General features: G+C 45.3%; 2 protein-coding genes and 1 pseudogene across 2 annotated transcripts; all 3 read right to left on the bottom strand.

The window, feature by feature from the left end:
- Nucleotides 1–16,628, bottom strand: part of LOC115323957 — a 41,008-nt pseudogene extending 24,380 nt beyond the window's left edge.
- A 17,631-nt stretch (nucleotides 16,629–34,259) lies between these two features.
- On the bottom strand, nucleotides 34,260–34,934 carry LOC120843250 (gamma-interferon-inducible lysosomal thiol reductase-like). Its single transcript, XM_040214541.3, has one exon. It carries the CDS (start codon nucleotides 34,932–34,934, stop codon nucleotides 34,260–34,262), a length of 675 nt encoding a protein of 224 aa, XP_040070475.1.
- Nucleotides 34,935–37,598: 2,664 nt separating this feature from the next.
- On the bottom strand, nucleotides 37,599–61,900 carry LOC115323958 (glucoside xylosyltransferase 1). The gene is made up of 6 exons (XM_040214548.3): nucleotides 61,728–61,900; nucleotides 56,823–56,970; nucleotides 55,706–55,837; nucleotides 52,591–52,783; nucleotides 45,585–45,901; nucleotides 37,599–37,799 (listed from the first exon to the last, which is right to left on the bottom strand). Exons 1-6 carry the CDS (start codon nucleotides 61,898–61,900, stop codon nucleotides 37,599–37,601), a joined length of 1,164 nt encoding a protein of 387 aa, XP_040070482.1.
- Nucleotides 61,901–72,089: the final 10,189 nt, after the last annotated feature.

Below are 72,089 nucleotides of genomic sequence, written 5' to 3'. Positions count from 1 at the left end.
CCCAATTCTCCTGCTCAGCGGGCACGGCGGAACTGCTCGCGATCATGGCTCGCGAAACGTCGTTTCCGAATGCAAAAAACACTCGTCATTGTCCCAACGTAGTGCTTTACAGCCGCTATGGGATGGTACCTTGTTAGAATTGAAGCATTGCGCATAGAAGCAAGCGCTGTGCGTTTGCGCTAGAGTTGCGTGCCCCACGTTGTGCGCGCGCCTCATCGCCATGCGCCATCCAGGAACGCAATTTTGGACTCCGCGCACGCGCAGTGTGCAAAACGCAAAGCTAACGTAAACACGCAGCGCTTCCGTTCGCTCGTATACGCAATACTAAAACTGACCACTGTTTCATTGGCTTCTAACACCAACGAAACATGCTGCAGTGAGCATACGGCGCAAGCAGGTAGGCGTTCCTTCGAACTGGAAAGACTGAGATTGGCAAAACGACGGAGCGTAAAAATGAAAGTAACTAAAAGTTATAAAAAAACAACTAATCATTTAAAAAAAGTTGTTGTTTTTAAGTTTATTTTTTTTTTTTTTACTTTTCGGCATTTGGTCTCGAAAGATATTGGCGGCGACTTTGGACGTTTTGCCGATTTTTAAAAGTCGCGACTTTGATAGCAAAATATACTTTACCCACAATTAATGTAATTTTACATGGATTTTTCACATTAGCTAAAATGTTTTCATTGATTTTAGACTTTTCTATTTTATTACTTGGTAATTAAAAATGCTGTAATCGGCACCGATGATGATATTTAGCACTCTTTTGATGGTCATATTTGTTCGTGCGTTTAAGATTAGATCATAAGCAACAACTTATATTAGAGCTTAAAAATTATGTATTAATATATCTGAATTTTAATATATTAATATTAATAAAAATCGCGGCAATTAACGCCAAGATCACAAAAATACGCCATTTAACCATAATAGTCTTTCCAGAAATGTATAACTTTTTGTTTTTCCTTGTAGCATATAAAAAACCATGACATCTATACCAAGATAGAGAAACAGTCAAACACTGGATGTAATATAAAGTCCTGTGCGTCACGCGTTGCCTATAAAATACACATACACACACTTCAGCTGTCTGACTCGGATACCGTCTTTGGGTTGTTCCGGTGAGAACAGCGTTTATTAATTTAAACTTTTTATGGACATGTTGTGCAATATGGAATTATTCTATTATTCTTATGCTGGGAATAATGTTAAACCAATTAATTATTTAAATACCCAAAAATTCATTAAAAGGCCCGCAGTTCATTATTTCCCATGACAATTATTTGAGCGAGAAAGGGCAGCGAGAACGCACAAATATCAGGACAGATTTTTTCAACAACTACAAATTGTCACGACCTTTCTGGAACGTGGACGAAGGGGGCCGAAGCACCCGCCGAGGAGAGACGACACGCAGCCTGGTTGAGGGTGGACGATGACTGACCGGAGCAGCGTGTGCTCAACGGTGTTTATTGGGTGAGGTGAACAATGTTGCCCGCCGAGCCAGGCGGCCGCAGACGGGCGGACTGGAGGGGGGCGCCACTAACTTGTTACACAAATATAAGCCTGGATCGAACATGTATGTTACAAAATAAAGTTTCCGCGAACAACTTCTCTAACTAAATAATTACGATATGAGACACATCTTCAGTTAAGAATCCAAGATCAAGACATATCGAGAAATTAAATCCAAAATAGACGTTAGTTTTGGTTTCGCTCCACAATTAAAATGTGCATCCTTGCGTAAATATTACGCTAAACACCGTTTTTGTTTTCAGGGTAAAGAGGTGACCTGCGCTCATAACACCCTAGCTTCCCCGTATTACCAGAAATAATTTCTGTCGCTCAGAGAGTCCATCACACTAGACAAGCTCAACAGCAGCACGCATCTCCGACCTTCGCTATAAGAGCCATTTTGAAAAATGAGTAGCACCGCCTATAGTTAGTTCGAGTCGCGAATAGGGAAGAAAAACCACCCTAAACTGAACCGAGACAAAAAGGGACGTCTGGAGCGGTGTTTCTACACAAAGGCTCACTTCGTGCTTGATTGTCCAGCGCCCGTGACCAGTGGCGGGGGTGATTTGATTAAACTTTCTCGGGGATATGCGGTGATCAAGTCACAACACTGGCTCCTAAAGCCCTCCATTTATTTTATTTCTGCTTTTTAGAGGAAGAAATTCGAAGGACGGAACAAGAACGGTAAACGCGGGGGATCCAACCGAGAAGCACGTTTTGAGAATGGTTCTTTTAAGAAGGACCAAAATAGAAGGTCGAAAAGAAAACAGGCTCAAACGATAACAACCCGCTCGAACGTATACAAGAACATTGCACGGGTCCCCCAAGTTTGGCATGCCCACACTTTTCTCACACCTACTTCAAGATTTCTTTAGGATAGCCGAAATCTAACATACCGGAGCATTGCACAGGTCACCGAAATTGGGCATGCCCACGCTGTGCCCAGTAGGCACCAACCGGGGCTTCGTAGGGGCCGACCTATCCCACATTGCCGAAATGAGCACGACTTGGGCCCCTCGTCATGTGCTACCTGGGCTGCACCGGCAGCTTTTGCTTTGTCTGCTTTGAAAGCAATATCAATATTTTAGTCTTTGAATAAAAAAAAAGTTCAAAACAGCTGAAAAACTTGTGTAAAGAAAGAGGAAGTCTGTATAGGTACGTACCAAAAGGAGGGACGAAAGGGTGCTTTGCTTCCAGCTTGTACCAGTTGTTGGCTTCGTCTTCAATCTCGTGACCTAGGGCCATTAGGTGACTGTCGTTCATCTTCTCGAGGACTTCCCAGATATTCTCGACAGGGTTCAGGAAGAGGGCGTCAGCGTCCACGTATAAGACCGCATCCTCCATCGGAAGCATGTCCTGCAAAGAATGCCGTGGAGAGCTTGACATCGAATAATACACCACTGAGTTGTGTGAGTACGTCTCTCCGCTTTTGAATAGTTTCAAGCTGTAATGGACCCAACGGAATTCGAAATCCTGATAAGTATATTAACTGTATTTTATTTCATTTCATTTCATTTCATTTCATTTCATTTATTGTTCTCTCAGGGCCCGAAGGCATTACAGAGAGGAGTGGGTTTTTTTTTAGAGCGCAGCTCTTAGGGGCCCGTTTCCAGCCTGAGCGGCGTCGGCGTCGCCGTCGCCGTCGGCGTCGGCGTCGGCGTCGGCGTCGGCGTAACCGCGCCCCTCCCTCTCCTCCTCCTCCCCCTCCTCCTCCTCTTCCTCCCCCTCCTTCTCCTCCTCCCCTCATTGTGTAGTATGGTCCGGGCGGGTCACGTGACCTCGGGGGGAGGGGGTCACATGACCCGTTTCCAGTCTGTGCGACGTCGGCGTTGGCGTCGGCGTCGGCGTCGCCCCTCCCCCTCCTCCTCCTCCCCCGCCAAGGTCACGTGACCTCGGGGGGTGACTCCCCTCCCCCGCCGGTCACGTGACGGCCCGCCCAAGGTCATGTGATCCCGTCCCCTCGAAGTCACGTGACCCCCCGGACCTCTGCCCTCCTCCTCCCCCTCCTCCTCCTCCCCTCATTGTCTAGTTAGGTTCGGGGGGGAAAGGGTCGCGTAAGAGCACAGCTCTTACGCGACCCTTTCCGGCTTGAGCGGCAAGGAGGAAAGCAGTACGAAGGTGGAGGAGGGGGGGAGGAGAGACGAGGAGGCGGAGGCGAGGGGAGGGGATTAGCTTGAAGGACGAGGAGATGGTAAAGGAGAGGGAGGGGGAGCAGGAGGGGAGGAGAACTAGCAGGCATGATCACGAGGGAGGAGGAGGAATATACCCTCCACTCCTCCTCAAAAGCTGCGCTCCAATTCGGCGTTACAGGAAGTTGTAAATGGCTTTCACTTTTTTTAACGGAAACATATGAGTATAACGATAGATAAGGCAAGACATAAAACAAAAGTTATTGAACATCAAAAAACTTAGTAATGGCAATTTTAAAATCAGTAGCATCAGTTATCGAGACTATGGGTGCAGGAAGGCGATTCCAATCTATTGAGGTCTGAGGGAGAAAGGAGGCATTGAAAGATGAGGTGTTACACTGGGGGACGCCCACTTTTAGATGGTGATTAGTTCGTAGCGAAATGTAAGATGGTTCTAAGAATAATGTTTGACGAAGTGTTGAATTAGAGTGAAAAATCTTCTGAAAAAGACAAAGCCGGGATATTTTCCTGCGAAGAGAGAGGTTAGGCAAGGAAAGGAATGCTTTCATGAATGTGACGCTGGATGTGCGATGATAGTTCGAGAGAATGAAACGAGCGGAACGATTTTGTATGGACCCAACAGCGGATGAAAGGGTGATACCGGGGTCCCAGATAGAGGCTGCATATTCCAGTTTAGTACGGACTAAAGTCTTATAGATTAGAAGCTTTAATTAAACAGGAGTAAGCGAAAGGTTTCTTTTGAGGTAACCTAGTAAGCGATTAGCGCTGTTAGTGACATATTCAACATGTAAATTCCAGGAAAGGTCATTGGTTAGATGCACACCAAGATATTTATAGGAAGTAACAGAAAGTAGGGGGGAGTTAATGATGTTGTAGGATGGACAAGTGTTATTATGCCTGGACACTCTCATAGATCTACATTTAGATGTGTTGAGTTCCATATGCCATTCTGAGCACCATTGTGTGACGTTGTTTATATCAGTTTGAAGAACAGAAATGTCAGAGTCGTTAATAATTTCCTTATAAATGACACAGTCGTCAGCGTACAAGCTGATGGAAGAGGAAACATGCATAGGAAGATCGTTAATATAAATAAGAAATAGTAGTGGACCGAGCACAGAACCTTGAGGAACACCAGAGTTAACACTTGATAATGATGAGTTAGTTCCGTTGGCGCAAACAAATTGAAAACGATTTGTTAAAAACGATTCTATCCAATTGAGTATGTTGTTATCTATGTTTAAGTTACGAAGTTTATGGAGAAGGAGTACATGGGGTACTTTATCGAAGGCTTTGGAGAAGTCAAGGAATATGCAATCTGTCCTGGAACCCCGGTCGAGAACGACGTGAAGGTCATGGGTAAAAGTTTGGAGTTGTGTTTCACATGAATAGAATTTTCGAAAACCATGCTGTGCTGGGTGAAAAAAAGAGTTCGAGTCTAGAAAGTTAATAACTTTCTAGACTAAGAACTTTCTAGACGTTCTAGAAAGTTCTAGTTAAGAACTTTCTAGACGTTCACGTGTAACTGTTTGTCTGGTGATTGTGGTGAGAATGAAAAATAGTCTCAACGTTTAACATGAAGTAATGGTGCTCAGATGTTACGATTGCGAGCTTGAAGAGGGTCATAAAAGCTAAAGTTTTACAAGGCGATGAACAATGTATGTTCTCGAAAAAAAAATCAAGAGTGTAGATACTCGTTTTATAGGTCACCATCACCAATAGTGACAGGAAACAAAAGCTGTGATGATGATGATAATGTCTAATCATTGACGCAATTTAAAGGCATGGTACAATAGCATTTGTTGTTTCCCTAAATATTGCATAGAATAAACTCTTGACGTTCATAACCTGCAAAACATGCGCTCGCTCCTCGCGTAAATGAAGTAGCGCAAAAACAAATGGGAGAAAAGCGTCCAGCGTTCACAACCTCAGCTCGCAAACAGGTATGGTCTCCTGCACTGCTATACTGGGCCCGTTTGATCGAAGCTGGTTAACTTTAGCCGTGACAGAAAGTTAACCACCCTTCCCTACTAAGTACGTACAAGCACCTAGCGAAATTCTAGAAGAGCTTAAAATTGATGGTACCGTATATATGCAAGCCTCATTGGCAAACAAATTTAATACACATATTTTGCTATGAGGTGCCTGTGAATTGTCGACCGTATGTAATACCCATCTGTTCTGATATTAAGCTAAATATTTTGAGAACCAACATTGAAATAGAAGTCTGCAATGTGCTAATGTCCATAAAAATAACTGCGCATATGGTGTTGATGATATTAAGGTTATCCCTATTAAACCAGTAATGAAGCTAGTATTGCCTCCTCTTGTTGAGATTTGTAATAAAATAATGGTTTATGGTATATTTACAGAAAAAAATTGCAAAGGTCAGTGTCATTTACAAGGGAGTCACATATGAGAACCTTAATAATTACAGGCCCACATCTGTAGTGTAACTTTTTTTCCAAGTTGTAGAAAAATAATTAATTGAAGATTTTACACGCTTTCACGGTTAAAAATATCATATATAAAAACAGTTCATTTTTCAAAAGGAGAAATAAAACTGAATCAGCCCTAATTGATATCGAAGATAAAATCATTATTAATATAGAAAACTATGCATATATCATTGAAGAATTTCTAGATTTCAGAAAGGCGTTTGATTCAATAAAACATGAACTTTTACTGAGAAAACTATCGACGTCCGGAATTAGAGGTAAGGCACTAGAATTAATTCGCAGCTATTTATATTCGTGTTTTCAATAGACGGTATTTAATGGGTTTGAGTCTCAACTCGCACCCATAATATACGGCGTCCCGCAACTGTACATGCTAGGACCACTATTATTCTTAATTTATATAACGTCATTGTTTATATATCCAAATCACGTGATACTATTTAATATGATGATGATACCAATTTCTTTTTTTTTTCAAGTGGAAATCTGGATCCGCTAAAGGAATTCCAAATAGCTGGCTCAGAAAACTATCATTGTGGCTAAAATGTAACCAGCTTAATCTTGACACTAGTAAAACAACATATGTATTGTTCAGATAAAAATTTAAGAAAAAACACTTCACGATCTTTGAACATTTTGTGTTTTTTTTAGGGGGAAAACATTTGAAGTCGTAAAATACCACAAGTTTTTCGGCGTGTGGTTTGAAGAAACGCTCTGTTGGACTGCACACATTGAAAAAAATTGGGGTTGATATTTTAGGAGCAATAGGAACATCAAACAAACGAAGGATTTACTACCAAAAAGATTGAAACTGCAATTATATTATTCACTTATCTACTCACGCCTACAGTACTGTATACTAGTATGGGAGCTACAATGCAAAAAAAAAAGAAACACAAAGTATGCATTTTGCAAAACAAAACCGTTCGATTTATTAAGGACGGTAAAAGGTACGACCAATCATTTCCGATCTGTCGGAATTATAGAAAAAACTGAATATAGAAAAATATCCTGCTCCTTAAATTATCCATTTTTATTTTTAATTCAATTATAACAAAAAAATAATTTTTCATATTTACTATAAAACCTCAGCAAGTTACAGATTCAGAAGCGCATAATACACGTAACCTATGTTCGACCTAATTACTGTACACAGCACCTGACATACCTCGTACCAGATCTACTGAACACACACTCAACTACAGCAGAAACGGCCCAGGCACACATTTCGATTTTTGTTACAAAAACATAGAGTATTTACTAAGCCTCTCATGATCTGCAGTTAGTACGAAGTTGACAGCTATGTGTTATCGTGTATATTGGATTTTGAAATTCCTGTATTTTTGCATAATTATTGTTTTATATTCCCCTTTCTCCTACGATTGCTGTAAGAAGGGGTTGGAGCCTCGTCAGAAGGAAACTTGTCTTCTTTTGCACCAGCCCCCCAGACCCCTTCTTTGTGTCTGAGATAAAGGATACATACGTATGGGAATCTCCGTGACTAAGGCAATAATCCGATCCCCATTGATCCATCATTAACTTTAGCAAAGAAAAGGCGGAAAGGAAAAGTTCCACTTATCCACTTCATATTGCACATAAAAAAAGCGCTTCTTGGTCAGCGTTAAGTGCGATTATACTTAGGTTACGCAGTGCCAATAAGCTTGTTTAAAGTTAGAAACATTCTAGCCCAAGATCGTTGCACGGTCACTTTAAGCTCTGCTACTGCGGAAAAAGAAATGTATCCTCGAGGGAGTAGTTCTTCAAAGCTAGCCCGTTTTCGGCGGTACATTACACCAAAACCTCATTCTGAGACCGTGTTGTGACGCAATCCAAGTACCCACCGGGAGAAAAAGTCGCTGTGTTGCACAAGGCTTGAAGAGTTTGTTCCACTTGTCTGGGGAACATGACCAAGCGCAGGTCATAGGTGATCCTGGCCAAGACACTGGCTGGCCACAGCATGATCTGGGCGACCAGAATAACGAAACATCACAGTATATGCAGACTGTCCACGCAAGCATGTAAAAAAAAAATCTAGTTTTTTTTTATGGTATGCTTTCTATCTAAATTTAACGAGATGTAGTTATGTAGAAGTCAACATTTATTTTATGAGGTAAAGATCAGATTTCATATACTGAGACTGGCTACTTCGAAATCAAGAAATGAAAAGGACGCGTGATGTATGAACTATACAACGAGGGGCCGTTGAAGATACCGTCGGCGGCGATTGATAGGCAGTTCAGCGTAGTTAGCAGACGAGCGTCGGCGCGACGCAGCAGGCTCCTCAATGACGAAGCATCGGCTCACGACATCACGGGGTGCATCAATAAGGTGCCAAAACATAGCCCAGCGGGCGTATAACGTCACAACTTCAAACAGCAGTCAATAGATAGGGAGCAGGGCGCGATAAACCTTCTCTCTTCGCGCTTACTTTAGTTACCAAAATAAGTTGCTCGCAATACAAGGCCACTAAGAATTTAAGGCCTTACAAGCACCCACGGAAGATAAACAGAACCCACGGAAAACTCATTAAAGCGTGCTCGTGACACACTCTACTGCTGAATAAATTTGTACTTGTCCTGATCATTCGGATAAACCAGAAGAGTACTTAAATGTGTGTGTCGTGTGTGCAGCCACATTCTAAAACCCCTAAAGCATTGCGTAACATGAAGACAATTCATTACGCACGTATAATGTATACACGACAAATTCTTAGCTCCCCGAGTTCTTTTTTTTTCACATTGATAAAGACAAGTTTGAGGTTTTATGTACGGTCGCTGGTTAACCTCCTGGCCAATCTTTAACGACTCTCAGAGTGACTTGCTGCAGCAAAGACGTGTGGTTCGTCTTATGGTGACTGGGACCACTCTTAGGCGCTGTGAATTACCCTGTCTTGAAGAAGCTTGATGTTCTCCTCATCGGCGTACAAAATCAGTCTTAGGGGAGCTCTTGAGAAGGCGACGGCTGACTTGAGATTGGCCATGGTCAGCTCCAAGCTGCCCGCGCACGTTATCACTACCAACGTCACAGGTTCCCTGCGTCAGTTCCAAAGTGTGTTCCCTTTGCTTACAGAATCACTCCATCAACTTTTGGTACGCGGTGCATTCATCTCTTTAATTCGCATATCATCCCGGTTCAATTCGGATGAACCTTGTGCCGGCACGCTGCCGTGCCATCACAGCTGCATAATAAACGTTAATATATTAAGCGAGGATGAGAGTATTTAAACATAAAAATGTACAAAAATTGTAGATTTTATAAACAAAAAACAAAAAAATTACATATCCACAACCAAACCTATTTTCCCACAGAATATGGCTGCTCAATCTAATCTTTTATCTATTGTAAAAGCAGCACGTTTTATGTCTTAAACCGTTGAGTTTATACTATTGGAAAATTTTTGAGTTTCATCTTTTAGGCTTTGGCTTTCTTTGTGAATGGCCCTTGCCTTACGGAGGTTCTGATAATGTCATTCCTACTGGATTTTAGAGAACTTGTATCGCTGTTTTCTACAAAAACGTAACTGCATCTTAAAGTTATGCTTTTTAATGATTAAAAAAGTAATTATCTAGAACTTAAGGTGATTTGCGTGCCGTTTTTTTTATTTTGCACCTGTGATTTATTTATAATAAGTAACACAATTTTGTGAGTGTCTTTATGCTTTGGAATGCATAGTGAAGCCTTGGAAATTAATATATAATTAGGAAGAAAGTTTTAGTGGAAAGTACAGGGTGTCACAACAGAAAATTCACACGGTCTTTTTTACCGAAAAAATAAACTAGGCATCGCCGAACGCTCATTCTACGCCCAAAGGTAGCACTAGTGGTCACAACCAGATGCCAAAGTTTCAGCCCTATTCGATAACTTAATCAAAAGTTATAAGCTATTTTCTGAAAATTTCAATGGGAAAATGGCAGCCGACGGAGTTTTCGAACACATGGGGCTCTATAGCACCAGAAACCGAAAACGGGCAAAAATGGGCTCAATTCTCCCATTGAAATTTTCAGGAAATCACTTACAACTTTTGATTAAGTTATCGGATTGGGCTGAAACTTTGGCATCTGGTTGAGATCTCTAGCTCTACCTTTGGGCGAGGAATGAGCGTTCGGCGATGCCTAGTTTATTTTTGCGGTAAAAAAAAAAAAAACATGTAAATTTTCTTTTGTGACACCCTGTACTCTTGGAACCGGTCGGAAGGAATGGCCTTACTGTGAATATCTATTCGGAAATAGCTTTTGTTTGAGAAAGAAATATTTTAAATCTAATCGAGGATTAAAAGTCTGCGTTAAAAATATGTCTGCATAGTGTATTTGAGTAATATCGTGTTAATAAATAAATAAATATTAAGGAACCTCCATCTTGCCTTGAACCATGGTTCACGCCTTTTTACGCTTGAGTGTTACCGACTGCGTTGCAACCGCTTGCGACTGCTTACGACGGGAGAGCTCAGCGGCGCCATCTATCGGGTTGCCCCGAAACACCTCAGATCTGCGTAAGCTTGCTGTTATCGCCTGGAGGTTCTTGCAGATGAAATGTATGCACTATCTATGAGATATGGTTCCTCATTGCTTTGTCAAAATTATCTCAAGCCCAAGGTGGAAAACTAATGTCGCGTTAAAATCGGAAAACATAATGAGCTGGGAAGCGTCACAGGGCGAGCCGAAAGGTGCGGTTGCGAAATACTTAATCACATTTTAATGCAAATGTGGGAAGCCGCCTTTAGGCTTTGCAGCCGCAGCCGTACTGCGCCGGCCAAATTGCCATTTGCTGCGGAGACACTATCGACCACGTGCGCGACCAAAAGCATAGCTGTGGTCGACCTTTCACGATTGGCGATAATAATAATAATAATAATGATAAGTATATTGGAGTTTTTTTTTATGATCATGCAGTGCTGTCTCAAGAAGTGATTGTGTGGGAAAACAGGCAGTCGATAAAATAAGCGAACATAAAAAGAACGACACAAGCAAAATACACCCAACCGACTTACACCGTCATTACACAATCCTATAAAAGTTTTTGTATGACTGCGGAAAACTACAATGTGCTAATATAACAATATTTTTTTATCAAACAAATCCACACAAAAGCAACAAATATTAGCAAAAAAAAAAAAACAGCCAGAAAAATAAGATTACTAAAACACAAGGCCAAATAATGTTTGTGCAACTATATCTTATAAGTTTCTCTACGAGAATATAAAACGCTAACCATTAAATTTAATACATTAAAAATATTACTCTAAAAGTGCAAAGAAAATTCGAAAGGACAATATTTAACGTTCGTAGAGACTTAAAACCAAAATCAATGCTGAAAGGCACAATCTAAAATTCACAGACAGGTAAAACCCACAGCTAACCTAAACGATACTTTTAGAATTCATAGAACCTGGAAAGCACAAACATTGCCAAAAGACACAATTGAAAAGATATCAGGTTGGAATGTTCATGATTTTGCAGAGGAGTACTGGTCCTAGTCTGACAAAAGTATACTCACACAGACCGCCACTGATTCAGAAACTTCGTTGTCGGGGTAACATTGCGAGGATAAAAGGGGACTTTTTTTTTTTTTTTTAGACTTGCCTCCGCAACGCTTGATGACGTAATTATGGGATAAAAACACCCACCTGACGACAGTCGAGCGCGGCTCATGGATTACATAGAGAACTGCGTGAGTAGTCGACTTCGGCTCATGACAATCAATGTCTCGGCGGACACTTGGGTAATGGCTTGTATCCAACCACAGCAGTGATCAGAATAGTCCAACTCTAACAACGCCTGAGCTAAGCACGGGTTTCCTACTTTGCCAACCCCAGCGCGTGGCAGAGGCACTAGGCCACGTGGCCACTTGTTCTCGCTCAGAGCTGAGGGGACGAACGATGTTCATATTTCTCGAATTTCTTTCGCGACTGCCATTGCCCAGAAAGAAAAACTAAAGCAAGTTTATTCAGTTATTAACGTAAGGGAGGGACTCTAAGTAATATTTAGCGAAAGTAGAAAAGTCGTTTACTGCGTCCTTTAAAGCCAAAAGCAATGCCGAAAGACAGTCTGAAATTCATAGAGATGTAAAACCAAAAACGAGAAGCTAAAATGCACAATTCAGAATTCTTAGAGGCGCCAAACTAGAAACAATTCCAACACGCTCAATATGACGTCTTGAGCGGGATGACAGTCTACGTTAATTATTAAAGTTAAGAGGAATGTCAGACTGTCTACTTTGACGGTGTTGGTTCCATGACGCAATAGAGAGTTTTAGTAGATCGTGTTTCCAGTCCACGCTAATCGTAGCGGGAGCTCGCGCTGCCACTTCGATGCATGCTCTGAAGCGCGCGCTCGTAGCGGTATCGGGCCTTAGAAAACGATCGACTAAAACTCCCTACTGACTCACAGCTTTCAATGTACCTTTTACACACGCCCATAAAATTGTTGGTAGCAATCAATAATCCCGGACAGGACGTCACAAAGTGAAAGAATAATGGACACTGGAACAACTCGTCGCCAATGGAAACGATCTCAAGGTAGACGGACTTCCGGCTGTCTAAACGTGAGTACCGCAAATATGGTACATTAAAACATGCATTACTATTTTTTTCTAACGACAGGCTGGAGCTTAGTAAGTTAGATTAAAATCACTGGATCCTCGGAAAGAACTGCATAGCTGCCCCTCCCCAGTGAAAAAGCCATTTGTATGAGACTTGTGTCCAATGAACACATGAAGCATACAATATATATAAGAACATATAAGAAACTTAAGAAACTTCTCATAAGTTTTTGATATGTTCTTATATGTCTAATAGAGTTTTTGTATAGTTCTAATATGGTTCTTATATGGTTCTTATATGTTCTTATATATTTCGTATGAATCATATGTTTTATTGGACACAGAAATGTCTCATAGAAATGCGATTTTTTAATCTGGCTCCGCCTCTCCATTATAGGTGAGCTGATCCAAGTTCCCGGTAATGGGTTGCGTTGTAAAGGCAAGTCTTGTATAGACCCTTCTCCAGGCGATCGCCAAAAGAACCAAGAAGCGCGGGATCTGTTCAAATATTTCAGATACTCTTGTAAACCAAAATGTCTCCTTCAAGACGTTAAATCGTGGAGCCGAAAGCCCTCGTTAAACCTCCAACTTCGCTGTCCGTGTAGCGTTTATGCTTTCTAGTACTGGTGATAAAGCAAGCTCGACAGACTTGCAACGACGGAGCGACCGGAGGTCGCTTGGGAAGCAAGCCGCGGTTTATGTTTGCAAAGAGTAAAAAGGCCGAGATTTCGCTATCCACACACAGGCGAAACAAGCGGACAGGTTCTCTCCGCCACCACGCGGCGTTGGTGCTTGGCGGCATTGAAAAATAAATTTAATCTCTTAAAATAGGCAGAACCGACCTCATGAAGCTTTAGAATCTCTCCTAAAATAAACAGAACAATACCATTATAAGAGATCTGGATAAATAAGCAGATAGACCGACCTCAACACGCTTTCGGTACACTGTACTTTCGGCGCACGCGTGACGCCGCCATGAATTTGGTTCACAGAATGCTGCAGTGCACGCGACGGTTCGTGCTATCTCGTGCTCTGCACGCGCACAACTCCAGCGAGGTTGGCTCACGCGCAAAAACACTAAAGTTCCCTCGATGCATTGCTGTAGCGGTGGCGTAGACAAACTGGCTGGTGACATCGGTCTTAAATTGGCGAGGCACGACGTCTGTAAAATGAAGCTCCATAGCGATCTTGGCGCGACCGTTCAGAACGACACTTTCGAAGCTTGGAAAATCTGAAAGGACCAAAATGGCGATTGCAACAGAAACCAATCAGCCAATCACATTGCGAGGTTTTGGTCGTCTGCATCTCAGTATTTCTTTGTGTCTTGCTAGCAGGCAGGGAAGGTAATGGCGTTTGCTTTTTCACGATCCAGTTACTTCAGGTTGGGTCATGCTTAATCAATAGAGAGTTTTAGAATAGGGGCCCCCAAAGCTTGGGGGCCCCAAAGAAATAGGGGCTCACCACTGCGCATGCACAGAACCCAAAATCTGTTTGGGGCTTTGGGTTGGCGCTTGGGGTCGTGTTGCGTCGGCATACATGGCGGCGCCCTTTCTGCTCGCTTCGGAGCAAATTCGTCATGGTCGCTGCAGTATTAGCCCATTTCAATGCCAATGAATAGTGCAACCGGCTTTCGCTTTGCTTAATCTCGCTCAAATCACAAAGAATGAGCGGTGAGCTCGCCCCATCTTAAAGATCGTCCCCGATTCTGGCCGTTTCTAAGCCTAAACATACGCGGTAACCGTTGACATGGCAACGTAGTGCTACTCCGTGGCTCCGAGTAGATTTCGTTCGTGGCACGATACCTGCATCTTGAAAACAAGTTTTTCAAGGCTTCACAGTCGCTCCAGCTCAGATCTAAATAGTGCAGCTGCTCGCAGAGTATGCGCGCTCGCGTTCGTCTCAGTTTTGGCATAGTTGAAGGGCAAAATCTTCGGCTGCATATGGTCAAAGCGCACACGAACGCCCAAAAAATTCGAGAACGAGCCATACCTAAAACAGCGCGCAAGCAAAGGAGGAAGAAAATAGAACACAGGAAAGAGCGCTGACTCCCAACTTATGAATTGTTAAAGAAAGAGAAAGAGGAAGCTTCAGACATGAAGCCCACGCGCACGCACAAGGTATAAAGAAGAAAGAATAAAAACATATAAACTACTAAGTTGCAGTAGAAAAGGAGAAAACTGACATTATAAGGTCACGACGGAAAAAAAGATGATAAAAAAGAAGAAAACAACAACGCGGTCTTCATATCTGAAGCTTCCTCTTCCTCTTTCTTTCACAATACATAAGTTGGCAGTCAGCGCCCCTTCCTGTGTTTTGTTATCTTCCTCCTTTGCTTGTGCGCTGTTTTAGGTATGTCTTCTAAGTACCAGCTAGCTCAACTCTCTATGTTACTACGAGAACAAGCGCCAAATTAGAGCGCTACGGATTGGATTGTTTCGGCTACACCCGAAGCGGGATGGCCGAACGAGTCGAGGCCGATCCAAGGCCAGAAGAAAATGACGGAAGAGAAGGCTCCCGCGCGCGTTCGCTTCTTGATCGACGATGACATTTATGTGCTACGCGAAGTGTACGCCACTAACCCATTCCAAGATTCCAGGAGATGGACTTCAATTGCCGAAAGGGTCTCCGAAGCAATCGGAAGAAATTTCGCCACGCGGGCCATCCGCGACCGGGTCGACCTGCTGCTGGCACAGTTTAATACAAAGCACAGATTTCCCGGTGACTTTTCGTAAAGTTACGTTAAAACGAAATAAAAAAAAGACAGGTCTGTGTGAACGAGCTTTTAGCCACGGAGTAGCAATACGTCACCATGTCAACAGTTACGACGTATGTTTAGGCCTAGGAACGGCCAGAATCAGGTACGATCTTTAAAATGGGGCGAGCCCACCGCTCATTCTTTGTGACTTGAGCGAGATTAAGCAAAGCGAAAGCCGGTTGCACTATTCATTGGCAATGAAATTGTCTAATACTGCAGCGACCATGACGAATTTGCACCGAAGCGAGCGGAAAGGGCGCCGCCATGTTTGCCGATACAACCCGGCCCCAAGCAATTGGGCGCCCCACGCTATTTCTTGAATTTCACGTTGGGGGCGCGAGCCAACCCAAAACCCCAAACGGAGTTTGGGTTCTACGCATGCGCAGTGCTGAGCCCCTATTTCTTTGGGGCCCCAAAGCTTTGGGACCCCCGGTCATAAAACTCTGTATAACTGTGCTGCTGCTTCAGCTACAGGATGGGCTAAAAGCAAGCTACACCTACCAACGTCGTGCCTGTGACCGGGGAATGGCCCGTCGAGTTCGCAGATAATTCCACTGGCGCACATGATAGCTTGGTATTTGAGGGCGTGCACTCTCTTGCGACCAGAAAAGTAAATCTTTTGATTCAGAGACGGTTGGCAGATGGGTCTTGCTATGCCGTTCCAACTGGTGTTACCCTCCCAGTTATTTGAACCGCAAGCCACAATAAAGTGTCGTTTCAGCGCAAATGTTTTGCGTTTTAATCATTTTTCACTGTTAAGAAGTTCGTTCGTTGTCCACAATGGCGCTGCATGCGAAAAAGGCGAACGTGCCGCGTTGCGTCCTCACAAACCCTATTCTATAAGCACGCTGCGCGAGGTGTCGTTGCGTTGGGTACCCCAAAGCGTTGGGTTCCCCAAAGCGTTGGGGCCCCCTATTCTAAAACTCTCTAATATTAATACTTATACGAGTTGAATTATAGTGTATAATAAAATAGATGCGTTTTGACAAACAGAGCGTCTTTCTTCATCGCTTCGAAGTCTCCCTTTTACAGTAGCTGTACCAACCTGCCCTGTGTAGAGCCAATGACCCGAGGTGGTTCGGTCGGGCGTTCCTCGTCAGCGCACTGGCACTCCGCATCAGGCGCCCAGAGATACCAGAGACTTGCGAGGAGAACCAGACTCCCGATGACGAAGAGGGCGGGTAGTGGGCGTCGACAGAAGGATGTTGCAGCGTGCATGTTTAAGTTATACAGTGGCGCTCGAAACGTCACGTACTTTTCGAATTTGACGCGGGTTCTACTTGACACCTATAACCTTTCTTAGCACGCTGCATCGCACGACATTCAGACGCCTTTTGTCTGATCCAATTCTTGTCCAACGTTGAGTCTAAAAAATAAAAAAAATATAGAGAAATGTCCGACGGTTGGGGGTCGTTGAAGTGAACGTAAGCATTTTCTAAATATGACGCAATCGAGACGCTGATATAGCTTGCAGGTTCGGGCATTATCGCCATGAGGCGATAACGCTCGATTTAAAATGGGTAAAAAATAAAGAACATTGTGCCGCACCTACGCCTTCAGCAAACCGGATTTAACCTGCTGTCTGCAAAGTTTGGCCCGCATCCGCCGGTCTTATTATGGACATCTGCGAAGAAATTCTCGGGTTATCCCGAATAATAATCCGGTATCTAGAGATGATTTTCGGGTATCTGCTGATACCATTCTGTTATTTTGGTTAGAGCTGTAGGTTATAATCATCTCGTACACGGGTCTGGGATAATGACTGTAGTAGAGCGGTCAGTTGGGCGAGTAAGTACTGATTAAACATGGTTAAAGTTTCGCACAAAAATACAGGGACAGATGAGTTTTTCTTTCCTGCCCCTGTCTTTTAGAGCGAAGCTCTTAAGGCCCTGTCACATTGAGGAAACACGGCGGAAACATGAACAAAACATGTTTCTCAACAGTCGGGAAACATGTCGGCTGTCGGCTCTGTTGCCCGACAACCCTGTCACATTGAGGAAACAGCAACACAACATGGACGACAGCGACAATGTTGTCTCGGTGTGACAGCTTTTGGCAATGGAAACCTCGACAACTTGTGTCGGACGACACGTGTTGCCCATTTCGGTGGCTTAGCGAATTTTTTTCCAGCAACACGGAAACATCTACATTTTTCTGTACAGATAGTCGCACGAGAATAGTTCAATAAGCGTGAAGGGCCATTTTGAACGCGGCTTCTTGCGCGGCGGCAGCTGATCGTCAGAATCATCTGAATCGATGGCACAAAGAAGCACCAAAGCAGAAGCTGCTTCTGTGGCCGGCGCGTATGCCATCGTGCAAGGGTCTAGCCCTGTAGCAGAACGCAACCGCCAAATCCAGGGAACACGAGATGGTTCGCGCGGCTGATGTATCGACTACGGTAGAGCGACGGCGATGAGACGGCGATTCAAAATGGCAACGATTCAAGGGGCGAGCGGAGCCAGCGGATCTGAGCCTCGCCGCCTATACTTCGTTTCAGCTTCGGTCCAGAGGCAGCCGATGCTACAAGCGCGAGTATGTGGCCCAGAACAGTGCTTGCACTGCACGAGCGCGCGTGCTTGGCAGGGATGCTGAAAGCCCGGAGCTCGCGCTTGTAGCTTAGCCGAGCCGGCCGGGCAGACGAGGGCGAGAGAGAGAGGGATGCAGCGCGCAGGAGAGGAGGCAATTTGTGTTCTTCCAACACGCTTTCTCGGTGTGACAGGATGTTCCCCGAGTGTCGGAGAACAAGTTGGGAAACATGGTTTTCGGACGACAGCAACATGTTTCCGGACTGTTGCTGTTTCCGCAATGTGACAGGGTCCCCGAAAACATGTTTTCCTGGTGGTGAAGGACAAAGTTCTCCGACTGTTTCCGCAGTGTGACAGGGCCTTTAGGCTCTCGTTCCCGTGGTTTGCGATGTCGGCGTGGCCGTCGGTGTCGGCGTAACCGGAGGTTGACGGGAGGGTACGCAGGAGGGATAGGGTAGGGTGCGGAGGAGGGCGAGGGGAGGGTACGGAGGAGGAAGGGAGGGTATGGAGAAGGAGGGGGAGCGTGCCCAGGACGAGGAGGACAGGGAAGAGGTGGAGGGTGCAGAAAGAGGAGATATATATATATTTCTTTCTCAAATTCTTTAGCACAGTATATCGCAAAATCAAAATACTTCAAGAGCCGGGCTCTAATTTCGCATTACTGAAATTTGTAAACGCCTAATATTTTTATCTGGGACTTTAACGGGTCTAAGATAATTTGTCGAAAGCCTATTTGTTGACGGATGGCAGAGGGACAATTCGTCGAATAGGGCAATTCGCACGAGACCAATCAGTAGGAATGATTTGTCGACGTTGCCCGTTCGCATACACAAATATTAGTCGAAGGACCACATTTATACGATGCAATAGTATAACCTCTTCTTTTATTTAGGCAGAAAATCGAGCGCGATGTTGAGATCAAAGTTTTATATATGTGAAAGAAGTGGTGAAAATGAGATATGTGAACGATTAACCAACGAATATTACTCTTTTAAGATTGCCTCTTTGAGACATCTTGACTCGAAGCATCTACCAGGCAATAATTTCAACAAAGTTTTTCTCTGATACTCAGTCCACTATCATAGAAAGCCCATAAGAGCCAAAAACGTCTACGCGTATACATCTGACTGATCAGAATTAAAAGATCAGCCTCTCTCTGAGCCTTTCCGGGTTCCATGGTGCCGCCGACTCTAATGCTTCACGCAGAATCCGGCTGTTTTGCCCAAAGAAAAACTCTGCTTTTCACGATGCACTACTACCGGATGCATTTAAACACTGAATTTGTCATCTGTCGTGTTTGAAACTAATTTTGTTCTTTGGTCAGGAAGGTCAGCAAGGTACTATGGTTGTCAGAACGTAACTGTTCTTTGGTAACTCCCCCCCCCCCCCCCCCCCCCCGCCCCCCTTCCCCCCCCCCCCCCCCCCCCCCCCCCCCCCCCCCCTTTGAAATAGCTCTAACAATACCTTTTTAAAAATAATGTTCGACCTCGTTTGACCAAGTGTAACCTTTTCCCAGTTCTCAGGTCTGCGATTTTGCCTGGGACGAACAGCTCGATTCGATGAACCGTCCACCTACTAGTTTTTTTGTTAACGAATGAGCTTTGGACAAGATGGCCCAGTTCGCTCGTACACGCGAATAATCCTGTGCTATCTACCCTAGTAAACCATTCGATGTCGAGAATAATCCTACAATATTTAGATATACTTTTGCGTTAACATAATCCCCGTATATTGCTCTGGTAACTCCGCGAATAATTATCGGATAATTTTCAATTATATGAGCATAAACCTCTCATAATTGAGTACGATAAACCTCAGATCCGAATGTAAGTGTGAGATTCAATACTCACCGAATCCACTGGTGGCGTGAACTCCGCCCGGATTTAAGTGGGATAGTTGGTTTTACAGAACCAACATTATGCTTAGAATACCCCCAGCGTGGGTGGGGATACCTGTACTGCACTCTGTTAACCAGACGTGATTGCCTACACGGCGGAGCAAACAGCTGGGAAACAGTGAACATGTGTGAGGCTCATCTGTATTGCAGAATAATATTTTTGCAGTGTGATCTAAAAAACAGCTGATCTCTTTTGTTGGTTGCCAAGTATTCCACTTGAATATAGCGGCGTGAGGGGGAAACGCGGGACGTTATAACTATAGGGCTCCGTGTTTTCGGAGTTTATGTTGCGTTAAACTTTAAAGTTTTTTTTTTGGGGGGGGAGGGGGAGGAATTGTCTTCTACAGATTCGGTGTTCTTCGCCATACGGTTTTTTTTTTTTTTTTGTGTGGTGACAAGAATTTTGGGTTTATTGGCGTTTATTATGAACAAATCAGGACACGGGAAGGGGCTTGCACAACTTCCAGGGAAAGTACGTGTTACCCGGCTACTTCAAAAACATTCCCTTACAAAAACAAAAGAAAAAAAAATACAAAAAAGAACAAAATATCTGTGTTTGCGAAACCAAAACAAGGCTCGAGGATAGTATACATTGGCGGATATGTAGAGGTATAAAACAAAATATGTCTGTATACAAATTTCTTCCAATAAGACTTTGATATCTTTCTTTTTTTAAAAAAAAATTGGGAACAACCGTGTTTGTTTGTTTTTTCAACTTTTACCGCTATTTTTTTTTGTGATTTTTTTTAGAAAACTGGCTTGGAGAGTAGTTTTGTGGTCTTCTCTTGTTATTGACAAAAAGACACAAACTTAGTCTTCATGAATGTCCGGTCACAGCACGTATACGTGTTCCGCGCAGTTCTCTGTGTTTTGCTAGAAGGGCAGGGGAGGTGATCCCTAGCGGCCGAGACCGCAGGCCCACGCTTCATGCCTTATCTCTAACTCTCACTGCGGTGCCATCTGCATTCGTAAGCTGGCCGCAGCAGCACCGCGACGGCAAAGATATAGCTACTTCCCTGGCGATTGAGGCCCAAACTAAACGGAGTCGGTAAGAATACAAGAAAATTATACAAGAGGCCGTGCTCCTGTTCAAAGCCAGCATTACCAGACGGATTGTAACAAAACCTCAAACCGCCCATATTTTTAGCTTGTTTTTGATACATAGTAAACGGACCAAATTAACCTATTTGGCGATTAAACTTAGCCAGGCGTGTCTTCATACACACTTTCAGAAAAGATAAGAATGTCAAGGTTTATTGCACCTCATCGGGTTTAAGATTGAATGGATACATGAAATGGTTAAAAGTAATTTTGTCAGTATAAATGAGGAACACAACTTCAATAAAGTAATCATCCAGAGATACATAAATTCGTTTTACCAACTGCAAGCAGCCACATATAGGGGATCATCTTGAATTGCAGATCACAAACGTACATTTAATTTAAGCAGTAAGAATAAATAAGCTTTATTTATTTATTAGTTCCCTTTTATGTTATTTATTTTGACTCAAGAACATACTTCCGGATGCATCACATAAGCGAGGATTAAAAGAAAAATGTAACAGGATATTACAACTAACCGGAACAATATAAAAATTCGCCTTGACTCTTTACAACACGGTATAGCACATCCTTGCCGCACGAAAACGGTTCGAATTCTAGATTTTGCTCAAATCCACCTTACCAAAAAACGTTAATTATTTCAAACATGGCACGTACAGATTATTTAATACACCAAAGCATCGTGAGAATTCTAAATCAAACTGTGAATTTAAAAACATGCCATTACATTTCTTTTTGAATGAGAGAGCTCATTCTGTTCCGTTGCCATAGATTCCGGTAGAGCGTACGTTCCACTCAGCAACACATAGCACCAGCGAAGATGAAGGCGTCTGCTCCCGTACTGCAACTGCTGCAACTATAGCGGAAGTGAAGTGTTGGGCGGATGTCCGGATGTCCTTCGCAAAAATATATAAAAAATGTTTTGCGCAAGGATCATTTTCATTTATTATTGTATACGTAATGACAAAATCCCAATAATTTGTTTTCCTATCTGATTCAAGCTAGTCGGACTGCTCATAACACTGGTCAAGCAAGAAAATAACAAAAATTTGATCTTTTTCATGACCGGTTTAAGATTTATTGTTAACATATCGTTATTTATTGCAACGAACTAACATTATAGATTTTGCTTCCGTACTTTTTAAATGCAAACAGTTCTAACACACGGCTGTCCATTGCGCCGTGTTTTGTGTATTCTTCTATAAATCTGTAATGGTCAGCGACCAAAGAGCTCACCCGCACATGTCAAGCTTATATGCGCCGCGGGGAGAAATGGATATCGAATAGGAAGTGTCGGGCGTAGTGTCGGTTGTTGTGTTTGTGTACATGTCGGTGCTGTGTAGCTGTGTGCTGTGTTGCCTGCGTTGTATGAGGGTTGCTGTGTAGTCGCGGACGTTCGCAGTGTTAACAGACTCGTCTTCTTTTTAAAAAACAGGCTGCTAGAAATCTCGATAGGCGGCGCAAGTTACCGCCCGATTCTAAATAGTTTGCTCAAGCTGTTTATCCATGCATGTGAGTTCGACATTCGTTTTTTTGTTTTTGTCTAGCGGCTCGTTGAAGCTGCTGACGGCGCCGACCGCCGACAACGCACGTACGTACCTTTGCAAGTAGCTACGTCCGCCGCTTGGAGACTTTACTGTGTATAAAAGACATCGAACGAGAACTAACGCGCCCTGTGTGCTTTTAATTCGGCTGAAAGGCGCGCGGCTCGCTGGGCTCGTCTCTCGCCTGTTCTCGGCCGCTGGCCGCCATGTTTCATAAGGAACACGCTCGAAACGGTTTTGCGGAAGGCAGACACGGTGTAGCGTGTTAAGTTTACACAGCACCTCATGTGTAGACGAAAAACACAGATGGCCTCGTGTAAAACGAACACGTTTCGACGTGTCCGCTATGGGACAACGGTTTACACGTCTGGGCGTGTTATTTTTGCTAACAGTGTACGTTCTATGTATCGAAACATCGGTATCCTTGGTGTTATATTGCGATCAGCTGGTCGCCGATCGTCCTGTTATTACGCATAATGTTAACAAGCCCCGGAAGCGCCAATCTCATTTCGATGTGCTTGTGCACCCCTACAAGCCTCGTTTTGGCTCTTGTGGAAAGCTTTATTGGAATAGCAATAGTCTCATCGGTCATTCGAGTTGTATGTGCCACGGTGATATCTGCTGACAAACAAGTCTGTATTAAATGCGAGAAGGAGAACGAAGGTAAAGCTTTTAGAGCGCAGCTCTTAGGGGCCCGTTTCCGGCTTGAGCGGCGTCGCCGTCGGCGTCGGCGTCGCCGTCGGCGTCGCCGTCGCCGTCGGCGTCGGCGTCGGCGTCGGCGTAACCGCGCGGTGCATCATGGGAAATGTCCCATAATGCACCGCGCGAGCCCCCCACCAAGGTCACGTGACCTCGTGGGGGGTCACGTGACCCCCCGAAGTCACGTGACTCCCCTGAGGTCACGTGGCCCCCTCCTCGAGGTCACGTGACCCCCGCCGATGTCGCGTGACCCCCCGATGACGTCATCGTCACTGATGACGTCACCGGCATCCACATCGTCATCGTCATCATCACTGATGACGTCACCGGCATCCACATCGTCATCGTCATCATCACTGATGACGTCACCGGCATCCACATCGTCATCGTCATCACTGATGACGTCACCGGCATCCGCATCGTCATCGTCATCATCACTGATGACGTCACCGGCATCCACATCGTCATCGTCATCATCACTGATGACGTCACCGGCATCCACATCGTCATCGTCATAATCACTGATGACGTCACCGGCATCCGCATCGTCATCGTCATCATCACTGATGACGTCACCGGCATCCACATCGTCATCGTCATCATCACTGATGACGTCACCGGCATCCACATCGTCATCGTCATCATCACTGATGACGTCACCGGCATCCACATCGTCATCGTCATCATCACTGATGACGTCACCGACATCCGCATTGTCATCGTCATCATCACTGATGACGTCATCAGTGACGTCACTGATGTCGTCACCGGCATCCGCATCGTCATCGTCATCATCACTGATGACGTCATCAGCGACGTCACTGATGACGTCACCGACATTCGCATCGTCATCGTCATCATCACTGGTGAAGTCATCAGTGACGTCACTAATGACGTCATCGGTACCCGCATCGTCATCGTCACTGATGACGTCATCAGTGACGTCAGTGATGACATCATCGGCATTGGGGGTCACGTGACCCCCAAGGTAACGTGACCCCCCCCCCCTGGTTAGTTTAACCCCCCCCCCCCAGTGCCCTTCCCTCCTCCTCCTCAAGAGCTGCGCTCTAATTCGGCGTTACAGGGAGTTGTAAGCGGCTTTCATTTTTTTTAACTGTTTTCTTTTTAAAGAACAGGGCAAAACTTCTAAAACAAGAGCAAACTAAGCTGATATTTGAGTGTGCTCAAGAATGAATGGCAAAAGGTGCTTATGCTAAGTGGTAGATGTACGCAGTTGATTTTCTGTTTGCCTCTGCATTGTAAATTGGAAGATATGTATCAGCAGAAGACACGTGTCCTTTTAAAACTGTCTTTTATTCGGGCAAAAATAGGTTTTCATACACGACCGAAGAGTTCGCAACACCATTTAATGCGAGGCCTGAACGGTTACATCGAAAATGTTAGTAGCCGCAGACCGATAAATTTAGGTCTAGACAAGTATGCGTCACAGTTTCAGCCTCAAACACGCAACATTGTTGATATGAACCTTTCTTGATGAAAACTACACCAACGTGAGACAGCCCACGTCGTTGAACACTTGCACACATATCTTGACTGTGGTATGGCAAGATTTCTTGCTTGAAGTGAAGATCATCTCGCTACGACTACGACCACCCACCACAGCGATGCCGGCGTCGAAGGGGCGCAACGCAGTCAGTCAGTCGCCGTCACCTGACGCTGCTCGTTTGGCATTCACGGCTTTCCGCCCAGGTGCTTCGTTTGTACTTGGCACCGAGTGTTATTTTCTGTGCATGTGTGTGTTCAGTGGCTGGATATGGGCCTCAAGAGCAGTTCTTCAGGCTCAATAGCGTTCGCCGAAGAACTTCTGAAGAAAATGCCACCCTGGAAAAAAAGCACGAAGACGCAACGCACCAGCTTGGCAGACTATGCACTGGCCGCGGAAATCGGGATTATGCACCAAATGCAAACTGTCTAAACAAAACAAAAACATTTTTATGCTCAAATTGGCTTCTGCGGGCTATACGCCTGGACACTGGTACCTGTTATTATGCATTGTATATTCACTGCTGTTTGTTGTTGGTTGAGACTGCCTGCCTGTAATGATGCAGAGGGGTCCACTGAACCTTGAAATAAAGATATTTAAGCACATCTAGTTGCAACGGCCCTTGAAGCCAGATGGTCAGGGAAAAGGTGTGCCATAACCTAATTTGCCAACAGCACACCAATGGTCACGATCAAAACTCACCGAGTCAGTGGGCAGTTTTTCACCACAATATTTATTGCCGTGTAATCAACAATTTGGTCCATTAAAAATCTTGAGGCTGTAGCCTATAGCACATCCATTTTGAATCTGCAAAGCTTATGCTGTAGACAAGCATCATCACATGAGCATGTTTCTTATCAATCTTAAACGTAAAACGCTAGTTATGCAACGAAATTCCCATACCACATTTTTAACAAATTGAATGGTCCCACCTGTCACACTGTTAGCTTTGGAAGTAAACCAATTCACAATACCACCAGTGGCATACATCATGCCAAGCACTAGTGCCGCATGTGGCACAAAAATGTCCTAACTAGGGAAGCAAACCTGATCTTGTTGATTAAAGCACTTAAGTACGGGAGAAATTATCAATCAGAAGGTCACCCGAAAGGTAAGTTTTCTCGCTGAACGAATATGACTTTTTATTGGGCGTTCCGCAATGTAAGGCCGAAGACATTCACTCCGTGATCGGTACAGAAGCATTTGCTTAGCAGTCGGTCGTGCGTGCTAAAAACAGCAAAAACAAAGGTGGATCAGAAACGCAATAGATTCGCATTTGCACGGAGTACTTACACTCAAAATCGTGTCAACATAAAGCGACTATGGCCCACGATGCTAGCAGGTATCTTAAAATTTACCCGTGTAGTCGTCACACCCGTGCACCAATCGAAAGCGTTGCTGCAAGCCCCTCCGCCGTAAACTTTGAGTCGCTGTTGAGTCTGAAGAACTGCTCTATGAGGTCCATATCGAGCCACTGAGCACATACACAAGCACAGGAAATAATACTCGGTTCCAAGTACAATTGCGAAGAACCCGGGGCGGAAAGCCCTGAATGCCAAACGACCTGCGTCGGGCGACGGCGACTGACTGCGTAGTACACAGCTTGCGGTCCTTCGACGCCTGCATGGCCTGCATCGCTGGGGCGGGTGGTCGTAGCTAGTCGTAACAGATCGTGTCACCTCTGTTATTCGTACCGAAACACTAGAGCCGCGTAATATTCTTGCTGCCGAAGTTTATAAGCCTACGTTCACGGCCAACGCATATACAAAAAGCCAACGCCCAGCGAACCTATCCCCCTCGTTCTCTTTCAGCGACCGGCCGCTAGGGCGGCGACACCGTCGCTGAAACTCCTCAATTATCTTACGCCGTGGCCTCTGCCAAAGACGACGAAGCTGAGACACGCCGACGGCGATTGAGCAAGCAACAGCACCACGGGACGACTGCAACGGGGGCATTTATTGGGATCAAAGGCGCGAAATAAGTAAGAGCAATTTTTATTTGAATAATAACGCGCGATATCCAAGTTGGGGGCTACAAACCTTTGCTGGGTCTTTCCTGTGAACTTTTTACAGAGACACCGGGTGCCGCATTCAGAAAAGGCAGTGTCGATTCTGCCGGCAGCCGGCAGAATAATTTTTCCGAAATTCTACCGGCAGTTTCGGACGGCGCGTGTATCAATGGGGAGCTCGTTAACATAGCCCCCCCCCCCCTCCCCCTCCTTTAGCGGCGACAGTCTGCGGCTGCTCATTAGAAATATATTGACCTATTTGGCCCACCAGTACCACCGCATCGCGGCGGCGTGCCGGCCGGCCCAAGCCCCGCAGTCCTCCATTCAACCCCAAAAAGGAAGCGTTTCGTCAACAACATTCGTGTTGTTTTTTTTTGTGTTCTTTTTTCAGTGTTAATTCTAAAAGAAAGATGTCGTAAATATCGCCTAATACCTCAACAAAAAACAAAATTCCGAAGAAAAAAACAATTCCCTCGGGGGATTGAACTAAGATCCTGCTGTGTATGAGGCGCACCTCTTACCCACTGAGCTAATCCACAGCTTAGTGTAGGCGTGTTTACAATCCGTTTTATACGAGACCCAATAGGCGACTACTGCCGGCACTTTTTCCTCCCGGTTATTGTGCCGGCTGCCGGCAGAATAGACACTTCCTTCAGAAAACAGCTCCGTTTTCAACATATGGGGGCCCTGAAAAGGGCCGTTTAGACCGCTACCAGAACCTATAACTGACGTAACGAACACTAGACAAGCGGTTGGCGCATAAGCCGTCTTTATGCACGCAGGCGGGCGACGGGCTCAGCGCAGTGGATCACTCGAAGTCACCGGTGCCGTCAGAATCCTCGTCCTCCGCACTATAGGGAAGGTCCCTGTCTGCGTTGGGGCTGTAGATTTTGGCGGCGGCGGTGACGAACGACTGGAATCTATCAGTGTTTCTGCGCGCCTTCTCCCTCCTCCAAAATATGAGCTTTGCAAAGTGACCAGTGAAATGGTGGCTCTCGCGCCGTCCAGATGGAAGAGAGTTTTTGACGTGGGCCCAGGTGCAATCCACCGTATTGGTGTGCGCACCAGTGTTCGGGTCGACAAAGTGCAGCTTGTGGTTGATGGTGAGGTGCGTGAAGCGAGCGTCATTTGCAAGCTTGCGATAGCCAGTCCAACAGTCAGTGATTATTCTTGTTCCAGGGCGGACCCACTTGGCTATTAGCCCTTGCAGGGTTTTAGCGTCACGGGTCTCCACGGGAACAAGAAAGCGGCACCCGCTGCCACGCTCCACACCGCCGAAAATCCCCTGGCCAGGCCTTAAATAACCGCGATGGTATTTTCGCCGTCCGAACATACTCTCGTCTAGTTCTACAATCACACCTTCGCCGCCAATCATCTCTGAATGCGTAAGGATGGCATTTACCACAACCTCCCAACAAAGGCTCGACCAATCACTTATTGTCTCACTTGCGACATCAGTGTTTTCCGCTGAATGACGGCGCACGGTAGGTTCTGGCACCAGAGGTAGATGATTTTCATGAGCTGGGGAAGCAGGTGGGATCCTTCGAAAAAGGAACCGCTCCTTACCGAGATCTCGCCCCGACACTAAACCTTGACCGGCTTCCTCTTGGGCACCTCACGAGTCATCCACACGCCGGATCTCCACGAGTAGTCATCCGCAGATCTAGCGCGGACTTGCAGCGTCATCGGAACTTCGCGCTCTGGGCACGCACGAGAACCCCAGGAGCAGGCCCATGCCTAAAGCAAATTAATTGCTTCAAGAGGGTCTTTTATGGCGTCATGAAGACGGCACAAGTTAAACGCCATGGCACTGCGATGCTCGCCTCTGGAAGAATAAAGCGCCGAGGGGGCTAAACGAGCAGAACTGCGCGCTTCTTTGCATTTAATATTTTTATTTGATCCGCCATTTTTTACCTCGTGACACCATTCTAACAAACTCATTGGTTAATCGGTCGGACCACACCATCGCGTGACAAAGCAAGCGCCAATCGTATGACCAAAATGGTTGCCACGGTCGACATCGCTACAAAGAAGAGAACAGTCTTCAGAAATGTTATTTCAGAAATGAAATAACAAAGTGAATAAAAAAAAATATATCTATATATAAGTAGGGAGCCGTTCTCGGGTGGCGTGTTCTTTGATGAGAGGTGTTGCTAACAATGGTTCCTAGTGTGTGTGTGTCTGTGTTTTTTTGTTTTTTTTTTTTGTTTTGTTTTCTAAACCGCAGCTCTTAGGCGCCCGTTTCCGGCTTCAGCGACGTCGGTGTCGCCGTTGGCGTAACCGTAAGGTCACGCTACCCCCCCCCCCCCCCCCGGTCACGTGACCACCCAGGTCACGTGACCCCGCGCCGTCGCGTGACCCCCCAGCTCAGGTGACCCAACCCACGTCACGTGACAGGTCACGTGACCCCCCCCAGCTGTAGGAGGGAGGTGGAGGAGGATGGAAGCGAGGGGAGGAGGTTGAAGGATGAGGAGGAGGTGAGGACAAAGAGGGATGGAGGATGAGGATAAGGAGAGGAGGAGTAGCAGGCAGGATCACGATGGAGGAGGAGGGGTATACCCTCCGTTCAGTACCCTTCCCTCCTCCTCCTCAAGAGTTGCGCTTCAATTCGGCGTTACAGGGAGTTGTAAACGGCTTTCATTTTTTACCCTAGAGGATGCCACGACCCTTATTTGAAGGTGATTTGTTAATTCAACAACAAACAACGCGCGTTGTAACGAAGGTTTGAGGGAGTCTTGGCGTCAGAATTCGACGTAGTCTAAAAGAAAAGGAAAGTATTACCCAATTCTACCTCCACCCCCTTTAGGGTGTGGAGGTAGTTTGGACTACCTAAGAGAATTGAGTTTACTGGCTCGGGGTGTATGGCACCAAGCCTTAGAGGTGGTTTATTAGATCAGCGTCTTATAAAGGCCCTGTCACACTGAGGCAACAGTGGACAACCCTATCCGGTAACACGAGGAAATCGTGTTGCCGGTGACCCTGTCACATCGCGGCAACAACAACAGTCGGACATGTTGCTGCCGCCCGGCCACCGTGTTGTCTGATTAGTTGTCCGACAACCCTGTCACACCACGCTCACGGCGGGGGCAACGCGGGGAACACTCCGCCATCTTAATTATTTACCTCCGTTTGTGTGCGGCGCGGCGTCGCTGGAAGTGTGACTCCGCAGAGTGTTAGTGCGTTTGAAGAGCCGGAAATTACAACGAGACGACTGCAACCAGTGACTGTGATTAGAAAATTTGACACAGATGGTATTTTTCGCCCTTTTTTTTTTTATCAAACTGTTCTTCATTCGCTGACAAAGCAGATAGCCGTAACCGAGAAAAACTGTATGAAGTGTTCCTGTCCGGTTCTTTCCTTCATGCAATACCTATTTCTACTGTAAAATTGAGCTAGCACCGGCAGCGTGGTGTTGAGCTGAACTGACAGTGCTTAGAAACTGTGACACTGACATGATCGGCCTTTAGAACAAACGGTGGAATAAATATTTTTCGACGCTGCCTTTTTGCCTACCGCCCTGCTATAGGATCGCTTTGTTCCCCAAAACGTCCTGGGTATTTTTGAAACAAATCAGGTGTCTGGTAACGGTTGTTCCCAAGTTCCAAGCGTCAAGAATCATGATAAGAGTGGTCGTTTTAATTCTTCGATTTTTAGTCGTCGTTTTTCCTGGTTATTTTATTATACTTTATGAAGTGAGTGGGCATGCCGTTTTATTTCACAAGCAGAAATGTTAGCTGGTCTCTCGGCAGTTCTAATTTCAACACCAGTCTGAACGTTCACGACCCTAGCTGTGACCATTTCGACAATGGCTTTCCGCAATTACGCAGTAAAAACACTTATCAAATTATTTTATCGGCACGCCAGCCTTAATTATTGTTAAATGACTTATTCAAAATCTTTATTCGAGTAAGACGTTATTGATAGGAAACAAGCTTTGCCATCGAAGCTATCTCTGTTGTGTTGCCGGCCCGAAATTCGCTCAGCCAGCGATGAGAGCAACACACGTTGTCCAACAGTTGTTGCTGCTGTTTTTGCTGCCGAAAGCTGTCATAACGAGGCAACATTTTAGTTGTCGTCCAAGTTGTCCTCCTGATGACGCGATGTGACAGGTTTGTCGGACAACACGGGGAGCGAGCAACAAGTTGCGGACTTTTGGACAACGTGTTGTGTTGCTGTTGCCGTCGTGTTGCCTCATTGTGACAGGGCCTTAAGAATGCTGTTAGTAAAGCGAATGTTTTAGTGACTTTTCTCCCCAGGTGCTTACTGAGCCTGGGGGAAAAGAATGTCTTCAGTTGTCGCGTCGGCAACTTCTGCGAGCTGCAGCCCATTTAGCAGAGATTTCCTCGCGTCCGGTAGACTTGGACAGACCCAGATGAAGTGTTCTAATTCCTCGAGAGCGTTACAGCTTGAGCAGTTCGGGCTGATTGTCGGGTCCAGACGATCAATTGCCTTTGCAGTGAAGACACACCCAGTGCGAAGTCTATTCAGAATGGAGGTGCTGGCTCGTGAAAGCTTTGGGGGCACACGTGCGGGTGGTCTTCCGCCAGAGATTCACGGATCAGGATGTTGTCGCTTTATTTCTGTGTGTATAAGTTGTCTGGCCTCGTGGATGTTTAACACATAGAGTGTTGGCACATTAAGGCCGATTCTCACATGCAGCGAGGCGCTGATGTAGCGCTGCTCACGTGTCGTCACTTAACTATCATCTGCCATGAGCATACAGTTTTGGCAGTTAAATACAAAGCTGGTGAACGTTCCCAACAGCACGCGCTTAGCGCGAGGTTAGCGCTATGCTTGTAGCGCTCCGCTGCATGTGTGAACAGGCCTTATAGGGGGTGTGCTTCTGCTGCGAGACGATCGGCTGTCTCGTTGCCTGTGATGGCAACGTGTGAGGGGAGCCATTGAAATGTTAATTGCCAGTCTTTCGTTTCAAGTTTCTTGCTGTGTGGGCTGCGTACTGTGCATATTGGGGGGGGGGGGGGGGGGGAGGGGGGATCGTCTAGGTTGCTGAGTAGTACCAGAGCTGCCCTGGAGTCCGTTAGAAAGACTGATTTTTCGCAGTCGGAGATGTCGTCAAATGCTTCAAGGTCAAGCCAAAGAGCGGCTAGCTCAGCGGTTGTGGAGGAGGTATGAAAACAAAGTTTTCTTTATCTGGTCACATTAAGTTCTCGGGTGGAGATTGCTGCAGTCGATGATTCACAGCTGTAAAGCACCGAGCCATCGGTGTAGACATGTACCCGTTGTAGGAAAAATTACTCTATTAGCTCTTCAGCGAGGCCTCGAGCAATAACTTGTGCCGTAATTTTTTTTTCTTTTTCTGAGCATGGGAATGGACTCAATGATATTCAGCAATCGGGCGTATAATGGTGGAGCTGGGTAGATCATATGAAGGGTTTCTATAAGCCCTTCAAACTCTGTTGCGAGATATCCTATAGACGAGAGAGGGGACGGCTGCACGAGCGGTTCGGGGGAGAACTCGTAGACTGGCAGGTCGTTTAGCGTGCGATGTGGCGAACTGTCAGTTCTTTGCCATGGTGTTTAACAAGGTCCATCTTTCCTCCTACTAGCGTCGGAATGTTAAGTGAGTACCTGGGTTGGTATATATCCTAGGCTTAAAAGAACAGTCACTCGTAGGAGTGGTTCAATGAACCTCCCAGTTTTGTTAAGTGAGTACCTGGGTAGGTATATATCCTAGGCTTAAAAGAACAGCCACTCGTAGGAGTGGTTCAATGAACCTCCCAGTTTTAGGACACATGAACAAAAACTGCAAAAAGAGGGGAACGATATGAAAACTAAAATTTCATTATATATCCCTGATTTTACTTGTTTTCATGTGCATCGACCAGTAAGGTGAAACTTTGTATCACGCAACACGCATTCTGTGCTGCAAGTACTGCAAGCAGAAAGATGAGCAAGCATTAGTGTAAGGTTTCTGAACTCCATGTTTTAGTGTGCTGTTCACTGGGCATGGTCAGAAGTAATTTTGATGGTGGGGAATGCATGTTAGATAATCACAGTGGAAGCTCGCTCTCGTCATGTGCTCAGCAGCCGCAGACTCAGCTACGGCCATCAGTAGATACCCCCCCCCCCCCCTTCCCCCCATAGTTATTGGCCCTTATATGTCGCAAATAGTTAAATAAACCCCCGAGATGCCAAACTGATTGTTTCTGTGTTTGTTTAAAAAAAAATTAAAATGCTTCGTGCGCTTTGAGTTTTTTTGTTTTTTTTTTTCTTTCAAAGTTACCGTTTTTAGCGGTTTTAGATATTACCCTGCAAGTTTCGCAGTATACCTTTATCTTTATAAGAACAAAACGTTATTAATGAAAATCGTATAAACTCTTTACAACTTCGAACGCTCTTCAACCTCTACATTTTTGGTGCTTTTTGCAGGGAATGCTTTTCATGCGTTCCCTGGAACACCCGGCATATAACAATAACCGACCTTATATACTCGGTAGTTAAGAGGTAGTTATACAAGTATAGAAAGTGAGCACTGTGTAAGACGACCTATGCATGTGGCATGTAGTAACGGAGTTTTCTCACACTGTTAATTCGGGAACACCCAATATACAGTTCATATCCCTACTATTCAATCGCAGAAAGAACAAGAAAAGCAGTTACAAAAACACTGATTAGAATGCAATTAAATGCAAAGGTGCAAGCGAGGTGGACATCGATGACGAAAATAATCCCTGGAGAGGGGGAACAAGAGGGACAAAGGACAAACACAAATCTCCAAACACAGCTAGGTGACTGGTGCGCGACCGAAAAAATCCGCCTGGTCCGGGTATCGAACCCGGGACCTCTCCATTACAGGTGGAGCGCTCTACCAATTGAGCTAACCGAGCTAACCAGGGGTTAGCTCAATTGGTAGAGCGCTCCACCTGTAATGGAGAGGTCCCGGGTTCGATACCCGGACCAGGCGGATTTTTTCGGACCCGGGACCTCTCCATTACAGGTGGAGCGCTCTACCAATTGAGCTAACCCCTGGTTAGCTCGGTTAGCTCAATTGGTAGAGCGCTCCACCTGTAATGGAGAGGTCCCGGGTTCGATACCCGGACCAGGCGGATTTTTTCGGTCGCGCACCAGTCACCTAGCTGTGTTTGGAGATTTGTGTTTGTCCTTTGTCCCTCTTGTTCCCCCTCTCCAGGGATTATTTTCGTCATCGTTGTCCAGCTCGCTTGCACCTTTGCATTTAATTGCATTCTAATCATAACGTTAAATTGCAAGCTTCACCCTTGTTGGTGTTTGACTGGTGGCGACTGATAAAACCCGTTTGCTCTACTGATGTCTAACCCCTGGTTAGCTCAATTGGTAGAGCGCTCCACCTGTAATGGAGAGGTCCCGGGTTCGATACCCGGACCAGGCGGATTTTTTCGGTCGCGCACCAGTCACCTAGCTGTGTTTGGAGGTTTGTGTTTGTCCTTTGTCCCTCTTGTTCCCCCTCTCCAGGGATTATTTTCGTCAACAAAAACACTCCCGATTAAAAACATAGGCTTTATATAGTCGGTAACAAGTTAAAAGTACAAGGGAAGCTCAGAAAAGTTCGCAATAAATGGCGTAAATTATATCGCCGAGGCTCACCAAAGAATAATGATTATTCACACTTATTAGGAGACGTTGCAAATGTCGGGTTTTGCAAAACCCAGCCTAGAGCAGACCAATCCGAAGAGATTTGACATGGCTTCTTCCTGAAACAGTTTGCTGTGCCAACCGTCGACCTCTATGTAAGGAACGTAGTGTATATGGGGGACTAAAGCCCACGTCTTCTGTCCCATCTTGTAGAAGAGCAGCGAACCCAGCTTTGACTTGACGCAGCGATCGATGATTTTCCAATTGAGACCAATGGCTCCGGCGCACGCTTGTGCCACGTCCAGTGGCGATTTTGAAACGGACATGCAGTTGACGTACTCGAGACTCCTGTAGCGCGCACTCGTCATTGCTATGGCACATGTCTGTATCATGTTGGCCAGACATTCTTTGCTGCCGTGATGGCACTTTATTTCTATCACCTTTTTGGCGTCCTTTCTGGTGATTTTTTTCATGGTGGCGAGCCCGAACGGTACCAGGCGGATTTCCACGAGCTTCCCAAGCTTTTCGTACGTAGGCCACAGCTGGTCAGTGATAAAGCGCTGACTGAAGGGGCAGTACGATTCGTAGAAGAGTCGGACCTTGACGACGGTTGAAGTGGACGCAACCTTGGATGCTCCAGGTATGGCATGGCCTTGGCTGAGAAAAAACAGCGTTAACCACAGGACTGCCGCCCCGCTGGCAGGGGGTAACATGGTTCGATAAAGGGGGATAGTGAAATGAGTTCGACTGCCGAAGATTGGGAAGCGTTATGTTAAGATTGATTTCGATCTCACTTTTTTGTCTTCTTTCATCTTTGGCGTTCTGCCGAACATCTCAAGTAGCTATCCACAGAAACAAGGTTAAGCATAGGCTAGCACACACCAGCTCGAAGCACGCGGCAAAAAATCTCGTGCTCCAGAACCCATGAATTCAGGGTACAATCCTCATCCCTACCCGTTTCGATCTGGATGAGCATCGTACCGGCGTGCGGTCGTGTAGCACTACTGCGTGGTGGATGTTAAAGGAGCTGTGCAACGATTTTCACGTCAAAATAATTTGCATCTTGTATTTTTTAGATTGTTTGTTTTGTCATAAAGGACAGAAAAGGCTTCTTCGTCCTTCGAATTGTTGCGTTCCCGCCGCGTAATCGCGAGATGAAAATTAGAAAATCTCCCAATCGGTAGCCGCGAGCGGAGGCCGTAAGAATCACGTGGCCTAATGCAAAAAGGGGAGTTGTAAAAAAAAAAGGCAAGTTTTGTGCAATTACCTGCTCAATAAAAGGTAATTTTACTAGTTATTCTGTCGTTTCAACATAAATATAAATGCTTAAAAAACTGGTATTATCGACAAAATTTTTATTACACGGAATTTCAACAACGCCATCTAACTGACGTTACCAAAGTTCAAGTTCAAACATTTAGTTTCAACCTGAACTTTGAACGTGAACTCTATCTGCTTCCGCGATTAGTTGCCAGAAGCCGGACAGCCGCAGAGCCGGATGTTGCAAGCACCTGGTAACGTGGTTGCGAGCGGGTGAGTTCTCGCTGCTGACTGATGTCGTTAGAGAGAGAACTTCATCGGAACCCCGCGCGTCCCCCTTTCACGTTAGAGCGCACGTGGCTCGGAAGATGGTGAAGGAGTTGAGAAGTGCCAAAAACCACAATCTTTGTCATTTTTTTAAATAAAAACTGGGAGAATAAAGTCTCCCTCTGGTAGCTGCTAATGCCTGTTCAGGAGTTTACCTAATGTCTTGACTGTCAGTGCCCATTTTCCTTTCATAACCGACTGCGATCTGTTTTGCTGCTTCCTGATGGTCTTTCTCACAAAGAACCGTTTGGTTCCCTTCTAGTCAACTCACGTTGTTTCCAGAGCCTGGGGCGGTTCTCTCCACTCTTGGTACTTCCGTCACCTCGGTTTCCGTTGTACGTGTAGCATGTAACAATGTTTTCCGTAGATCTAAGGGCTAGCATCCATACGTGATTCATCTAGTATAGGATCCAAAGGCGGCGATTTCCTTTAAGACATCGCACCTTCCAAGCTCCTTTCTGAAGTCCTCGATCCGGTATGCTCGTTCTCGGAGATCAGAGTGTAAAAAATGAAAGACGTTTACAAATCTCTGTAATGCGATGCTAGAGCGCAGCTCTTGAGGAGGAGTAGGGGAGGTTATGGAGGGAATGGTATGCCCCTCTTCCCCACAAACCCTCCCCTCCTCCTCCTTCCCTCCTCCTCCTCTCCTGCCGCTGAATCTGTTTATGGGCTACGTTAGACGAAGTCGTGACGTCATTTTCTCCACTAAATTTAGCGGGGAAACGGAATTGGTGTTGAGGCCACGTGACGTCAATTTCCCCGCTAAGTTTAGCGGGAAAATTTCCCCGCCAAACGTAGCAACAATCTGTTTCGCCAAATGTAGCGGAAAAAGTTTTCCGCTCAATTTAGCGGAAAAATTTGCCCCCTAAATTTAGCGGGAAATTTTTCCGCTAAATTTAGCGGGAAAATTTCCCGACTAGCTTTAGCGGGAAAAGTTTCCGCTAAATTTATTGGGAAAATACCCTTCTAGCTTTACCGGGAAAACGTCCCATAATGCAACGCGCGCGGTTACGTTGACGCCGACGGCGACGCCGACACCGCTCAACCCGGAAACGGGCGCCTAAGAGCTGTGCCCTAAAACACAGAGTTTAGCGCAGCATGATCAGCGGTAGTAGGACAACTTTATATTCACCCTTAGAGGCAAAGGACGATGATCCGCGACCGTGGAAGGCCGTTTAAAGCGCTCCTTGGGAGATCATTCTTTTTCGAAAGTCTGACCTTCTCGGCGTCTCAGAAACGCCTCCCCCCCCCCCCCCACCCCCCCCCCCTCCCCCCACCCCCCCAAGTTCCAACCCGACACTCCTACTCGAGGCCACTCAAGGCACGCTTGCACGAGTTGGGGGTAAACTGGAGTTTATATGTTTATATGTTTCGCTATCCCGTTTCACCTTTTAATGGCGAACCTCAAGCGTCCTCCAAGTTTTAACGGAAAAAGCGGGTGCGTTAAATAGGAGTTGTCGTGTTCCGTTTCGCAAAGTTTAAAAACCAACATGGTCATTTTCTTAACCAACGTCAACATCCCTGTCACCTGTGATGTTATACTGCCCTTACCACTTCGCATTGTACCCAAAGATATAAATTTAGCACGCTGTTCAGCGTCAGCGAGCAGGCGCATAGGAAATCCAAGATAATTTATCCCGTCTCTTCCGCCATCTATAGGGCGTCGGAGTTGCGGATAGTGAAGTATTTGCAGCATCCCTCGTTCGCTTTGGCTCAGCCCCCTTCTCCCTTTGCAAGGTTAGGCTAACACGGAGTATAGACAGTATATTCGGTATAGTCATGCGTAGCTATCAAGTAGACGTCGTCGATGGCGATGCAGCATTAGTGGCGTCGTCGTTAAAGCCTCGTTCGCTGTCCAACTGCCTCGCCAGAATCCGCCACTGCTTCGCGTGGAACAGGAGCTGGACGACACACTCGCTTTGCCGAACCCGGTGCAGCTCACGTTCCAGTGGATCGATAAATTCCCGCTCCAGGCTCGTGCCAAGCTCGTACTGTGAGAAAGACAAGAAGGAAAACTTTACACTCTGGTGACGAAGACCAGTGGAGCTGTACAATGAAAAGTAATGGCCGGCCGCAAGTCTGCAAGCCAGAGTGGAAAGGCTGCCGCAATCTATCAGCGACTGGGACAACTAGATACGTGGCTTGCCGCCGTCTCTCATAGATGGCGGTAGGTGTCCAGAGTTTTGTGTCTTCACTTATTTGCGGGGGACACAATCCTAGAGAAATTAGCCCTTAACAGCTCCGCTGTAAAAAGTGTGTCCGTTGTCACTTGTCAGTGCTACACTGTCTCAGCTCCCACCAGAGCCGTATATAAAGAAACTTTGGTCATTCATTGGGAAGTACAGGAGGCAAATGAGGAGGCGCCATTGGCAGAGAGCGGAGTGGGCGTGTTCCAGGGCGTCTTGACAGATTCAAATGTCGCCAGCCAGAAGCCTGGTGGTGTCCGTGAGAAGTGACATTAATAAGTGCGTCAGAGTAACCCTCGGTGACTAAAGAAAATGGTGCACGTGAGTTTTCGATCACGGTCATAAAAACCAAAATATAGGCGACTGATCGACGGGATCCATACGCAGCCGCCGAGGGCCGGGAAAATGCCGTCCGACGGAGCAAAACAGCTTCGAGCGACCCATTCGATTATTTCATCTTTTTGCGTGATCCTGATCGAAAGCACCACATGCACTATATTTTCAACCTTTTAACTCTTACGCACTCATTAAAGGTGTTTTTCGATACCACCGTTAGGGGTTTACTTTCGGCTGCTGGTTGGCCAAGAGAGCACGTCAAGCCTCCCGCCTACGTCTCGTGCATGCCCTGGCTCTACCCGCTCCTCCCACTGACCAAACTCTCTCTATATACCCCTTTCGAAAGCCACGTTCTGATTATTAGAAAGTCGGAATCGCTGCACAATGGCGGAAAAACCGACACTGTGAAACATGCAAGTCATTGCGTCAAAGAGCGAACGTCAGAACGCGGCGAACGCTAGGAGCCGGCGAGCCAATCAAACATCGTCGAAAAAGCAAAGTCACTGCGCTCAACCCCTTTTTATGTGCGAGTGCTTTTGCTTTCTAATCCAACCAAATTCATAAGGTGTGCCGTGACGTTGCGGGTTTGGTCGGCCATTGTGCACGGGTTCCACAGCTGCCAACAGAGGGTCGTTTTTTGAAGGTGGTCTATGTACGGCTCAGGTACCGACCACCTCGGAGCACGTGACGCGAAAGCTCCCGCTGCGCAACCCAAGAATCCTGGGTTCAATCCACACCCCTGCCCGTTTCGATCTGGATGCGCATCGTACCGGCGTGCGGTCGTGTATCACTACCGCGTGGTGAACGTTAAAGACCCCAGGCTAGCTGTTGTACCACACTGGGTAAATTTTCCATCTACTGCTAAGACATGCCCATTTTGGCTAACTTCGGATGTATAAACATACGCACAACCCAATTTTTTCCCCACCGGATGAACAATAACCGAACCCTTGTCAAAAAGATGCAACATGCACCTTTGTCGAAAAAGTGCACGGTCAAGGTGCATACGAGCTGGTGTGATATTATTCATGCTTAAATCATTAAACTGGGATATAAACTTGAACTTGAAGACACGCTGTCTATCCACTTTCTTATGTTCCCTCTACTTCGTTTTCAAGTTCTTTTTCTCAGTCTCAGGGTTTATTATTATGATAAATACACCTTTTGTTATCATTCTTTTGTGACCCTTATGCGGACCACAATCGCGACAATACAAAGCGAAAAAAGCAAAACGCGCGTGTGAGTGGTTGGTACGGCTGGTCGTGTCACACGTTCGAAGGCTCAGGGTTTGCTGTTAGACCACTGATCTCTATATCTATTTGATGGATCGCGTTGGCCTGCTCCGGGAATGCGGCCACTGGCGGCCATGTTTTTGGTACAGTTATATTACCTCTAGCCAATGTACAGCTGGAGCAGCAAGGAGGTTATAATGGGCAGGAGGTGGCGTCCCTATTCCCAATGCATGGAGCGAAGTGTAATGGAAGTAGGCGTGGCCACGAGCCGCAACGAGCATTTCTTGACCAATGGGAAGCCTAGTGAATGGTCGCCGCCATTAATTTTGGTGCAAACAACCGCGTTGCGATGACATTTCCATGGCAACGCGATTGTGTGCACCGAAAGTAATGGCGGCACCCACTGTTATTTGAAACAGCGCTTAACGGGAGACTTTTAAGCCCGTATGGTCGAAATATGGATGAGATTATTGTAAACGAACGCCTGGTTGCCCAACAGAAAGTAAGTGACTAGAATTGAGACGCTCTAGACGGACGCACCGTGAAGGACTTGGCGGTGCGTCACTCGGCATAGCAAGTGCTCCTCAGCTAGAGCACGTCTATAGCAGACGACGGAGGCGGAAGTGAAATGAATCTCGCGCTCTTTTCCCTTGAGTCAGTGCGCCCATGTGTCACGTGAGCAGTTTTGACCACTGAGCATCTACTTTTTTCGCGGACAAAATATGTCACATGACATCCACTGGGCGTCTGCTTTGATGCAACCACGTTGACTTCACAATCACAGTTCTGATTTTAAATTTTCTTCTACAATAGGGAAATGCGAAACAAATTCTTTGAGTTAAAAAAAAAATTAAATTGGTTTGTGGGATGTTTGTCTTCCCTTCAAGAGATGCAACCGCTGGCCTGGGGTCTTTAACCTGCGTCACGCAGTAGTGAAACACGAACGTGTGCCGGAACGATGCCTATCCAGATCGAAACGGGCAAGGGTGGGAATTGAACCCAGGATTCCCAGGGCTCTGCATCGTGAGCTTTCGCTGCACTTGCTTCTAGCTGCGACGCGTTAGCGCACTAGGCCACCGATCCCCCTCTTCGAGTTTTCATATAAAGCATATCGATCGCGGTCTACCTTTCAAAGTACGATTTTCACGAGCCCGTGTCCGATACGATGCTCATCCAGATCAAACAAGGCCGGGTTTGAACTCACTGGATATGCAAATATATTTACTCACCTGTTACTTCAAAACAGAGCTTGAATTCTTCTTCTAGATGGGGATAACTTGCTCTTTAGTGTGATTCGGGAAGCTGCTTGTCGTTGTTCCTTAATTATAAACTCAAACTAACGTGTCTTACCTTTATGTATACGGAGGACCTCGACCTTTCGTTCGTGCTACCATCATTGTATAAAATTCGAAGTAGATCTAATTGAGAGTGACGAAGAGCGAAAACAGCTTGTTTTGTGTTCATATTTTATTGTTCGATTCCACCACGCCACGTCTCAAGCCAAATAGTGGCCCCGCGCAGCTCGTTTCGTAAGCTTAGAATGCCTAGATTTTAGAGAAGTTGCAACTCAAACTGAATCGATTTTGTGTTGATCACGTACTTTCTGAACGAAGGGGGTCTCTACGCTCAGCGTCTTGTCGCGCTGCTTATCGTAGTCGTACGCGGGCAGATTTCACTGTCCACTGCCTACCGCACCAGCATTTGGCGTTTTGGGACACCTGTGTTTGATTCCTATGTTGTTATTATAGTACGTTTCATCGTAGGTCCGGACGGTCCGAGCGGAGCCGGAGCTTCGAGCACGAGCATACAGCTTTGGACAGTGCACAGATCGCACGCGCGCGCATGCAAGCCAGTAGCGCACAGAACAACGAGCTCGCGCTTCCAGTTCTGACTTCGCTCGCACATAATGTGGAACTAAGTATAAACACTCACGCTGCAAAGCATTTGCATCGTGGACGCCCACCGCGGACGCCGACCGCATCAAAAGCTAGCCTCGTGAAGCACACGCCGGAGCAGATTAGAAAGCAGACCAACCGCCGGTGCGCTACCCCACGGCCTCGGAACGGGTGCGCAAGGCAGTCTGGGATTAAGCGCCTCTTCCGGCTTCACTCAGGCTGACGTCATGCTGGGTCCTGTCTGTTTAAACGTCCTTGTGGAGCAGCCACTATCATCCATCCATGGCGCACAGCGTCGTGGCAAAAATAACCATGGGTTCTATTTCGTTCTTGATTGAAATCGTTTGACGAAACATATTGTTGAAACCCGGCGTTAACGGCCCCTCGATCTTTGAGGACCCGGTGAAAGTTACACGAAATCGCAGCACCGGGGAAAAGCAGCGCAGCACGCATCGAAAGTCGCATCAAAAAAAGCATCGAAAGCAGACGCCGGTACGGGTCTGCTTTCGATGCGAGCTGCGCTGCTTTTCCCCGGTGCTGCGCTTTGGTAGAACTTTCGCCGGATCCTCAAAGATGGGGCTACCGTTCACGCTGGGTTTCAAGAATCTTCTTCGTCGAACAACTTCAATCAAGCACGAAATATCACCCACGGTATAGTGTACTAGATCCACGGCTATTTTATGGCAGCCTGCCGCAATGGCGCTGTCCGCCATATTACTATGATGGCTAGAGATAATATAACTCTACCATAAAGATGGCCGACCGTGGCCGAATTCCCATTTATAGGTGGAGCTGGTCAAACGCGATCCACTAAATAGACATAGAGATCAGTGTGTTAGACGCATGTGATCGAAACCCGCAGTAAGGGAAAAGTAAAGCTATTATACCGTGTGAAACTGCCTTTCGACTCACGTAAAGAAACTACGTTTCGAAGGAAGCAAGAGTCTGAGAATGTGACGCTCGCGGTTGGGACAGATCGAGAAAGCTTAAGAACCTAGATTAAAATTTGAGAAAAAGATATAAGTTTATGTTTATTTTTAAGCCGACGTCTACCCGAAGGAAAAATCCATCAATGTAACGCTGTTTGGCAGTCAATGTTTTCTAGTGGACCGCTGACTGTGCCTGACTGTACGTCAAGCATGTCTGATTGGACAACAAGTTACTCTGACCGACAGTCAAACTCCAGTCAGACCCCGCTTGTCGGCTTTCTGATGGTTTCCTGGTGGCAGTCGGCCGCCGCGAAATGCCATCAGGATGTCCTGGTGGTGATTCTGACTGTACACTCTCAGAAAAAAAGGTGTATTATTACACCCCTTGTCCCATATAATACACCCCAAAACTTCAATTCGACCGTACAGCGCCCCATAATCGAACAGGCGGCCCCAAAGTTTACGAGGGGCTTGGTAGCCGTGTGGTACAACTTATTAAGATAGCTGATGTACGTATTATTGACTACAAAAAAGATTATCGGAGTTTTCTTGGCCGTACTGCAAAAGCTCCGTGTTTTCTTTCTTTGGTCTTTGATACGTACTTTAGCAATTTAATAAGTTATATCGCACCGTTATCAAGCCCCTGGCAAAATTTTGTGCCGTCTGTTCGACTGAATGGCGCTGTACGTCGAATTGAAGTTTTGGGGTGTATTATATGGGACAAAAGGGTGTAAGGTGATACCCTTTTTTTTTAGAGTGTACATCGATTGTCTCTGACTGTACGTCAGAAAGCTTTGACGTGCAGACAGAAGTACGGTCGAAGGACGTAAAGTTCGTTCGGATACCACTATTTCGTCAAATCTATGAATACGAAAAGTAATCTATGCACGAGAAAACGATTTCGGGACGTGAGCCCATAAAACGGCTGACGTTAGAGATGTGACACGCAACCGACCGACAACCTTGATCAGAAGCCCGCCGAAGCCGCCGAAGCGTCGAACGCGACACTTCGCACTTCGCTTCGCCCATGGAGGCTTCGCCGAGCTTTCATGAACGATCGCTCTCGACTCGTTTTGTTTGCCCGCTAGCTCCAACCTGTCGATCCTGCCCGGGCTCTACAATGTCTTATGTTTTAGTAGAATTTCTACTCGACAAGACCCAGCCTGTTGTGAGTTCCGACGATGTAAGGGACTTTAGCGGTGTAGTTAAAGACGACAAGGTGTACCAGGTCTACTGGGCCGATGACGCGCGAACAAAAGGATCATTCTACGACGCGAAAGTACTCTACATGGCAGGTGAGTAGAACTGAAGTACGGCGAGTGATGTACGAGTGCTTTCATAACATGCTGACGGCTTAACTGCATTTGCAGCCGAAGCATCTTGTATAAAACGAATAGTCAAATAGAGTTTCCGTAGTGGTGGCGTAGCATAGCGGTTAGTGTTTCCGATTTGTACGCAAGCGGTCGCGGGGTCGATCCGCGGTGATCCTGCTTTTTTTTTTTTTTTTTTTTTTTCGAATTTTTTGTTTTATCGAGGCATTTGGCGATATTTATGAGTGCGTATAGCTTTACTCTTATATAAATGCTGCCCTTGATGATGAAATTCCCTTGGCAGTGGCAGTCAGACGTCATCTGATGGACCATCAGATGACGTCTGATGGTCCACCACGTTCCACCAAGGCTGCTGACTGGCAGTCAGTGTCCCAAATTACGTAGCTTGATGGAATTTTCAATAGGGTATACACACGCCTAATATCGTTAAAACAACAAAACGACAATGTTGGTAAAATTTATTACCGTAACAAAACAGAAAAAAACCCTACGGGTCACGTTCTCAAGAACTTTCAGCTTCTTTCGATGCGTAGCTTATTTACAGCCGAAAGGCACGTTTTGTTGTTGTTGTTGTTGTTGTTATTTTTTTCTTCGCAAAAACAACCGGTAGATTGCAACTAACGTTTTACTTTGCATGTAATTATGAGGCTTTTTTTTCCTTCTTTTTAATGAAACATTTGTTTAAAAAAATGCCTGTTTCATTGTGTGCATGCACGGACATAAAATTGAATATATAAAAAAGAGGGCATCATACAGTCATATTACTTTTACATTGTATATTAAGAAGAAAATAAATTACAGGAAGATCCATTGGCGGATTCTTAGGGAATGCGTCAGCATGACTTTTGGAAAAGTCACACACGTCTTTTTTGGGGAGAGGCTAACGCTGACCCCTTCACTTTCCTCTTTTGGCTTTTTCCTTGGACTTTGTCTTTTGCTCCCTTTATTTTTACTGCCTCTTTTTGGCCTTGTTACGGGGTCAGTGTTAGCGTTTCCCTAAGAAAAAAGTGTGGCGTTTTTTAAGGGTCATGCTAAAGCATCGAAATCCTTGTCCTCTACCCCTTGTGGTGTGTTATTTAGTATTGCGAAATTCAAAGCGTGGCTATGATAAAAACTGAATAGTTATCGGGCTATCGGCAAATGAAAAATGCTGTCCAAAACCACCATTCAAATATACCCGCGCTTTTCAGTGCCGTGACGTCAGTGACAGGTAGACTTGCCAGTCGAGCGGACAGTAAATAAAAGCAAAAACAAAGAGTATGCCGAGCATTTCTTTCGTGCTGCTGCATGGGTGCCGAAGCGAGCTTCCAAAGCATCCATTTGACACTACAAAACTGCTGGTAATCTGTTGGAAACGAATTCTAAACACTCAAGAGTGAACTTTTGCCTGCCGCTGGCGTGACTTTTTCATCGTTGCCAGTAGAAACCTTCAGTTTTGAAAGCGTGGTGAGGACTGAAATTGTAAGTTCAAAAACTTCGCAAAACAATTAGTTTGAACTAATATTTGGATACTATTTTTTCGGCGTTTGGTGGTGTGTTTAGCAATTTTTCGGGCAAATCGGGCGTCATAAAGATAATGCCGGAGTATCCCTTTAACGATCTGTGGAACTTAACCTGTTTCATGTGCTTTGGCAACGCGAGAGCATGGCTATGACAAAAATGAAAATATGTGGCCACTTACTCTGACTGCAAGTTAAAGAAGCGAACGCTGCTCGTTTTTCGTTTTTATGTGTTTCCACAATTACTATTGCGTGGCTTGAAAAAAAAATAATAATACGTGTTTCACATGTTATTAACGTAATCATTCTGGGCGGTGTTTGAATGGCATTATTATTCCAATGTAAAGACAGTACGACTAGTCGAGTACCTTCTGCATGACGGAGTGAACGGCATAGATGGAGGGCTCCCTGTCGGGGTCCGTGAAGCAATTCCGGCTTCCGTGCACCAGTGCGGGTGTTTCGCCCGAGCACGACGAGTGGAAGACGCAGTTCTCCTGGCGGTAGTTCCACCGGCACGTCATCAGGAACAACTTGTCCGGGTGGGCGCTGAACATGATGTTCACTAGGTCCTGGTCGCCCAGGAAGATCCGGTCCTCGTACTCCTCTAGTAGCGGCCCCATGCGCGACACCCAGCGGAAGTTGCGCATGCGCGTGAGGTTCATGGCCATCACGCCAGCGTTCACTCCTGAGGCAGCAAAAAAAATCCAGGTTATTTGCCGTATTCTTTCAATAAACTGCGGCGAGAGCAGCGGTGCTGTGCCCCGTGGCGTGCATAGACAGCCTACAATCAGCTACGCCATTGTTCAAACTTTTGGCAAACGTGTAAACATTACGTTGTCCTGGGAGGTCACAGTTTTCGCACTAAATTTAGAGGGAAATCGCATTGTAACGTGAAATAATGACGTCACGTGACTGTGACGTCTTGTAGTCAAGTAACGTCATGTGACGTCACAGTTGCAAGTGACGTCACGATTTTCCAGCGGGAAAAACTTTGGCTGGGCGTCATAATGTGGGAAGTCATATCGCTTTGCGATGAAGCCACTTGTTTCACTTTTACGTGACGCCTCAGTCTACCGTTAAATTTAGCGAAAAGCGGAATGTTGCAATTTTCCCGCTAAATATCGCGAACATTGTGACGACACAGTATCACGTGACACGGGTTTCTGGTTAAATGTAGAGGTCAATGACCCTACGCGAAACACACCCTGGGATGTGTTGCGAAACCTAGCCAAAAAACATTTGTCGCCGTAAATGTTCCACGGTTAAGCTCGCCATGCTTTTACGCCAGCGGTATTTCCTTTGGTAAAGAGGCGGAAGGTTCGGAACTCCGCGAAAAGTACGGAATTCGTCACGTAAAAAAGCGAGAGACGCGCAGAGCATGAAGGCCGGTTCACACACACAGCTTAGCGCTAAGTTAGCACCGCATGAGCGCTGGAAGCAGCGATCAGAAAATCTGATCAGATAATGATCAGAAGCTTCAGTTGTCCGAGTGAGCATTGTTGCGCTTCCGTTTGTGTTCTCATTTTATGGGATGGAGAAATGTAGTGTGTAAGCTAGCTCCATCTTAGGTAGCTATGGGCAATGGTTGTCTTGGAATGCAACGCTGACGGATGAACGGCATCGCTCTTTGCCACGTGCCGTCGGCACGCTTCGCTCTTTGCCAGGTGCCGTCTACACCGTTGAGCCTAGTTCACATACAGCGATTTTGGCCCTAAAGCGTGTTTCACATGCAGCAATTTTGGCCCTTAAAGCGGCGCAATTTCTGCCGTCGCGGCGCTCGTGCCGCAGAATTGCTGGTGCTGGCCAGAGCGCCGCGACGGCAGAAATCGCGCCGCTCTAGGGCCAAAACCGCTGCATGTGAACTAGGCTTGAAGCGGCGCGATTTCTGCCGTCGCGGCGCTCGTGCCGCTCAACCGCTGGTGCTGGCCAGAGCGCCGCGACGGCAGAAATCGCGCCGCTCTAGGGCCAAAACCGCTGCATGTGAAACACGCTTTAAGCGGGTTTCACATGCAGCGATTTTGGCCCTAGAACGGCGCGATTTCTGCTGTCGCGGCGCTCGTGCCGCTCATCCGCTGGCGCTGGCCAGAGCGCCGCGACGGCCGAAATCGCGCCGCTCTAGGGCCAAAACCGCTGCATGTGAACTAGGCTTTAGTCTCCACGACGACAGCCAGGATGTCGTAATTGGTTGTACCGCATCTACATTGTTGAATGATTAGTAAAAGGAGCAGGCGCTCCAGGAGCGCGAGGGAGTTTGCCTGAACCGCCACTTCGACGAGAAGTCTCCTCAACGGGCCGTTCCACCGCCTGGAACCACACTTGACAACTCGGTGCGTTGTGCCTTACCGGCCACCCTTCGTCATTGGTAGTGAGCTCAGCATGGACTCTAGATCAAGTATGAGACAAGGCGGCGTTATGTGCGGACCAGGGGCATTCCTTCTTAAAGGGGTCATGAAACGATTTTCCTATTTCTTCCTCCTTAGCTTTAATCCTCAACTCAAATGCGAATTGTGAAATCACGTCGTCGTGACATTCTTCGGCACCGGTGCGATGACTCCTAGCTTCCACCGTGCTTTTTATGCACACCCTAGAACTTGTCATTCGCCAGTGACGATAAGTTCCGTCAGGGCACTTATTGGCCACGAACGCGAATCCAAATATTCGTCGACGGATTGATTGTTAACGAGCGCATACGTCCGAGTGACGCAGTTCTCGTGTCCAATGAGTGAGCTGGGCTCGGCTGACGTAAGGTTGGCACCGCTGACGCGCTTTGGGAATCGCGGATGTATCATAGTGAAAAGGCGGAGAGCTTTCGAAGGAAAGAAAGTACAAAATAGTCCGCTATATTTTCAAATGTTCGTACCGAAAAACTGACTTTTGACTTTCTACCCTCTTTCTTTTGGCCAACTAAACGATATCCGATTAGTAAAGTCCCAATTTAAAATCGTTCATCCCAGTCCAAAATTCGTTTCATGGCCCCTTTAAACATAACATTTTGGCCGTCTGTATTCTGGTATTTGTTTGGGTCCAGCTAGCAGGCATGAAAGGTAATGGCGCTACTTTGACTTTAGGTTGGGCATGCCCACGATTTGCTCACGTGTACTTACGCTGACTTTGTTTTTACGTAGCAACGGTGAACCCACCGGTATATTGCACGGACAGCCAAAATGGGCATTCTGACGCTTTGCCCACATGAATGCTAACTTTGCCCTCAAATAACGGAAGGGAACCTTCTGCGGTATTACGCAGACAGCTAAGTTCGGCATGCCCACGCTTTGCCCAGATGTACGCTAGATGTGCCCTTACATAGACGAGGTAGAATTAACTGGAGTATTGCACGGACAACCAATTGGGCACGCCCACGCTTTGCTCACATCTACGCTAAATTTGCCATCGGATAGCCGAGGCGAAACCTATCGAAAAATGTCACGGACAGTGAAGTTGGGAGTTCCCCGTTTTCCCGTATCTACGCTAATGTTGCCCTCACATAGCCGAGTTGAATACATTCAGAGTATTGTAAAATAGTTTGTTGTTGGGCAAGTTGGTGAACGTTTGGATGCGTGGCTTTGCGCAAAAAAGACGGACACAAGAGAGTGTTTGTTTCTCTCTCTTGTGTCCGTCTTTTTTGCGCAAAACCATGTATCCAAACATTCAGAGTATTGCACGGATAGGAAAGTTGGGTATGCACACGCTTTGCCCCCTTCTACACAAACTTTAACATAACCGAGTTGAATCCACCCGAGCACTGCAAAAACAGATGGATTTTTTTTTTTTTACGTGGGTGTTGCTTTTAGGCATAAATTTCTTATATGTATGCTAGAAGGCCTGTTGTATGCGTGAATTGAAGCAATGTTTTGTGATAGTGGTTGTCATGCAGGCACTAATGGTAGCTGGTGGGTGCACTGTGTTGGAGACCTGCAGTTATAAGTAGGCGAGTGCGCTCAGTCTGTATGCCAGGGTGAGTCCATATAAGGTGACGCACATCCGCTTCCGTCGTGTCTATGGGACACTTGGGGCATGTCGCCTGTCGTGTACCGAGTAGAGAGCTCCATGTGCAGGTTACAGGTGGTGTAAGGGCCACCTCAGCCCGCAGTCTCCGAAGCACAACGTCCTTCACCGTGGTGAGATGGCGGGGGAGGGAGCGGACATACGGAGGGATAAGAGCGCGTGTGTCCTGCCGGAGGGAGTGTTTACGGGCGTGGAGGAGGGAAAGGGGTTCAGGCAGCAGGGGGAGGGAAGGGAGATCAAGATCAGATGGAAAGTGTGCTTGTTGATCCGCTGCAAGGAGGTTGTATTGGTTCGTGGCATGACCTTGAATCCAGTGCACCTTAATGCAGGTCGAGGTATTGCGGTGAAGGGTGTGTATCGTTTGACGCAGTTCCATTGCTTTGAAAATCTTTTTGAGCTCTCTAATTGCCGCTAAGGAGTCTGTAAAAATGTGAAGATGGCGGATCGTCGTCAGCTTGGTGGTCACTGCCTTTATAGCGTCGTGGATGGCCTGTAGTCCCATGACAAGAGGGTCGGCTTCCTGAGATGTACGAGGGTGATTCAATAAATAAGGTAAATTTTTTTGTAGAAGGACTTCTAATACAGATAGAAGCTTACTTTGTTTTTACGTAGTCTCCCAGCACTGTCACACACTTTTCCCATCTGTGCACAAGCTTCCGTATTCTCTCAGCGTAGAAATCTTTAGATTGATGTCTCAGCCAGTCGCTCAGAACACTTTTGACTTCATCGTCACTTTCAAACCTCGTGCCTCTCGTGAACGCTTTCAAGGGACCAAACAGGTGAAAGTCTGAAGGGGCAAGGTCTGGGCTCTAAGGGGGATGAGGGAGCAGTTCCCAGCCCAGCTCGTTAATGGTCTGCACCGTTAGGTCTGCTGTGTGAGGCCTTGCGTCGTCATGATGCAAGATGACTCCTTTTGACTGATGACCTCTGCGTTGTTCTTCATGTCTTTCTTGACCTGCCTCAGCAGTTCACAGTTGTTGGCTCTGTTCACAGTGCTTCCTTTTTCAAGGAATGAAATTGTGATTGGGCCCTGCATATCCCAAGAAACGGTGAGCATCCCCTTCCTAGTGGACCGCTGGGACTTGAACTTCTTCTTCAGTAGAGAGCCTGCGTGCTTCCACTTCATGGACTGTCGTTTAGACTCAGGCTCATAGCGCCAAACCCATGTCTCGTCAGATGTGACCATCTTCTTCAGAAACTCATCGCCATCCTTCTCATAGCGAGAAAGACACTGCTGGGACAACTCGACCCTCCTCTGTTTGTGCCCCGCAGTAAGCATCTTTGGCACCTACCTGCTACTGACCTTCGAGTAGCCAAGGTCATCATGAAAAATGTTGTGTGCTGTCCCCACAGATAAGCTCAAAGTCCTTGCAATGTCATCCACTGTCAGCCTTCTGTCAGACTGAATGAGGTCATTGACTGATTCGATCACTTCAGGGGATCTTACTTGTGTAGGCCTCCCAGGCCTGTCTTCATCCTCAACATTGCTCCGTCCTTCTTCAAACAATTTAGCTCACTCGTAGACATTTGTTTGACTGAAACATGTGGCACCATACACAATTTACATTCTCCTATGAATTTAAACGGGTTTGCACCCTTCAGCAACCAAAAACTTGATAACTGACCGCTGTTCAATCCTGGAGCATGCTTCTTGGTCGGCTATATATGTTATTCGGTAAAATTCTCACAGTTTTGTTTTTGTAATCTGCTTAAGAAATAAATTCATGTGGAAAAGTAGTAAAACAATAAAAATAACAATAAAGTAAGCTTCTATCTGTATTAGAAGTCCTTATACAAAAAGAAAAATTCACCTTATTTATTGAATCACCCTCGTATATCGCTGATGCTCCTGGATGCATGTATGTGTGGAGCTGAGGAGTGAGACTCGGCCAACGTCTGGGAGGGTGTGCCCCACTGATCGCGATGTCGTACCAAGTTTGGAATGCCTCCGTTTTGCCAATATGCACACTAACTTTGCCTTCACATAGCCGAGGTGGAGCTAACCGTAGAATTGCACAGACAGACAAGTTGGGTATTTCCACGCTTTACCCATACCTACACTAACTTCACTCTAACATAACCAAGGTGAACCCACCGGAGCATGGCACGGAAAGCCGAGCTGGGCATATCTACGCTTTCCCCATATGTGCACCAACTTTGCCCTCACATAAACGAGGTGGAGCTAATCGGAGCGTTGCACGGATACACAAGTTTGGGTATGCCCACACTTTACTCACACCTTCGCTAACTTTTCTCTAGGACAGCCGGGGCAGCTCGAACGGGTATATCTCAAAAGACCCCATTCGTATTTTTCCTTTTCTCATTTCGCCCCATTCTCATTGACCTTTCTCCTTCGAACCTTCTCGTTCGGAGCTTCTCAAAACACCTAATTTTTTTTTTTTCGTATTTAGGAATATTCGCATCTGGTTCCGTTTGCTGGCTGTTGGTCCGTTCGCATTTGGTCCCATCCGCACTACGGCCGCTGCGCAGCTTACTATACCATCAGAGCAAATTTACGACTGAGAACATACGTGATACTCCTGTTGAGCGCCGTGAAGCCCGGTGCTTGAAAACACAAGACACTCTTTCAGCATTCGATTGGCGCCGTGAAGCCCGCTGCAGTTATTATAAAAAGAAACAGAGTATATAGGGGAAGAAAAACTACCTAAACCTGGGGGAACCGAGACAAAGGGGGACGTCTGGAGCGGTGTTTCTACACAAAGGCTCACTTCGTGTTTGATTGTCCACCGCCCGTGAACAGTGGCGGGGGTGATTTTATTAAGCTTTCTCAGGGATATTCTGTGACCAAGCCACAACACTGTCTCCTAAAGCCCTCCATTTATTTTAATTCTGCTTTTTAGAGGAAGAAATGCGAAGGACGGAACAAGAACTGAAAACGCGGCGAATCCAACCGAGAAGCACGTTTTGAGTATGGGTTTTTTAAGAAGGACCAAAATAGAAGGTCGAAAAGAAAACAGGCTCAAACGATAACAACCCGCTGGAACGTATACAAGAACATTGCACGGGTCCTCCAAGTTTGGCATGCCCACGCTTTGCTCACACCTACTTCAAGATTTCTTTAGGATAGCCAAGGTCTAACATACCGGAGCATTGCACAGGTCACCGAAATTGGGCATGCCCACGCTGTGCCCAGGTGGCACCAACCTGGGCTTCGTAGGGGCCGACCTATCCCACATTGCCGAAGTGAGCACGACTTGGGCACCTCGTCATGTGCTACCTGGGCTGCACCGGCAGCTTTTGCTATGTCTGCTTTGAAAGCAATATCAATATTTTCCTCTTTTGAATAAAAAAAAAGTTCAAAACAGCTGAAAAGCGTGTGTAAAAGAGGGAGTCTGAATAGGTACGTACCAAAAGGAGGGACGAAAGGGTGCTTTGCTTCCAGCTTGTACCAGTTGTTGGCTTCGTCTTCAATCTCGTGACCTAGGGCCATTAGGTGACTGTCGTTCATCTTCTCGAAGACGTCCCAGATATTCTCGACAGGGTTTAGGAAGAGGGCGTCAGCGTCCACGTATAAGACCGCATCCTCCATCGGAAGCATGTCCTGCAAAGAATGCCGTGCAGAGCTTGACATCGAATAATACACCACTGAGTTGTGTGAGTACGTCTCTCCGCTTATGAATAGTTTCAAGCTGTAATGGACCCGACGGAATTTGAAATCTTGATAAGTATAATAACTGTATTTTAATCACCCGTAACTGTTTGTCTGGTAATTGTGGTGAGAATGAAAAATAGTCGCAACGTTTAACATGAAGTAATGATGCTCCGGATGTTATGATTGCGAGCTTGAAGAGAATCATAAAAGCTAAAGGTTTACAAGGCGATTTGCACAATGCACGTTCTCAAAAGAAAAAAAAATCAAGAATGTAGATACTCGTTCGATAGGTCACCATCATCGCTAGTGACAGGAAACGAAAGCTGTGATGAGGATGATGTCTATTCATTGACGCAATTTAAAAGCATGGTACAATAACATTTGTAGTTTCCCTAAATATTGCGTAGAATAAACTCTTGACGTTCATAACCTGCGAAACATGCGCTCGCTCCTCGCGTAAATGGAGTTGTGCAAAAACAAATGGGGGAAAACCGTCCAGCGTTCACACCCTCAGCTCGCAAACAGGAGTGGTCTCCTGCGCTGCTATACTGGGCACGTTTGCTCGAAGCTGGTTAACAAGTTAAAAACCCTTCCCTACTAAGTACGTACAAGCACGTAGCGAAATTCCAGAAGAGCTTAAAATTGATGGTACCGTATATATGCAAGCCTCATTGGCAAACAAATTTAATACATATATTTTGCTATCCGGTGCCTGTGAATTGTCGACCGTATGCAATACCCATTACTCATCTGTTCCGATATTAAGCTAAATATTTTGAAAACCAACATTGAAATAGAAGTTCGCGAAAAACTAATTCCCCTAAAAATGACTGCGCATGTGGTGTTGATGATATTAAGGTTATTCTTATTAAACCAGTAATGAAGCTAGTATTGCCTCCTCTTGTTGAACATTTGTAATATAATAATGGTTTCCGGTATATTTACAGAAAAGAAATTGCTAAGGTCAGTGCCCTTTACAAGGGAGTCACATATAAGGACCTTAATAATTACAGGCCCACATCTGTACGGCAACTTTGTTCCAAGGTTGTAGAAAATTAATTGATTCAAGATTTTACATGCTTTTACTGATAAAAATATCATATCTAAATAAAACAGTTCATTTTTCAACAGGAAAAATCAACTGACTCAGCCCTAATTTATATCAAAGATAAAATAATTATTAATATAGAAAACCATGCATATATCATTGGAGAATTTCTAGATTTCAGAAAAGCGTTTGATTCAATAAAACATGAACTTTTACTGAGGAAACTATTGACGTCTGGAATTAGAGGTAAGGCACTAGAATTAATTCGCAGTTATTTATATTCGCGTTTTCAATAGACGGTATTTAATGGGTTTAAATCTCAACTCGCACCAATAATATACGGCGTCCCGCAAGTTTCTATGCTGGACCACTGTTATTCTTAATTTACATAACGTTATTGCTTATATATCCAAATCACGTGATACTATTTAACATGATGATGATAACAATTTTCTTTTTGAAATCTGGATCCGCTCGAGGAAATCCCAAATTGTTGGCACAGAAAGCTATCATTGTGGCTAAAATGTAACCAGCTTAATCTTGACACTAGTAAAACAACATATGTATTGTTCAGATAAAAAAAAAAAAGCCACTTCGCGATCTTTAAACATTTTTTTAGGGGGAAAACAATCGAGGTCGTAAAATACCACAATTTTTTTGGCGTGTGGTTTGAAGAAACGCTCTGTTGGACTGCACACATTGAAAAAATTGGGGCTGATATTTTAAGAGCAATAGGAACATCAAACAAACTTAGGCAATTACTACCAAACAGATTGAAACTGCAATTATTTTATTCACTTATCTACTCACGCCTACAGTACTGTATACTAGTATGGGAGCTACAAAGCGAAGAAAGAAACACACAATATTTATTTTGCAAAAGAAAACCGTTTGATTTATTGAGAACGATAAAAGGTACGACCAATCATTCCCGATCTTTCAGATGTATAGAAAAACTGAATATAGAAAAAATCCTGCTCCTTAAATTATCGATTGTTATTTTTAATTAAATTATAACAAAAGATAATTTTTCATATTTATTATACAACCTCAGAAAGTTACAGATTCAGGAGCGCACAATATACAAAACCTAGGTTCGACCTTATAGCGGTACACAGCACCTGACATACCTCGTACCAGATCTGCTAAAGACATTCAACTATAGCAGAAACGCCCCAAACCCACATTCCGTTTTTGTTTTTTTTGTTACAAAAACATTATTAAAGAGTATTTACTGAGCCTCTCATGATCTGCAGTTACTACGAAGTTGACAGCTATGTGTTATCGTGTATATCGAATTTTGAAATTCCTGTATTTTTTGCATAATTATTCTGTTTTGTATTCCCGTTTCTCCTCCGAGTGTTGTAAGAAGGGGCTGGAGCCTCGTCAGAAGACAATTTGTCTTCTTTTTCACCAGACCCCAGACCCTTTTTTGTGTCTGAAATGAAGGACACATACATATGGGAATCTCCTTGACTAAGGCCTAAATCTGATCCCCATTCATGCGTCACAATCTTTAGCAAAAAGAAAAAGGCTAAGAATAAAAGTTCCAGTTTTACACTTAATCTTCCACAGCACAAAATACGCACTTTTTGGTCAGCGTTAAGTGCGATTGTACTTGGGTTACACAGTGCAAATAAGCTTGTTTAAAGTTAGAAACGTTCCAGCCCAAGATCGTTGCACGGTCACTTTAAGCTCTGCTACTGCGGAAAAAGAAAATGTGTCCTCGAGGGAGAAGTTCTTCAAAGCTAGCCCGTTTTCGGTGGTACATTACACCAAAACCTCATTCTGAGACCGTGTTGCGACGCAATCCAAGAACCCACCGGGAGAAAGAGTCGCTGTGTTGCACAGGGCTTGAAGAGTTTGTTCCACTTGTCGTAGTCTTTTCTGGGGAACATGACCAAGCGCAGGTCATAGGTGATCCTGGCCAAGACACTGGCTGGCCATAGCATGATCTGGGCGACCAGAATAACGAAACATCACAGTATATGCAGAGTCCACGCAGGCATGTAAGAAGAAAATATTCGTTTTTTTTTTGTGTGTGGTTTCTTCCTAATTTTAACGAAATGTAGTTGTGTTGAATTCAACATTTATTTTACGAGGTGAAGGATTTGTTTTCATATTCTGAGACCGTCTACTTCAAAATGAAGAAATGAATAGGATGTGTGATGTATCAACTATACGACGAGGGGCCGTGGAAGCTACCGTCAGCGGCGAGTCATAGTCAGTTCAGTATAGTTCATCATCATCATCATCATCATCATTTATTATCCTTGAAGGCCCTTACGGGCATTACACAAGGGGAGTTAGTCGGAAGACGAGCGTCGGCGCGCACAGCAGGCTCCCCAACGACGAAGCATCGGCTCACAACATCATAGGTTGGATCAATAAGGTACCAAAATATAGAGCAGCGGGCGTATATCGTCACAACTTCAAACAGCAGTCAGTTGATAGCGAGCAGGGCGCGATAAACCTCCTTTCTCGCAGTTACTTTAGTTACCAAAAGAAGTTGCTCGCAATAAAATGCCACTAAAAATCAAAGACCCTACAAGCACCCACGTAAAAAAACAACACAACCCGTGAAAAATTCGGGCAGGTGACACACACTATTTCTGAATAAGTTTAGACTTGTCCTGACCATACGCATAAACCAGGAGAGTACTTAGGTGGGTGTGTCGTGTGTGCAACCAAATTCTAAAACATCTAAAGCATTGCGTAACATGAAGACACATCATTACGCACGTATAAAGCATACACGACAGATTCGTAACTCCACTAGCGTTTTTCTTTTTTTACAGAGTTAAGGACAAGTTTGAAGTTTTATGCACGGTCACTGGTTAACCTCCTAGCCAATCTTGAACGACTTTCTGGGTGACTTGCAGCAGCAAAGATGTGTTCTTTTTAGGGTGACTAGGACCACGCTTAGGCGCTGTGAATTACCCTGTCTTGAAGAAGCTTGATGTTCCCCTCATCGGCGTACAGAATTAGCCTCAGGGGAGCTCTTGAGAAGGCGACGGCTGACTTGAGATTGGCCATGGTCAGCTCCAAGCTGCCCGCGCACGTAACCACTACCAACGTCACAGGTTCCCTGCGTCAATTCCAAAGTGTGTTCCCATTGCTTTACGGAAGCGCTCCACCAACTTTCGGTACGCGGTGAATCAATGTGTTTAATTCGTGTGTCTTCACGGTTCGAATCGGATGAACCTTTTACCTGCACGTGGCCGTGTCATCACTGCTTCCTAATAAACGTTATTGCCTTAAGCAAGGATTAGAGCAGGGGTGGCCAAGCTGCGGCTCGCGAACCGCATGCGGCTCTTCGAGTGTTAAAGTGCGGATCGTGGCACCCTCCCCTCCCAGCACTTCCCCAAAGCGAAATGGAACGCGTTTTGAATTGAAAGGGAAGTTGCGGTTTGGTAGTCTTGTGCCACTGCTACCTTACATACAGTTGGACTGCTTTTGACTCGGATAGATTGAAAAAAGTTCAAATTAATTTATTTCTGTAAACGAAAGTCCCCCCCTTCCTCCCTTCCTGCCGCGGCTCTTGGAAGTTTCGTGGTTTTGTTTGCGGCTCTTAGGCCGGGTCAGCCTGGCCACCCCTGGATTAGAGTCTTTAAACATAAAAAAATATGCAAAATTGTAATATTTTTAAACATCAAAACTTTGACATTTTCACAGCCAAGCTTTTCTGCTCAAAGAATATCGGTGCTCAATCGAATCTTTAGTTATTATAAAAACAGCACGTTTTAAGTCTTAACCGTTGAATTTATACTATAGGAGAATCTCTGAGGTCGATGTTTTAGGTTTTGGCTTTTTTGTCAATTGCCTTTGCCTCATGGAGGTTCTGATAATCTCATTCCTAATGGATTTCAGAGAACTTGGTATCGCTGTTTTTTACAAAAACGTAACTGCATCCTAAATTTGTGCTTTCCAATGAATAAAAAAGTGGTTATCTAGAACTGAAGGTAAATTCCGTGTTATTTATTTTGTTTTTATAACTATGATTTATTTGTAATAAATAACACAATTTTGAGAAAAGTCAATTTCCTTTAGGATATATAGTGGATCCTTGGAAATCAATATATGTAGTTAGGAGGAAAGTTTTAGTGGAAAGTACTCTATGAACCGGTCGTAAGGAATGGCCTAATTGGGTTTATATATTCTGCAATATCTTTCATTTGAGAAAGAAATATATTAAATTAGATCACGGATCAAAGTGTGCGTTAAAAATATGTCTGCATAGTGTATTTGAGTGATATCGCGTTAATAAATATATAAATATTAAGGAACCTTCATCTTGCCTTGAACCATGGTTCACGCCTTTTTACGCTTCAGTGTTACCGAGTGCGTTGCAACCGCTTACGACAGGAGAGCTAGTGGCGCCATCTATCGGGTCACCCCGTAACACTTCAGACCTGCGTAAGGTTGCTGTTATCGACTGGAGGTTCTTGCAGATGATGTGTACGCACTATCTATGAGATATGATATCTCATAGCTTTGTCAGAATTATCTCAAGCCTAGGGTGAAACACAAATGTCGCGTTAAAATTGGAAAACATACTGAGCTGGGAAGCGTTACAGGGCCAGCCGAAAGATGCGGTTGCAAAGTACCTAATCACAGTTAAACGCAAATGTGTGAAGCCGGCTTTAGGTTTTGCAGCCGCAGCCGTACTGCTCCGACCAAATTGTCATTTGAGGCGGAGACACTATGGCCGACGTGCGCGACCAAAAGCATCGCTGTGGTTGACCTTTCACGATCGGCCATAATAATAATAATAATGATAAGTATATTGAAGATCTTTTTTTTCATGATAATACAGTGCTATCTCAAGAAGTGATTCTGTTTGAGAAGAGGCAGTCCATCAAGTAAGCGCATATAAAAAAAAACGATACAAGCAAAATACACCCAGCGGACTTACACCATAATTACACAATCCTAAAAAAAGTTAATGTATGACTGCGGAAAACTACAACGCGCTCATATAACGTTATTGTTTTTTTATCAAACGAATAAAAAAATAAATAAAAATTAGCAAAAAAACAAAACCAGCAATAAAACGATGAAGATCACTAAAGCACAAGACCAAATAAGTTTTTGTGCAACTATAAGTTTTCTCTACGAGAATATAAAACGCTAAACATTAAATTCAATACATTAAATATTATTACTCTGAACAACGCAAAGAAAACTTCGAAAGGACAATATTTAACGTTCGTAGAAACTTAACACCAAAATCAGCACTAAAATACACAATATAAAAATCACGGACAGGTAAAACTCACAGCAAAGCTAAAAGACACTTTTATAATTCATAGAACCTGGAAAGCACAAACATTGCCAAAAGACACAATTCAACATTGATAGAGACTTAAAGGGGTCATGAAAAGATATCAGGTTGGAATGTTCATGATTTTGCAGATGAGTACTGGTCCTAGTCTGACGAAAGTATATTCACACAGACCGCCGCTGATTCAGAAGCTTCGTTGTCGCGGTGAAATTGCGAGGACAAAAGGGAACTTTTTCTTTCAGACTTGCCTCCGCAAAGCTTGATGACGCAATTATGGGATCAAAACCACCCACCTGACGACACTCGAGCGCAGCTCATGGTTTATACACGAGAACTGCGTGAGCAGTCGACTTCGGCACATAACAATCAATGTCTCGACGGACACTTGGGTAATGGCTTGTATCCAACCACAGCAGTGATGAGAATAGCCGAACTCTAACAACGCTTGGAGCTCAGCAGGCGTTTTCTACTTTTCAAGACCCAGCGCATGGCAAAGGCAAACAATAGGTCATGTGTCCACTTATTTTGACTCCGAGTTGAGGGGATGAACGATGCTCATATTTCTCGAATTTCTTTCGCGACTGCCATTGCCTAGAAAGAAAAACTAAGGCAAGTTTATTCAGTCATTGAGGTAAGGGAGTGATTCTAAGTAATATTTAGCGAAAGTAGAAAAGTCGTTTCCTGTGTCCTTTAACACCAAAAGCAATGTTGGAAAGACACAATCTGAAATCATAGAGACGTAAAACCAAAAAGGAGAAGCTAAAATACACAATTTAGAATTCTTCGAGACGTCAAACCACAAATAATATCAACACTTGAGCGGGATGAGAGTCCACGTTAATAATTAGAGATAAGAGGAATGTCGGACTGTCTATTTATATGGTGGTAGTTCAATGACGCGATGACTCCCAGCTTTTAACGTGCCTTTTTTGCACACGTAGTTGGAAATTGTTGGTAGCAATTAATAATCCTGGACATGACGTCACAAAGACAAACAATAAGAGGGCACACCGGAACAACTTGTCGCCAATGGAAACGATCTCGAGGTAGACGGACTTCCAGCTGTCTAAACGTGAGTAACGCAAATATGGTATATTAAAATATGGATGACTATTTTTTTTCTAACAACGGGTTGGAGCTGAGTGAGTTAGGCTAAAATCACTGGATCCTCGGAAAGAACTGCATAGCTGCCCCTTCCTAGTAAAAAAAGCCAAGCCGTTCGTATGAGAAATGTCTTGTGTACAATAAACACATGAATCACACGAGATATATAAGAACCGTATAAGAACTATGTAAGATATATAAGAACATGTAACAAACTTATAAGAAAATTCTCACAAGTTTCTTATGTGTTCCTATATGTTTTATATATCTTGTATGATTCATATGCGTTTTTTGGACAAAGAAACTTCTCATACAAATGAGATTTTTCAATAAGGCTCCGCCTCTTCATTATTGGTGAGCCGATTCGAATTTTCGGTGATGGGTTGCTTTGTAAAAACAAATCTTGTATAGACTTTTCTCCAGGCGAACGCCAAAAGAACCAAGAAGCGCGGAATCTGTTCAAATGTTTCAAATATTCTTGTGAACAAACTTGTCTCCTTTAAATCGTAGAGCCGAAGGCCCTCATTAAATCTCCAACTTCGTTGTCCGCGTAGCATTTATGCTTTCTAGCACTGGTCACATAAGCAAGCCCGACAGGCTTGCAGCGACAGAGCGACCGGGGGTCGCTTGGGACGCCAGGCCGCGGTTCATATTTGCAAAGAGCAAAAAGGGCCGAGATTTCGCTATCCACACAAAGGCGAAACAAGCGCACAGGTTCGCTCCGCCATCATGCGGCGTCGGTGTTTGGCGGCGTTGAAAATAAAGTTAATCTCTTAAAATACGCAGAACCGACCTCAACAAGCTTTCAGCGCTCTCTTAAAACACGCAGAACCATATCATTATAAGATATCCGGGTAAATAAGCAGATAGACCGAGCTCAACAAGCTTTGGCGAACGCGTGACGCCGCCATTCATTTGGCTCACAGAAGGCAATATGCAGTGCACACGACGGTTCGTGCTGTCTCGGGCACTGCACGCGCTGAACTCCTGCGAGGTTCGTCGCACGCGCAGAAACACCAAAGTTCCCTTGGTGCATTGCGGCACAGGTGGCGTAGCTAAACTGGCTGGTGACATCACTCTTAAATTGGCGACGAACTACTTTTGTACAATGAAGCTCCATAGCGGTCTTGACGCGACCGTTGAGAAGGACATGCACTTTCGAAGCTTCGAAAATCTGAAAGGACCGAAATAGCGATTGCGACAGAAACCGAGCAGCCAATCACATTGCGAGGTTTCGGTCGTCTGCATTTCAGTATCTCTCTGTGTACGGCTAGCAGGCAGGGAAGGCAATGGCGTTACTTTCCCAGGATTCAGTGACTTTAGGTTGGGTCATGCTTAATTAATTTTAATATTTATACAAGTTGAATTATAGTGTATAATAAAATTAATGCGTTTTGACAAACAGAGCGTCTTTCCTGATCGTTTCGAAGTCTCCCTTTTATGGTAGCTGTACCAACCTGCCCTGTGTAGAGCCACTGACCCGAGGTGGTTCGGTCGGGCGTTCCTCGTCAGCGCACTGGCACTCCGCATCAGGCGCCCAGAGGTACCAGAGACTTGCGAGTAGAACCAGACTCCCGATGACGAAGAGGGCGGGTAGTGGGCGTCGAGAGAAGGATGTTGCAGCGTGCATGTTTAAGTTATACAGTGGCGCTCGAAACGTCACGTACTTTTCGAATTTGACGCGGTTTCTACTTGATACCTTTAACCTTACTTAGCACGCTGCATCGCATGGCATTCAGACGCATTTTGTCTCATCCAGTTCTTGTCCAACGTCGAATCTAAAGAAAAAGAAAAAGAAGAAAAATGTCCGACGGCCTGGGGTTATTGAAGTGAAAGTAAACATGTTCTAAATATGACGCAATCGAAACGCTGTTATAGGTTGCAGATTCGGGCATCATCGCCGCCAGGCGATAACGCCCGATTTAAAATAAGTAGAAAATAAAAAAAAAAAAAACATTGTGCCCCGCCGCATTTACCGGATTTAATCTACTGTCTGCAAAGTTAAGCCCGCACCCCCTGGTTTTATTATGAGCATCCGCGAAAAAATCCTCCGGTTATCCCGAACAATAATCGGGCATCCAGAGATTATCTCGGGTATCTGATGGTACCAATGTGTTATTTTGGTTAGTGTTGTAGCTGATAATCATCTCGTACACGGGTCTGGGATAATTAACTGTAGTAGGGCAGTCAGCTGGGCGAGTTGGTACTGATTAAACATGTTTAAAGTTTTGCACACAAATTTAGGGACAGAGGAGTTTTCCTCTTCTGTTCCTGTCCTTTAGAGCGCAGCTCTTAGGCGCTCGTTCCCGTGTTTAGCGGCGTCTGCGTCGCCGTCGGTGTCGGCCAGTCATGGGCACGTTACCAGTAAAAAGTAACAGTGTTACAGTTACAGTTACCTAGCGGGAAAAGGTAACTCCGATACAGTTACAATTACCGACTTCAAAAAGTAAAGTGTTACAGTTACAGTTACTGCAAAAACAGTAACGCCATTACTTTATCGTTACAGTACAAAAATTTGACTCAAGAAATTCCAAACGAAAACAATATTTAATTTGTTACACTATAATCAGAAGAAATGTAAACTGAGAGATTAAAAAAAAAAAAAAACAAACTCGGAGGGCGTTTTTTTTTTTTTTTTTTTTTTTTTTTGCGCCATTCGTTGTTTTAGCTTTTGTGATGTGCATAATTTACTTGCAAATAATTGTTATTAACTAGAATAAAATGTTTTTTTTTAATTGTCATCGGCCCGCGTCAGTAAACATTTTCATTCATTTTTCACTTCGAAACGAACAAGGACACAGATGGTCACATAATTATACTCGGAAGCAGGCCTAAACAGGCTTGTACGTAATCCGTTACAAGTAACGCAATTACTTGTAATCCCTTACATTTATCAGTAATTTAGTAAGGGAATAATTACATATTTTTTAAAGTAATTTTAAAGTAATTCCCTTACATTTTTTACGTAACGGATTCCTTGTAATCCGTTACTTTTTTTTTTCGGACCAACCCCCCCCCCCCCCCCCCCCCTTTCTAAAGGAAGGGTTGTTTTTATTTTGGTAAAGTCGAGCGCAGTGACACTGTCACGCGCATAGCAAGGCTTGGCACCCTTCAGTTCCGCAAAGCCTTTTTTGTTTGCAACACCCTGCTATTTTTTAAGACCCTAACAACCATGTCAAAAAACCCAAACAAACATTTCTACAAAAAAAAAAAAAAGAAATAAAGAGGGGCGGGGGGCGGCAAGCCATATCCGCTTTTTTAGTCCTTTTTTGTGATCGAAAATGGGGAGAGGAGGACGCGAAGTGATTGTGTAGCTCTTCGAGATGCTCCAGACGGTAAGTACACAGACAAGAATTAACAATGTCCCTCTCGTTTACAATGACTACGACCATTTTCATTATGTCACCACACCAGACAACGCTCCGTATATCCTAAAATCCACTAAAAGAGATGTTATAATATGTGACATCCTCGTTCGTTGCTGCACACTTATAATCTTCTTCTTCTTTATTAAATGGAGGGTTTTGTGGAGATGTTGGCACTGTCTATTCAGTGCCGGCTACTCCACTACGGTTGATTGGTCTTGGTAATATATACACTTGAGAGCCACTTAGGATGTATAGTTCAAGTTAAAAATACCCTGAAAGCTGTGTACTCATATACATACGGATGGGCATATAAACCGCACTCACGCGCACAGAAGTAACGATGCTACACCGTATGGTACGTAGTTGCGCACCCCAGGCAACGTTCCGAGTTAGTACGTACAAGTCATGTCGCTTTCGACGATAAAGTCGCGCACAGCATTTAACGCCTTTCTTTGAAGGGCCGGACTGGGCCATGGTCCAAGCACTTTCGAGCGAGTAAACGGTCGATTGTCCATGATGCGTAATCGCTGTTCAAGTCGCTTGCGTTGTCTTGAAAATCGGACACAATGAATAATCAGATGTTCGACATCTTCTTCTGCTTGTCCACAGGGACATACAGGGGATGACGCTCGTGATATTTTGTGCAAGCATTTTTTCGTGAAGGCAACATTTAGACGAAGTCTATGAAGCAATGTGTCCAGATGCCGTGGTAAAATGGTGTCTGCTGGAAAATTCAGGTGAGGATCAATAGAGAAGAGAAGAGAGTTCTTTGAGTGCTCATCAAACCAGGAATCTTTACATAAGTTTTCACTGGACTTGCGGAGTAGAGACCTCAGGTCAGTTCGTGATATCCGGATCAGTTGGGCTTCTGCGCAGTCATGTCCCAGGGCGGCGAGTCTGTCGGCTTCCACGTTGCCAGGTACGCCACTGTGTCCGGGCACCCACTGTAATTTTATGTCATGTCCGGCACTTTTAAGCAACGATGTTTCCTGTAAAATTCTGTAAACGAACTTTGCATTTATACTTCGTGTGTTTACGTTTCGTAGGGATTCTAGAGCTGCTTTCGAATCTGTACAAATGACCCATCTTCTTGTTTCGTAGGTTTCTTTTATAAAATAAAGAGCTGACAAGATGCCATGAAGTTCTGAAGACGTGGAGGAGGTTTGGTGGGAGAGACGATTGCACACTTTTACATTTAAATCTGGAATCGTAAAACCAGAGGCAGAGCCCGTCTCTGTGGTTGATCCATCTGTGTAAATCAAGCTAGAATCCCGAAATGACGAGAGGTAGGATAACGTCAGTTGTGCAGCTACGACACCGGACACAGCCGATTTTTTCTCAATGTTTGGTATGTTGGTTTGAATGTGAGGAACTGTAATGGTCCAAGGTGCACAGCTGTTTTCATATTTCCAGTATTCAAACGGTGGGCATATGGCTTCGCATAGTGCTAAGGACCTATGTAAACGCGCTCCATATCTTTCTTGAACGAGGTTCGCAAGTGGGTGGTGGCGATGTTGTGAAGTGATACGTAGAATGTGCCTGCATGTCTCTTGGTTCCGGAGAACTGAAATAGGTAATTCTCTAGCTTCAGCTATGACAAGGACGCCGGATGTAGCGCGGGGGACACCTAAGCACACTCTTAGGCTACGTGCCAACAAGTAGTGTATTGCCCAGAGTCTTCGAAAGCCCATGAAGGATTGGAAGTGAGTAATTGATTGCTTGACGCACGAGCGCGCCGTGCAATTGGAGCATTGCCGATGTTGAGGCTCCCCACTTCGTGCCTGCTATGCAGCGCAGGGCATGAATAACTCTATTAATTCTGGTCTCTAGCGCATTTACATGTTTCGTCCATGTCAGTGATTGGTCAAGTGTTATTCCTAGAAATCGATGTTCACGAACCATTTCAAGGTTTCGACCATGCGAAACAAGTTTAAATTCTTCTATACGTTTCCGTGTAAACGGCAAAACGACAGATTTTTCTACCGATAAATCCATTCCGCGTTCTTTTAGAAACTTTTCAATGATATCTAGGCCGTTCTGCAACTGTGCTTGAAGTATTTGTATAGAAGAGCTGGAAGCCCAAATACAGATGTCATCCGCGTATATGGAAAAGTTGAGACACGATAGCAGCAATTTGGAGAGCTGGGACATGACGGCACTAAATAATGTCGGACTTAAGACACTGCCTTGTGGGACTCCATGAGGCATGTCATGGTCTTTGTTTTTTCCATCTAATGTGAGGACAAAGATTTTCCTATTTTTTAGAAAGTTAGCGATCCACCGAATCATTCTACCTCTTACCCCAAGATTTAGCAGTCCTTCAAGCACATGAATGTGACTTACTGTGTCAAATGCACGGCGGATATCTAAGAATATGGCGATGGTGACGTTTCCCAGAGTTTTTTCATGTTCCACAGAAGTCACTAGGTCTATGACACTGTCCATGGTACAGCGGTGGCGTCGGAATCCGGTCATTTGGTATGGAAGAACGTCGTTGACCTCAAGCCACCATTGAAGTCTTTCGTTCACAAGCTTTTCCATCAGCTTGCCTATACAACTGGTGAGGCTGACTGGACGAAAAGACTCCACGGACAACGGTGATTTTCCTGGCTTCAATATCGGAACAACTTGTGCGATCTTCCAGCATTCAGGAAGAATTTCGTCTTCCCAAATGCAATTGAAGAATTGCAACAATACGTCCGTTGCTGTTGGTCCAAGATTAGCGAGCGCTCCATACGTTACACCATCTGGACCAGGGGCGGTGCGTTTTCTTGTTGTCCGAAGTGCGGTTTTCATTTCTCCCATGGTATACATGCTGTCCAGTTGTACATTAGCTTCTGAGCTGTGCCTTTTGAAACTGGTTTCAGCATAAGTGCAAGATAATTTGTGCTCAGAGCTGTTGGCCGCTTCTCCTGGTTTTGAGAGCAATTTACAAAACTCGTCGGCCACGGTCATTTCAAGTACACCGCGTGCAACAGCCAAAGCGCGAAATGGTGTTTTCTGGATAACAGGGAGCTGCAGGCTGCGTAGAATTATCCATACTTTGGGTATCGGAGTGAATGGAGTCAATGTTCCGCACATTCCTCGCCAGTTTTTTGTAGCCAGTTTTTGTAATTCTCTGCGCATAAGTCCGTGGATGCGTTGGGCTTCCTTATAAAACTCAAGACTTCCAGTTCTTCTATATCGACGTTCTGACCTGCGGCGTATGGCCCGCAGCCGTTCATAATCTCCGTTTATACCTGTGTGACCTTGCAGAACGGGAAGTTTTCGGGTCACTCTTTTGAGGTTGCTGCTGACGCATTCTGCGAAGTTGTCAATTGTTGCCACTTGATTAATATTTGCCGTGTTGAAATGGCGAAACGCCTTCCAGTTTGTGTATGAAATTAGTCGACGATTTTTGGAGCGCAAAAGTTTGGGGTGATGCACGAGAATCGGTAGGTGATCACTTCCCCTAGTTTCAGTATCCGTTCTCCAGGTTATGCCGGGCGCAAATTCACGTGAGCACATAGTCAAGTCCAGGCAACTCGAATAATCGTGACCTCTCAGGAATGTTGGTGAACCGTCGTTAAGTAGGGTAATATCGAATTTGTCCATAATGTTTTCAATCGAACGCCCTCTCGCATCCGTGTGATCACTTCCCCATATTGCCGCGCCCAGGGCTGAGAAAGCAACGCTCGGTCACGGACCTCCAGAAAGTTCTCGTTTATTCATGTACCGCATGTAACTTCTATCATTTATTCCTGCTTTTGTTTTCTAGAAAGTGCGTGTTCATTCTCGCCCGATCACGCGACGCTCGAGCCGCTTTCGCCGAATCTTCGAGATAGCGACGCACTCTAGATAAGAGGCCGCCCGCGACCTTGTCGAGTCAGTCTCGCCCTAGCGCTCGATTCTGCTGACACGCCGACTTCGACGCCCGCGACGCTCTGCTTTCTTCTGTTTCCTTCTTTATTTTTGGCACAAGTTCGCCACATTAAACGTTCATTTATTTCTGTTTATTTCTTGTTTATTGGTCACGACTCACCACCCGTGACAGTATTGTGTTGTGGGCGTTAAAGTCACCACATACAATATAGGGCTCACTTAGGGTTTTTAAAACAGAAGAAAACGATACACTGGCACCAGGTTCGATGTAAACGCTTGACAAGCACACACTCACACGCCCGAATAGAACTTTGCAAGTAACATACTCCGGTGCGTCGCAGTCGTCAGATGAGGCCACTAGAGATGAGGGCAGGTCCTTGCGTACACAGAGCATGGCTCGGCTAAGTCCATTTAAACGCTGTGATTTGTATGTTACATAATTTGAAAGACGAAAATCATCATTTACTCTGGCCTCTGAGAGAGCCAAAATAGGAAATTGGTATTGGGCAATGAAATGACGGAAGTCACCGCTTTTTGAGCGTAATCCGTTTGCATTCCATTGAAATATGGCAGTTGTTTCATATGACTTATTCATAAGGTTGAGTTTGGAATCCCCGTGATGCAAGGGTAATCAGAGGTTCCATCGTTAGGAGAGTTTGTACCTCTTGTACATTTCGGATGTCCGGAAATGATCGTAAGATTGCTTTTAGCGCAGCGAATACAAGTGGAAGGATGATCTTCTCCAAGCTGTCATTTTCTGATTGTATGTTCCTCGTAGTCGTACCACCGTCGTTTCTGCTCGCACGTTTTCTCCGAGGTGCAGGTATAGGTGAAGTGACAGTCTGCTTTGGTCGAGTTTCCTGTGCGTCCGGAGCTTGGGTTTTTTGTCGCACTTGACTTTTTAGTGGATTGCTTGTCAAAACTGTAGAGTACGTTCCCTTCGCCCCTTGTATGTGGGGAAAGTGCAATGGGTCTTGAAGACTTGGAACTGGAGTTGTGCGAATCATCTTTGGATTGGGCGGAGGCGATCGTCTCTTTTGTGGTCTTCCTTCTTGCAGTTCCTGTTTCCTTGACAGAGACGCAGTTTTCTTACTTGGGCATCCTCCGTACGACGCTGCATGGGGTCCAGCGCAATTCGCACAGAGAGGAGATTGTTTTAAACCGCATTCTTTATGGTGATGCGATCCCGCGCAAACTTTACACCGCTGCGGTCCCCGGCAGTACTTGGCAATGTGACCATGTTTCTGACAGCGGAAACACTGCACAGCTGTTCCAAAGTACTCTTGGACTGGATGGCTTGTGAAACCTAACATTACCCGGGTTGGTAGTGGCTTGTCTGGTCGGAAGTGAAGTATCACGCTGTCGTGATATATTGTGTCTGTGCTATCATCGTCTTCACGCCGGTAGTAGGACGCCTGGCGTCGGAGTGAGAGCACCCCGAAGTCCTTCAAGAACTCTAAGAGTTCTTCTTCTGTACATTCCAGAGGAACTCCCGTGATTTTTCCGATATTCCTGGAGTAGGACTTGGGGACTGTGGCTGTGCATGTAACACCAACCAGAGTGGTTATGGCCAGGAGTTTGTTGGCTGACGAAAGTGATGCCACATTGACCGCCAGGCTCCCGTCCTTGGTGAAGCGATGCGCGATCAGTTTCTCTTGTGACACTGCGAGGATTTCTGAAGCAATTGCGTTTGGATTTACCCTCCAGAACGATGATCCAGGGTTTGTTGGTTTGATCAGGATTGGAATCCCTGAGGGGCGATCTTTTTTATAAGAAACGAAGGTGAATGGAGTGCCTCCTTCTTCGATGTTCTCCATCCCGCTTATCGAGTAGTTCGAGGTTGTGTCCTCGTAATAGTCCTCCGTACCTGTACGTGGTCTTTTTGCTGCGTGATCAGCGATTGGATGTGCGTCTTGCATACAGCCGATGGGTCCAGTGTCTCTCAGTTGCTCACTTTGGTCGGCCGTTAGGCCTCCTGAAGTGCCAGGGCTTGCGGAATTCATTCTTGGTATTCTCGGGCGGGAGATCGCCCGTCGGCGCCTGGAAACGCTGCTCCCTTGCTCAGACGTTGTTTTTTTGTTAATATCCGGTAAATAAAAAGGTATGAATATTATGAAATAATTAGAGAAAAATCGAAATATAAGCAGGAGCCAAAGGAAGAATGGACTTGCCTGCCAACTTCGTCGTCGTCTTCCTTTCCACTTATAATCTTCTCGAAAACAGGATGCATTTTTTTTTTGTTTCACGTTATTTTACTCTGCTTTAAATGCGACTTACTTTTTTGTAATCCAACTTCTAGAGTTGGCCCACTTTATTTGTGAATTCCAGCCAAGTTATCTGCGTCTCAGTCACCCTTTTTGTGAGTCAGCTTTCTGCGAATACTTTGAAAATGGTAATAGTCTTCCTTTCTTCCTGTTTTTCCCCCGCCAGGACGCATCTTATCTGAAGCAGATATTTTTACAAATAAACATAGTAATAGTGGCTGACGTAGACGATATTCTGAGCTTCGGGAGAGAGTGAAACTCGTCAGCGGGGCCATAGCGCGGCTTACTTATATAGTTCTCTACCCTTTGCTGCCCGTGGCATCAGCGGACGTCTATCTGGAGAACACCGGAGTAAACTGCAGTCGATTCGTGCTCCGTGCGTTTTTGAACGGCACCAAGAAAGGTACACACCGCAAACGTGCGTTTACATTTAATTTTTTTAACCGGCGTTCTAATTAATTATTGTTATGAGTCTCCTTTTTTTTTCTCGATTACTTATATTTATTTACTGGAAACTTTTTTTTATTCACCAACGTCTCAACCGAGGCTCGACCTGTTCAGAACCAAAGGAAGAAGAATATCGAGCCAAACCCTATTTCCTACTTAATTATCACTTTACTGTTACAACTATGTTTTGCTACTGTCTGGCAATATATGCCGGTATAGCAAGAGGGACATGAATCAATTCTTATTCTAGTTTTGGCTAGATGTGTGATGACTTCAACAGCTTTGCGATTTCGAAAATGTAAAATTTTAGTCGATCGGTCCGATTGCTCCATTAACGATACCCGATACTCCGCCGCCGCCTGTGCGCAAATGGAGCAGGTTGCAACAATAAGAACCTGAATAACCCTCTTCCCTTTTTTTCTTAATTGAAGACAATATTGTTGAAAGTAACGCCACGAAAGTAACGGATTACTTTTTGGGGTAACGGTCACTTACTTTTATGGAAGGGTAATTGTAATTGTAATAAATTACAATTTAGCCTTGAGTAATTGTAAATGTAATTCCTTACTATTTTTCAGTAACGTGTACAAGTCTGGGCCTAAACATAGCAGGTCAGGCAGCTTCGAAAGAATATAGGGGGAAAGGAGACAAAGGGGGGGGGGGGGGGGGGTGAGGTATCCTGGTGCTCTACGAGTGTACTATGACCACCTCGAGTCTGAATCCGAAACGACAACTGTGGAAGACCAGTCCGCATACTCGCATCAAAAACGGCTGTTTCTCTCATTTAAAACACATGTTTTCCGGGAAATCGCTTCAGCTGGAGCACTCCATATAGTTTCACACCAAAGTCCCCTTCTATTGGGGCGTTCCTTGAGGCTATCAAAGAAAAAGGCAATTTCACTTGAACCTGCCTTCGTGTTCACTCGAGCGGCTCCGAAGAGAACGAATAAATTAAGAAGCGCCGGCTTTCTGCACAATATGGATATTGCTTTCTTGAAAACTAATAGATGGTCCCCACAAGAGAAGAGTGAGCCAAAGTTGGTGAAACAGATATTGTTTGCCGCCCTTACAACCGCGGGCGCTGCTTCCTTTATTTGCCAGTTTCGTGCTGACTCGTCCGTCGTCCATTCTCGGTCGTGGGCTAAACCAGGCAATCTTTTTGTTTGTTTAATGTGTAACCACGCTTCTTAAGTTTTTTCTTTTTTGGTCAGCGAGGAGTTTTGAGAAAAATACTTTCAAGATGGCGATTTCACCATGTCCTCGGCAGTGGGTTCTAATTTATATAGTAAAAAAAAGTAACTGTAACGGCCTAAACCAGTTTCAGTTACCCAATAAAAAGTAACATTGCTACAGTTACAAGTTACCAGTATCAAAGAGTAACGCGTTACAGGTAAAAGTTACCGGAAAAGTAACTAGTTACCGGTAACGCGTTACTAGTAACTAGTTACTGCCCAAGACTGGTGTCGGCGTAAGCGGAGGTTGACGGGAGGGTACGCCGCAGGTGGCGGGTAGGGTGCGGAGGAGGTGGAAGGTAGGGTATGGAGAAGGAGGGGGAGGGTACGCAGGACGAAGAGGACACGGAAGAGGAGGAGGCTGCAGAAAGAAGATATATATTTTCTTCTCAAATTCTTTAGCACAGTATATCGCAAAGTCAAAATACCTCAAGAGCTGGGCTCTAATTTCGCACTACAGAAATTTATAAACGCCTAATTTTTTACCTGGGACTTTAACCGGGGATAAGATAATTCGTGGAAAGTTCATTTGTTGACAGATAACTGGCAGAGGGGCAGTTCGTCGAATAGGGCAATTCGCACGAGACCGATCAGAAGGAATGATTTGTCGACGCATATACAAATATTAGTCGAAAGACCACATTTAA

Source organism: Ixodes scapularis, unplaced genomic scaffold (genome assembly GCF_016920785.2).
Source record: "Ixodes scapularis isolate PalLabHiFi unplaced genomic scaffold, ASM1692078v2 PGA_scaffold12__126_contigs__length_90152505, whole genome shotgun sequence".
NCBI classification, from domain to species: domain Eukaryota; kingdom Metazoa; phylum Arthropoda; class Arachnida; order Ixodida; family Ixodidae; genus Ixodes; species Ixodes scapularis.
Note: the sequence above shows the minus strand (reverse complement) of the source record. Positions and strands in the feature narration are given on the sequence as shown.

What these genes read in the sequence shown, in the direction of transcription:
- LOC115323958 (XM_040214548.3), bottom strand. Translation starts at nt 61,900, where the DNA reads ATGCACGCTGCAACATCCTTCTCTCGACGCCCACTACCCGCCCTCTTC. An exon ending in TCAAGCTTCTTCAAGACAGG is followed by an intron (nt 55,838 to 56,822) that starts GTAATTCACAGC and finishes CTGGTCGCCCAG; the next exon opens with ATCATGCTATGGCCAGCCAG. An exon ending in CACAGCGACTCTTTCTCCCG is followed by an intron (nt 52,784 to 55,705) that starts GTGGGTTCTTGG and finishes CATTCTTTGCAG; the next exon opens with GACATGCTTCCGATGGAGGA.
- LOC120843250 (XM_040214541.3), bottom strand. Translation starts at nt 34,934, where the DNA reads ATGTTACCCCCTGCCAGCGGGGCGGCAGTCCTGTGGTTAACGCTGTTT.